General features: G+C 35.6%; 4 protein-coding genes across 5 annotated transcripts in view; 2 read left to right on the top strand and 2 right to left on the bottom strand.

Moving 5' to 3' along the window:
• LOC128232575 (3 beta-hydroxysteroid dehydrogenase/Delta 5-->4-isomerase-like) overlaps positions 1 to 1,371 on the top strand; it is a 4,279-nt gene extending 2,908 nt beyond the window's left edge. Inside the window, exons 4-5 of the mRNA XM_052946218.1 lie at positions 1 to 180; positions 382 to 1,371. The exon at positions 1 to 180 is cut by the window's left edge and continues 21 nt beyond it. Of these exons, the coding sequence (XP_052802178.1) occupies positions 1 to 180; positions 382 to 971 (770 nt within the window). The 3' untranslated portion in view covers positions 972 to 1,371. The remainder of the gene's footprint in view (positions 181 to 381) is intronic.
• A 242-nt stretch (positions 1,372 to 1,613) lies between these two features.
• On the bottom strand, positions 1,614 to 22,105 carry LOC128232193 (gastrula zinc finger protein xFG20-1-like). Its single transcript, XM_052945604.1, has 6 exons — positions 21,972 to 22,105; positions 19,332 to 19,666; positions 18,927 to 19,190; positions 13,344 to 13,525; positions 9,564 to 9,740; positions 1,614 to 6,229 (listed from the first exon to the last, which is right to left on the bottom strand). The coding sequence occupies exons 2-6, from the start codon at positions 19,652 to 19,654 to the stop codon at positions 4,299 to 4,301; spliced, it is 2,877 nt and encodes a 958-aa protein (XP_052801564.1). The 5' UTR covers positions 19,655 to 19,666; positions 21,972 to 22,105; the 3' UTR covers positions 1,614 to 4,298.
• A 2,719-nt stretch (positions 22,106 to 24,824) lies between these two features.
• Positions 24,825 to 70,610, top strand: LOC128231518 (putative transporter SVOPL). Its single transcript, XM_052944457.1, has 16 exons — positions 24,825 to 24,910; positions 26,557 to 26,667; positions 27,935 to 28,107; positions 32,178 to 32,276; positions 33,001 to 33,072; positions 47,475 to 47,599; positions 49,767 to 49,830; positions 57,475 to 57,600; positions 60,925 to 61,053; positions 63,426 to 63,579; positions 64,544 to 64,620; position 64,810; positions 65,485 to 65,678; positions 67,099 to 67,188; positions 67,825 to 67,938; positions 69,090 to 70,610. The coding sequence occupies exons 2-16, from the start codon at positions 26,601 to 26,603 to the stop codon at positions 69,126 to 69,128; spliced, it is 1,524 nt and encodes a 507-aa protein (XP_052800417.1). The 5' UTR covers positions 24,825 to 24,910; positions 26,557 to 26,600; the 3' UTR covers positions 69,129 to 70,610.
• LOC128231517 (uncharacterized) lies at positions 40,553 to 46,908 on the bottom strand. 2 transcript variants are annotated; one of them, XM_052944456.1, is made up of 2 exons: positions 46,501 to 46,908; positions 40,553 to 43,374 (listed from the first exon to the last, which is right to left on the bottom strand). In XM_052944456.1, exon 2 carries the CDS (start codon positions 43,365 to 43,367, stop codon positions 41,778 to 41,780), a length of 1,590 nt encoding a protein of 529 aa, XP_052800416.1. In that variant the 5' UTR covers positions 43,368 to 43,374; positions 46,501 to 46,908; the 3' UTR covers positions 40,553 to 41,777. The 2 variants fall into 2 exon arrangements, with proteins under 2 accessions (XP_052800416.1, XP_052800415.1); XM_052944455.1 differs by lacking the exon at positions 46,501 to 46,908 and adding an exon at positions 43,481 to 43,585.
• Positions 70,611 to 72,089: the final 1,479 nt, after the last annotated feature.

The raw sequence follows: 72,089 nt of genomic DNA, 5'->3' as shown, positions 1-72,089 counted from the left end.
CGTGCAAGGCTGCGGGCGTTCGGCGGTTGATCTACTGCAGTTCATGTGAGGTGGTGAGTGGCCGGGGCGACATTCCCGAAGGGACGGAAGACAACACTACCCCCTTCCACACAGGACATTTTTTCGAGCCGTACGGATCTACCAAGTACCTTGCAGAGAAAATGGTTCTTGAAGAAAACTGTACGTGCATGCCCTATTGTGGGCTCACCTAATTCGTTATAGTGTGCAACATCTTGTGTAAATAAGTCTGATTTTGAACATGGGAAACATGTTTGGAATGGAAACGTTTGTGTTTTAATACAATAACTTTAATAGACATAGTTAAATTGCTAATAAACTGTATACACGTCATACATACACAATCGTCCATGTGTATTGTAGGTTCCTCGTTCCGCACAGTGTCGCTGCGACCGGTGATTATGTACGGGGAGGAAGAGTGGCGCAGCATACACCGGGCTGTTGGCAACTACGTCATCAAGAAGACCGGCACATTCTTCCCCACTACGTGCGGGGGTGGCAGAGCAGAGCACGCGTACGTCGGCAACGTAGCCTGGGGTTTCGTGTGCGCTGAACACACGCTATGGCGAGAGGACGCCGCCGCCGCCGCCGCTTCTGGACAGAGCTATTTCCTGTGCGATGATTCTCCACGCAAGAGCGTGATGGGATTTATTTCCGTCTTATTTGAGGAATCGGGGTATAAAATAAGCCCTGTAGCCATACCACGTTGGTTTATCCTATTTGCTCTGTACGCCACCTGGTTGGTTCTTATCCTGGTGTCGCTAGTCTACAAAAATGTCAACACCGCATTTGGCACCGCTCCATTCATCATGATGCCGTATACGCTATGCTTTCGCTACGACAAAGCTACGAAGCTTTTGGGCTATTCTCCAATATTCTCGTTCGAAGAAGCAAAACGTCGTACTGTTAATTTCATAAAAACTTACAAGTCCAGCAAAGTGAAGCAGGATTGATTGGCAGTTATTGCTGCAATGCTAGCTGTGAGCAATGCAATTCATACAACGAGGAAATAATGTTCCTTTTGTGTTTTGTCATTAGAGTTCTGTAATTGTCAGAACTTCACACAATTGTTTAGTTATGTGACGCACATGCGTGTTCTTTTAAAGCTTATATTTATAAAACGCAAATTCAATGCCATTTTATCTAAGTTTGACTACTTTGTCTTGTATGTTTAAATGCGATGTATATAAATATGATATTACATTTAGTGATTTTGTTTGTGATCGTCAATGTGTTAACACATTTGTTTAGTTATGTGCAACAGATGGTATACTATTTAAGCTTATATTTATAATACACGCACATACAATGCAATTTCATCAAATTTTGACTTATTTGTCTCATATGTTTAAATGCGATGCATATCATAATATTTTTACATGTAGTGATTTGTTCTGCTATGTGTTCTGTGATTTAGAATTTTGTAATAAATCATGTTAGACAGTATACACACATCATAGTTTCACATAATTATTAAGACGTGGTCAATGTTTTACTGCAATGAATATATATATATAAGGCTCAGAGGTAAAAAAATCCAGCCCCAATAAAAAAGAGGATGGACACAGAAGTAATCGGAAAATGAAAACATTGGAATTTAAGCATTTTTATTTCCTTAAGCATATTCCAAAACAGTGAAGCAATTTCAAGGAATATCATAAAAGCAAGCATCATTTAAACATATATCAACATGTTAATGGAAATTTAATTAAATTAATTCCTAATAAGTTTCCAGTGTTTACATGTATATTCCTGGGTAGGGTTTTAGTTAAAAAGTAATGGAAGGGTGCTGCATCATGTTCTTTTTGGTAGCAGCTTTTCTTCCCTCATGGAAACCAGCAATTGTACCCTTCTGCCTTGTAGAATTGAATACTTTAGACTGTCCAATATTTCTTTTGTTTTCAATCAAATGTATAATATGATTATAAATACATTCAAACTTAATATATTAGGCAGTTGAAATATAACATCACTTCAATAAGACACAATTCCCAACATTTATTTCCAAATTCATAATGTTCAAGTTCTTCATAGCTGATATAATTCCGAATTCGTCCTTTTCTGCCTTTGCACACTGAACCTATTTCTCAGCACCCTGTTTTTTTAAAACCTGGCTTTAACCCTACCCTGGGGCCATCATGATGGTTAGTATCATGGTTTCACAAGTAACGATCAATAACAATTATATGAATAGAGTTTAAGACTACATGCATTTATAAAAGCTGCATCAACTATAAGATACACATCTATCCACACTATTAAATATGTTTGAAAAGAAAAAAAAATGTTAGTAAATAAAAGATTTGTGTCAAAAACGCACAAACAGATATACGGTAAACAAATAAAACAAACCATAATAAACAGCTGATTGCTGTATTAAAGGGACTTGCTCATGTTTTTTTTCATGGTAATGCATCTGAAAAAAAAAATGATATTATATTTCACTCTTTGATACTGATATTGACAAAACCAAACAAATTGTATTAAAAAACCCTGGTTTTAGTGGGGAGCACACCAATGCTGGTAGTCAAGAAAAACCTGTCAACGAAACCGCTTGCCCACAAGGCCTCTTACATAAGCTGAGAGATAATTTAACCTTTAAGCCTTTTGTTGAAAAGTTTCTAACGCCATTAAAAATTGTGGACTTCAAAGACAATATTTGAGCATATATCTACATTTGTTGAAGGGTTCCAGCCATCAGTATCTTAGTTTTAACACTCCAAATGATTTGCTACACTTTATTTCATCATAAAAAGAGCACATTATACAAAACACGAGCGAGTCCCTTTAAATGTTCCCATTTCAATCTTTAAAAGAGAGAAAAAAACTTAAAATTACAATTAAACTATTCTTAACAAGTAATCAGGATTGATATTGTATAAAACGTTAACAACAGCAACCAAACATAGCCACATACATGTACCTCAATAAATTAATTTTTTTTCAGTTTCTATTTTATGACTCTTTTGCATATATAGTACTTCACATTCTTAATGCTAGCATGTATGTAAAACATACTGATTCATTAGGATTCTTGTCATGCAAAGGCAAATCAACCTAACCCCAAAGCCAAATAAAAAATAGTTACATCAATCAAATAGAGAAAACTTGCCACCTTAAGCAAACTCCGAATTCTATATAATTTAACCCAGCTTGGAATTCTATAGATCTTAATCCAACTTGGAATCCCATATGACTTATATCTAATACATGCTAGTTGATAAACAGTAATGATCAAACAAATAAATGCAATTAAAGCATTAAATAGTGGCATTCACTTCGTCAGCATCAAAAGGTAAATCAAATGGACATGATTTAATTTTTAAACAAAGTTTAACATCAATGAAACACCTCATTCCTGAATACAAACTTTTCAGAAAATGCCAGAAAGCTTAACAGTAGAATAGCAGAAGCATCAAACTATGTATGCAATTCTTAGCAATAAACAAAGATGAAACAAAAATTAGATAAACTTCTTTTAAAATGCATAAAATTTTAAAAAGCATTTGGCTAGTATTCTTTGTGTCATGAAACCTTCCCAGATGCACCTCTGGGGCTGTATGCATAGAGCATCTAAGTGAAAATTTTCATCTTTCCTAATTTTTGAAGTCTGGTTACAACCATTTTAAAAACCCTCTATTTTTCATCAAAGCATTTTCTTAATTATTCCATATTTTTTGTTTGCAAAAGTTATAAGATTCTTTAAATTCATCTTAGAAACTAAGTCATACAGTTTTGGAGCTTTGAGTGACACAAGTTCGAAAATGCCAATGTTTGGTAATTGAAGGGCCATAACTCTCCCCTTACTATGTGCATCTGCAAACGATACCCCTGGTGCACAACTTTATCATCTCAACAACACTCCCCTACAGTTTTAAGTTTTTGTGTCAAATTATTTTGGAGTTTTGAATGACATAAAACAATATTTACGGACAGAATCATGGACCCAACCCCCAATAAGTGGGAGCATAAAAAGGCATTTTTTTCACTAAGGTGAACATTTTCGCTTAGATGCTTTATGAATACGACCCCTGAACAGTAAATTACACAAAAGTTAACATAAGCACATGGTTAGCACATGGGAGAATGATCAAAATCACATACAAGTATGTAGCAAGTAATAGGTGTACAAAGCACATTTCACATTTCAACACACTTAAGATTTTAACCAACAATATAAAAGCATACATTGGAAGTCAATTTTTCTTTTTACACTGAATTTCATTTGTTTTAAGCCAAGGAATTCGAAATTGAATGAATTCCAACTCGGGGTTACGACATCACGATGGGAAGACAGGTTGGTTATTCAATGTAGCATTAAACATCTCCGGGGAGAGTTCGGAGAAATCTGTCCTGTCATCTCCTTTGTCTGCTGAGGGATTAATCTCATTTTGAATGGCTTGTATTATCATTGTAGAGCTTATGTCAGTTTTTGTGCAAGTAGTCCTGTGCAGATCATACAAAGCTCGCAACTGAAATTCTTCGCTGCAAACACATACATATTTTGAAGTAATGGTATCACTATGTGACTCGCTTATATGGTCCTGGAGAGAGGATGGAAGGGCAAACTTCTCCTTGCAGAGTTTACATGGGTAGTAATCCAGGCCCCCATTCTTGTCCAAGCCCTCAACCTTACCCTTGCATACCTTCCTGTGGGAGGTGAGGACAGACGGGTAGGAGAAACCAACTCCGCAGCTGTTACAGACGAATGGACGCACTCCTGTGTGCGTGTTCTTGTGGCCCACATAGTGCTGGTAGGTGTTAAAGCCCTTGTCGCAGGTCTCACATTTGTACTTGTATGCATTGTTGTGTTTGGTCTGCTGGTGATAGGAGATGCCACCCTTGGATGAGAAGGTTCTCGTACATTTATCACACTTATAGCGGGCGTGATAGTAACCCTGACTTTTTGGCTTTGAAGGAGCAATATCCACAGGCTTTGGTGCTATTTTAGTCACCTTAGCCTTAGCTGGTGAACGCAAATGGGTAAGTTCATGGCGTTTCATGTGAGAGAGTTTCGGAGTTCTGTAATCACAGAACTTGCAATTGTGCAGACGCAGTTTGCTGCTGCCTAGAGTTTGGAAAGATTGCAGTAACATAGGTTGGGGTTCGGGTTTAATGTCCATGTTAAATTGTTCCCCGGACTCAACATTAGTGATTTGAATGGCATCTGTTGAGTCTTCGTCCATATCCACACATGTTCCCTTGTTGAGTTCGTCTTTCTCCATGAGGCTCTCCACATTGATAATGGCAAGATTGCTGAGCCCGTCCTCCGTGCTGGAGTCATCAACTGCAGGTTGAAGCATCACTGTTTTCCTCTCCACTGCGTAATTACACATTCTTTTGTGTTCATCAAACACTCTTCTCCATCGAAACTCCTCACCACAGATGCAGCGGAATCGAGAGACATCGCAGTGCTCAGAGGAAATATGCTCTGTGAGGTCTGCCTCGGTGGTGAAATCGTCACCACATAAGTCACAAACCAGACTATCATCTTCTGTTGATAGGCGGACACATATTTTCCGATGATTTGTGAATGTTGTGAAGGTGCTGAACTCCTTGTTACATTGGCTGCATTTGTACTGATGTGAACGGCTGTGCTTCTCTATGTGACTGTTGTAGTGCTGCTCAGAGTTAAATCCTTTACAGCACTCCTCACAGAAAAACTTGAAATCGTTTTTATGCAGCCGTTTGAGATGGTACTTTAGACCGCCTTTTGAAGTAAACTCTTTATTGCACACCTCACAAAGGAAGTGAATACTATGCTCATGCTTGATTTCAAAATGCTCCCTTAATTTATACTCTTCAAGGTAGCTTCTCTCACAAAGATTACACTTATAAGCTTTTACAGGATGATGAATGAAGTGTGATCTCAAGCTTATAAAGCTTGCCCCTTGAAAATCACAGTCAGGGCATTTGAACTTCCCATTCTCATTTTGAACAACCATCGCACCACCTGGAAGCCTATATGTCTGGGAATTCTCGTTGGCCCCTGAAGGTGACGGTTTCGGCGCGATCTTTGGAGCCATGTTGCTTGCCTGCTGTAGAAAGATGGCATTAGCAGCTGCTGGTGTGAGGACTTGAGGCGAGCCCACCAGCTGGACAAAGGTGGTAGGAGTGCTGGTCAGTCCAGCAGTGGACATTGGCTGACCATTCACCGGGATTGCCTCACTCATTATGTAGTTAAAGGCTGGCAGAGGGGGTTCTGCTGAAGCTGTAAATAGAGGATTTATTTCAGTTAAATTTATACAATTTTTATTCTTGCTTATTGCACATAAGATGATAGCTTCAATATGCACACTGGAAGATGTTCTTGAGTTGAAACCATTTTTGATGTCCACTTTAGGAGGTCATGATAAAATACTCCGAGTAATGGTTAAACGAGTAACCCCTCAGGTGTGAGTAAATCATCTTATGTAACCTGAGTATAAATACCAGTTAAACAATTCACCCTTTCGTGCCACTGGGACACATCCTAAGATAATTTCATTGCAACAAATACAAACCTGAATGCCAACACTCATTATTGTTGGGGTTCTTGCCCACTCAAAGGAGGGGCATTTAACTAAAACTTTATTTAATGCAGAGTTATGGGGCTTGCTTTACATCTGAATATTGTTTCTGTCATCATGTGTAATTTGAGTTTCAGTTAAATATACATGTATATTTGAATTTGTATTTTTGAGTTATGTCCTGGGATAAAGTCTTTGCACAACAATGGCAACAAGGATGCAAGTGGTTTATGGTTAATGTGTCTGCCTCTCACCCAAGAGGTTTTGGGTTCAACCCCCACAAGGGGTACTTTCTCATGGCCTCTCAAAAAGGAACACAGTACTGGTTTCTGCCCAGGAAATAGACATGTGAGTGATCTTATAAGCTATCGTCACAATCAAGCTAAAATAAATTAATATAACCAATGGCAACAAGGCTATCACGATACGGCAGGTTTTGTGCATGAAAACAGGCAAGCTTTAACGACATCAATAGTGCCGCAGATAGGATGCCTACACTCCACTGTTCTTGTTCTTTTTTCAGTCAAACATGGGACATTACTTAAGAGTAGGGATGGCAATGAGTACCCAAGTACTTGAGTACTTGATCAATCATCCGAGTACCAAATCACTACTCGAGTCCTTGAAATAAATAAATACTTTTTATAAAATTCATTTATAAATATAAATTTGTAAATATCAGATCAGGCGTGTTTCCAAGAAGACAATTTACGGTCCCTCAAATCCCCGCTGTGTACACAATTGACCCTAATAAATTAATTGACAATTGTTGTGAGAGTTGCAAACTGTCAAAAAAGGGCACTGCTTTGCAAATATCACTGATGTCAATTAGCGAAGTTTTGATAGCGGTACATCTTCTTCAAATTGTTTTCACCAAACAATGGACAAAACGAGCGAATTAGAAAAGACCATTACGAGCATGATTCCTGAATGGGCATATTTTTGCAATGATTGTTACAATTGATTGGAGGATATCTTAATTCAGGAATTATGCATATTAATGAGGTAAACAACAATTGTTCAGTATGGAAAACTGTCAGTTTAAATAATGCATATTAATGAGGTAAACAACAATTGTTCAGTATGGAAAACTGTCAGTTTAAATAATATTTCGGTAGAGTATACAACAAAACAAATTTATAAATAATTTTTGTTCATTGTAATTCTGAATGTTGTTCATTATTGAGTGTAGTCTCGATCATCTAGACGCTCAAATATCATACATGCCATATTTCTAAGAGGCTTCCCAGGGGATTTTGGTCTGAATTCCAGGGGATTTTGATATTACACCAGGGGATTGTTATGCGGCGAAATTGTGCGCAATATCTGCATTTATGATATAAGAATAAATACAAAAATATACTTCAATTACAATAGTTTTTGCACTAAGTCATCATGGCCCTTCATGGAATTTTACACTCATAATATTAGGGATGGTTTCCATTGTCAACCTTAAGCAAATTTAAAAAAAATAATAAATAAATAAATTCCAGGGGATATTGCATGTATGCAATATGATCCGAGTTGTACATTCCATTTATATTGTAGTGAAAAGAACAAATTAAAAGCATGAGACAACATTTGTTTTCTTTTACTTGGATTTTTTATTAAGGAAAAGATATTACGCTCAACACACATAGTACATGAACTATACATGTATACACAAACTTGTCTTTCCCAAACACCAATTCAAGTTATCCGAGTAATCGAGTATCCGAGTACTCGATCGGAAGATTGTCCTAGTACTCGAGTACCAATTTTACTACTCGTTGCCATCCCTACTTAAGAGTAATGCACCTTGCTATGTGAGCGTATTGTCAACGGCAACAAGAGTACCAAGTTTTACTTGAATCTTGAACGGTTTTTGAGTTATGGCCAGGGTTAAAGTTTTTTCAAACTCATGACGAAAATTAATATGACACCAAACCTATGACAAAAGGTCAACTAATTTCTTACAAAAATCCACTGACCTAAAAATGAATGTACATCAGGTGCTTTAATTTTCATTCAACATATTTTTTCTTATTACAATACATTGTCTATGAAACTAATTTCATAACAGTATCATGCCATTTCAACTTAATCTACAACCTCATCTTCAATACCATGATTAAATAAAGCCAGCAATATGATAATTTACTGAAATATTAAAAATAATATCCTTGCTGCATTTTCACTTAACTTGTATTTCGTGGTAAGTAATATTTCAATTACGGACTTCACAGTGCAGGGCCACATGTTTATTGCTTCCAAAAAACCACACCATGTTTTAAATGACTTTCCAAGAAACTCTTGACTACATTTAATAAGATCCACATAAGTACATTTTCTTTCTTAGTTAATAATTTATCTACCCGGTCTCCGTTTCTTTCTCTATTAAAAAGGTCATAAACAAGATTTTATTCCCTTAATCACTGTAAGTGATTAAAGCCCCCAAAGTGCCAGTCAGACCAATGGAAGAGCTAACATAAACTACAAACATATATTCAGAACCACACAATTGTTGACTCCCAAGTCCTGGGGTAGGGACATGTGACTTGCACGCAGCTTATCCAGAGATAAAGACCTAGATCTTGCACCTGACATCTTGCCTTTATATGCTTTAAAATTCTTAGCATCTGTGCTTTCATATGCTTAACATCTGTGTTATTTCAAAATCTCTGCTTGGATGACAAAAATTAGAGCCCAGAGATGACCACCTATACTCTATGTACATGTATGCAGAAATCCATAATGATGAACCTCTAAGTGTGACATTGACCTTTGAGGTAGGAGCGTGGGTCTTGCACACTTCATGTGCGAGTCAATTTTAAAATTACCCTGTGCATGGCAAAGTTACAGCCTGGACATAACCTTTTGGGTAAGGATGTGTGTTTTGCGCACTACACGTCACTTTTGTGTTTCTAACATATGTGCCAGATTATTTCAAAAATAGCACAATGCATAATAAAGTAAGGACGGACAGTACGATTTTAAGTTGCCTACAGTCTGGCGCATAAAAAGGATGCATTTCAAGGAGTGTTAAACCTTCCTCACCATCATTTAACACCTGGTGTCCGTTAGCCACACTGGTTTGGACTGGATCAGAAACCATCTCTATTTCCTGTTCGGAATCTTCTGACATTCCAGTGTTGTTCTCGTATGCGATCACTCTTTGTGGCAATGACTTTCGAGGCCGCTTCTTTGGAAAATCCGGGGACACAGATGGCTTTTCTGAAACATTATTTGTTGGTTTATAATAATAAATCTTACATAACAATCCTATAAATGTAAATCCTTTCTGTGTAATGATTTATGATTGAGTTTCAAGCAGTGCTCTCATTCTATAGGAAATTGACAAAATCATATATTTCACAATACTGACAAAGATACCAATTAAATATAAATAAGAGCATTTATGAAACTATAAAACTGCCTGTAATGTTGTTTTACTTGTTGGTTGTATCATATGTTATTTGGACAAAAGAAAATGTAAATGTGTGTGCATACATGTATGAATCACATTGATCTTTGAGGAATAATTTATTTGATGAAGCTACACATTCATCGTAAATGAAAAAACACTTTTAAAGAAACTATTTTCCATTTAGTTTTGCTATATAAGCCTTAAAGTAACTCTTCTAATGAAATATAAATGTATTCAAAAGTTTTCATGATTTTATCTATTATATCTTGTTAAACAAATTATTATTATTATTATTATTATTATTATTATTATTATTATTATGCCCCCCTTCGAAGAAGAGGGGTATATTGCTTTGCATATGTCGGTCAGTCAGTCGGTAGGTCGGTCGGTCCGTCCGTCGGTAGACCTAAGCTTGTCCAAGTAATAACTCGATAATTTTGTGACGGATGGTCATCAAACTTGACATGAAGATAGGGCCTGACCAGTAGACAACCCCTATTGATTTTAGGGGTCATCAGTTTGACAAACATCTCTTGTTATTTATAGCTACAGTCTTTCAACACCTGGCCCCAATTTCTCGAAACTTCTTAAGTCCCTTATAACAGGATTAAGCTAAACTCACTATTTTTGTTGTTCTATAATATGCGTTATATTTACTTCTTTAAGAGTTTTTATAAATTATATAAGAAAAATCTGTATGCTTATTAGAAGAAACCATTTTTCATTTATCAAAATCCATTATTAGTATGTATTTTGGCTAATTGAAATAAGCGACTTAAGCCTGTTAAGCTTAAGAAGTTTCGAGAAATTGGGGCCTGGATTTACATGTGATCTGGTGCACAAGAAAGGCTTAAAAAGAGAGCAAAAAAAAACACTTTCAAGTGATCACAGAGATCAAAGGGACAGCTGTGCAAACCATAATTGGTTCAGAAATGGAAAGCGTTGTTGTAGGAATGGGTAAATATTTGTGAATCAAACATGCCGCTGTGGTAGCATGTGTCATGTGCACTAGTAAGTAGGGATTGTGTTTTCTTGACATGCTTCAAGTGTTTTATGCATGAAAAGGAAATTTAGGGTCGTTGTTTCGACAGAATAAAACCAAAATTGTTTTAGCTTAATTGTGACATAAGCTTATAAAATCACTCTCAAGTCCATTTCCTGGGTAGAAACCAGTACTAGTGTTCATTTTGAGAGGCCATGAGAAAGTACCACTCTTGGTTGAGAGGCCGACACATATACCATTAGACCACTCTCAACCTACATACATTTATATTCTTGCATCCCTTTATATGTGTGGTACTACCAGGTTATTCTATTATTACTGAATCTATCGGTTACATGTATCTTTAATGCATGTCTTTTTTTTTGCATAATTAATATGAATTATCAAGATTTCTTCCACTATGAGGTCACTTCTACTGTATTTTCAGACCAGGGTAAATTCTCTGTAAACAAGAGCTCTCACAGAGACAGCGTACTCGACTATTCAGCCGCTTTTCAGTGTATGGATTGAAAAGTTTTGGTGAAACATGCATGGATCACTGTAAGATTAGATTTCAATGCAATACATGATGTGCTGAGATATTTATATAAATTAAATTGGAAAATATTTGAGGTGGTACGCAAACTTTAACGTAAATTCTAAGTTGGAAAAGGGGCATAATTCTGTCAAAATGCTGGATAAAGTGACCTCCTCCTGTGTACAGGTTGGGGGCATGATGGTGAACAAGCGTGCAAAGTTTCGAAGCCAGATGTCAATGGACTTTGAAAATATTTGAGGTGGTATGCAAACTTTAACGTAAATTCTAAGTCGAAAAAAGGGGCATATTTCTGTCAAAATGCTTGATACAGTGATCTCCTCATGTGTACAGGTTGGGGGCATGATGGTGAACAAGGATGCAAAGTTTCAAAGCTAGATATCAATGGACTTTGTAAAGTTTGAGGGGGTAAGCAAACTTTAACGTAAATTTTAAGTCGAAAAAGGGGCATAATTTTGTCAAAATGCTTGACAGAGTTACCTCCTCCTGTGTACAGGTTGGGGGCATGATGGTGAACAAGTGTGCAAAGTTTCAAAGCCATTTGTCAATGGACTTTGAAAATATTTGAGGTGGTACGCAACCTTTAACATAAGTGGTTACGCCGACGCCGACGCTCGGATGACTAGGATAGCTCTCCTTATTCTTTGAATTGTCGAGCTAAAAATCAGTTTTATCGTTTTATAAGAAGAACTTAGCAGATAAATAATAATTATAAATATTTTTGCCAAAAACTGTGACTGATAGTAGAAAAGATTAATTGTAACATCTTTGCCATCTTTACTCCTATAAAAGCCTTTTTACAACAAAATTAAAAATCTGAGTCAGGCAATTAGGGAATATGGCCCAGGGAACTGTCAGAACCAGTATCAACAGGGAGGTCTGAACTAGTATCAACATGAACTGTCAGAACCAGTATCAACAGGCAGGTCTAAACTAGTATCAACATGAACTGTCAGAACCAGTATCAACAGGGAGGTCTGAACTAGTATCAACATGAACTGTCAGAACCAGTATCAACAGGGAGGTCTGAACTAGTATCAACATGAACTGTCAGAACCAGTATCAACAGGGAGGTCTGAACTAGTATCAACATGAACTGTCAGAACCAGTATCAACAGGCAGGTCTAAACTAGTATCAACATGAACTGTCAGAACCAGTATCAACAGGGAGGTCTGAACTAGTATCAACATGAACTGTCAGAACCAGTATCAACAGGGAGGTCTGAACTAGTATCAACAGGAACTGTCAGAACCAGTATCAACAGGGAGGTCTGAACTAGTATCAACAGAAACTGTCTGAACCAGTATCAACAGGGAGGTCTGAACCAGTACCAATATTTTTCATTGAAAGGGTAAGTTAAGCTCATGGCAAACAGTGGTCTTTTTTCTCAGTTGATCAAGGGGCATAACCCATAACAATACTTTAGCCAGATTGATAGGACTTGCTGCACACATATGGACATTGCCATTGTAAACATGTGCACCAAGTTTCTGCAAATATCGTTTACAAGCTATAACTGTTATTGAATATTTCTTAAAATGCCATCAGCCACACTAACAACAAAGCTATGAGAATATTATGACACTTTTCTTCAAATCCCTACTGCTGTAAAAAACAAAAGTGCCATGGAGCAAACACTGATGCTTGTAAGCTTTTCCCTCAGTCAAACAAGGTGCATATAGGTCAACAATTATCAAAGCCTCGATATATAATATGCATATTCTCTCTGGCAACATTTGTCTTATTTGAATATCTTGAAAATGCCTTTATTTTGGCCAAGGTTATTGCATCCCGACGACAACACCAATGCCAAGGCTATGACTATATGCCAACCTTTTTCTTCGAAAAGGGGCAAGCTAAAAAATTCTAACCAGTTTGTCCACTTTGTTTGTCAGGAGTGCTGGTGTTGCTGCTTGGACTACAGGAACACAGGCATGTTGGGGTGGGTGGGGTAAACACTCCATCCTGAGCAAGCTTCATCATCTCCTCTCGCACTGCCATGCGAACTGACGGCTCTACGTTCTTTATTCCAACTGGCTTCCCCTTCATCTCTCTGAAAGCCATTCATAATCATTGCAATAACCTACAATATATATTATATAACTAATGAATTGTGTCATTTCTTATGTAAAAGATCCATAAAACTTTCGATAAACTTTAACTATACAAGTATAATTTATGCTAAGAAATAAATAAGGCACAACCAGCAGTATAGACATCGCAAGACTCCCAGATTTTACCAGACTGAAAATGCATTTCCTGTGCACTTAATTTTTTTGTCTATAGTAAAATTGTGTTTGTTAAGCACAAACATTACTAGTCCCACTCAAATTTTACCATCCTTTGCTGGTGTGGAGGAGGATTTTCTCAAACTCTTCAGATGGCAATTGATGCAAACATTTAGTTACAATGTCTTATGTAGTTGGTGAAGGAGCCCAACTGATGGTAATTAAACACAAGCTATAAGCTTGCAACACACAAGCATATCCTTTCGAATACCGCTACCGTACATCGACGCGCTACCGTAGCCGCCTAATGCAGACCAGGGTGCTGGTTACCGCTACTGTTTTACTGTAGGAATACTGTAGACGACTGAAACGTACCGAAAAAGTAGGTACGTCCAGTTCCACAGCCGCAAAATGCACATTTTCCACAAATTTGTGGTACGTTTTTCATTAAAATAAGAAGGATTGTGAATTTTAAAAACAGCATTAATACGCTATGGTACTTTGTCTTAGAAACAGTTACTACACTACGGAATTTCTTTCAAATATAATAACCATGCAAAAATAAGCAACGGTATTTCTTTAAAAATCGTCATTCAACATTATTCGCCTCTGGCATTTGTAAATTTGCTTTAATAAAACCGCATTCTTATGCTTTTCCTCTTGTATCAGAAGTACGCTGTGGTATCACTGTGACTGCAAATATATCAACAGAACATCCATAACAAAATAGCTGTCACAGTTGCCATGAAAACCACTGCAATAGACAATAAACCAACCGGACAAATATCACAAGGTCGCATCAAGGTTGGAACCACAGTGACCCCTGTTATGAATGTTGTATGGGAAAGGAGCATTACTTAATACAACATGCACCAATACATATCTGTCGATGAAACAATGATCGAAGGTCACGGTCACCATTCAAGAATCGTTGGTGCTCCGTGTGTCATGGGGTTTCTCAGGAATTACCAGGCGTACTTAAGTCGAAAGAATTAGGGTTGACTCAAACAGTTGTAGAGAACTGAAGAGAAAACATCACAAGATGATCATGTTGTATTTGCCGACAAGTTTAAAACATCAGTTCCTCTGGCGTTTGGAAAAAATCTATACTTTCGTGTCACGCATTAAACACCGGAAGGACATATTGGTCAATCGCAAAATCAGTCCACGAAGAGAGATGGCAAAGTTAGGATGCTCAGCAGAGGGGAACACATGGCATGAAATATTGCGGACCGGAAGCTTATGTCCACTGCATGGGAATAATCAAAACATGTGTGCAACCCGATGACATGTTTCAATCCTATAATAAATAGCCGACAGAACAAGGTTTTGGCGGAAGAAGTAAATACAAAAGGAAAGTGGGAAAAACATGCATCAAAGTTATTTTATAATTAAAAAAGAACATGGGTGTTGTAAACAGTGAACATTTACAGTGTACCAACACAAAGTGCTTATTTGTGGACCTAATGTGTGTGGTTTGCCGTGGACATCTCGCTTGTGATTCATCGTGTATAAAGCTTCAACCCTCCGGCTACCTATAAGCTGTTTGAGAGAATGGTAATACTTTTTTACAGTATATTACAAACATGCTGTAGAATGTTAAATAGTAACCATAATCAGGTTTAATAACATATTGATCGTTGCATGTACCACCAAAATGAAACATGAACAACATCTTTTAAAATCAATCAGCTGTTTAGTGTTTTATGTTTCTGTTTTAAGGTTGCAGAAACAAGCGACATATTTTAACTTGACCTCTTTGGCAATGTGCAGTGCAGAGTCAGCTTGCATGAGTATAATTCTAATGTTTATAAAATAAAACTCAAATGAAATGTTATTTTATTTAAGGGAATGTTTTATTTCGTATCGTGGCATTACCTCTAGGAAAGGCCGAATGGAGGTCAAGTCCAACAAGACTATGGCTCCAGAAACACAGAGGAACGGAAAACAACAACTCAGGTATCCTAAACATTTTCAATAATATATGTTTTTTATATAATTGCAGTTTGAAATGACCCTTAAATCGAAACAATGAATGGCCTCTGAAGTTCATGAAAATGCATACATTAAATTATTTCTACTGTTTAATGGCACATCTTGAATTTCAGAGTCTAGTACAAGAAAGCGCCGTTTAGATCAATCATGTATTAAAATAAATTTTCAATATAGTATTGATGAAATAATCAAACAAAATGTTGTTCAGGTGTCAACATTTTGTTCCTGAAGGGACGAATAATGTTTGTTTTAATGTTTTTTATAGAATTAAACATTTCATGCTTAAAATGAGGACATATTTTTCGAAATTACACATATACAGTGCAATTGTCGCTAACAACGTGTCTTTATAACAAATATTCATCAATATGTGATTTCTTTTTACAGACCGATGATATTGCATTGCACCAGAAATTCCACTAGACTCTATTGCCGTTTCGTTAATCGCATGCTGTGATTATACTGGTGTTGTTTCCCGTGACAAATCTTGCGATATTTTTAGCAATATAATAGTTACAGCCAAATTCTTTGATTTATGTTTTGGTCTATGTTTTTCTATTATATAATTATGTACATGTGTTCTTTGTTGATTGGAGAAAAAGTATTATCATTATAATCATGTTTAATTTTATCCCTATGTATTCCTCAAGTTCCTATGATGTATATAATTGATCTATACATTTTATAACCTTGATGTATGAATGAATTGTGAATCCGTATTTGGATTTTAGTCCTATAAGTATACATTATATATAGGAAATGAATGAACATGTGTGTAAAATATCATGATAGAGAATTGTTATTTTAATTCCTTTCTGATTTATTTGATGAAAAACATATTGTTTTGTAATCGCTCTATGCATGTATAAATACTAAAATAAAAATATGTATAATATAATGAATACTACAGGGACAAGCTCATTAGTTGAACAGTAAAAAATAGGCCCTGTTAAGGTGTACACGTCAAGGACCCAAACAACAATGAACTAGAGACACAAACATTGTTACACCACTTCTTACATCATAATTTTCACTTTTTGTTTTATTACTGAATTTTACATAGAATGACACGTGCCTGGATAACTGTGATAATGTGATGTGTGCATTAAAATTAAGCACGGCTAAAATAGCGTATTTATACATACATGGTTTAGCCACACATGGCATTCCAGAGAGTGTTTATGTGGATTTTTTCAATTTACTCCGATTCAAGCACACACATGCATACTATGATTGAAATAATAAAAACATTTCGCAACGTTGCCTTACAAACATCTTTTTAAGCATTGTACTTTTGAAATATTTTGGAAAACCTTTTTCTACTACTGTAGTACAAAATTGCTGTTTGAGAAATATCAAATAATAGCCGTAGTGTATTTATGAGGAAAACAACAGACATAAATATCGAGTTACTACAAAAGTTAAAACTGCCATTGTGTATCTATGCATGCACACGTGGTATAATTCCAAGATTGATCATAACATTAAACGTCTCCGGCAATTTTGAAATACATATACCTGAAATGTTTGTACTAGAACTACCAGAGTGTATTAATGCATAATATTATCTTTATGTACTTAACAAATTGTTCAAAGAAGTAATTCCTATCTACAAAACTCGCCTATAGTAGTTTTATAAACATTAAAAAGTAGCCAATACCGAAGATGAAAAATACCACAACCTACATATCACAGGATTACCATTGCGCTGTTTTGCATGTGCGTTTACCTACTGATGATTGTCTTCAATGAAATTACTACAACACACGTCTACGGTTATTCCTACATTTGTTCAAAATTCATCATATCTGTAGTGTATTAATGAGAGTTTTGTATTTTTCCGAAGTCAACCAGAGCGTAGTTATGCCGAAATGTCATATATATTAATAAGTGAATATTTAAATTGCCGTTACATAATAAAACCAATAAAATGCATTTTATTGTATTAATGTGTCTATCAAAGGGTTTAAGTAAAAGGAAAAATGTACATTTTCACTAGAACATTACCTAATTAGGGATAATGTATATGTCACTAATTCATGAAATGCAAACTTGATTGATAAGGGTGTTATGTTATATAATTTTATGTACTATATAATGTTTGTAATTAATTTCTTTAATTGTGTTATAAATTTATACTGTTTCGAAATTGATAAACATTTTACCTAATTGCTAACGCATTTTAATCGGGAGATTTAAGTCTCTGCTTTTAGCAAAACATGTACAAGATTATAAAAATAAGCGGTATTCCCACGCTGTACGATAGCGGTAATCAGAAGCCGAAAATTTTAGTACGGTTTACACTGCTGTGGTAGTTCGCCGGTGTATGATAGAGGTAATGGGGACACCCAAATTTTGGGTCTGCATTAGGCGGCTATGGCAGCGGAAAGGATATTGCCATAATTCTACAAAGCTTCATATAAATATATTTTAACAGCTTTTAAAAATATTACCAAAGTTAATAATTTGCTAACAACACTAGTACTATGACACTCATAGTATCTTGACGTTCTTATAAAAGCTAGATTAAGAATATCTTGTCTTTTTAAAGCTGCACTCTCACAGATATACCGTTCTTACAACTTTTTTTTAATTTTTTGTCTTGGAAAGAACAAGTTTTTGCGTAAATATCTGCCAACCAATGATAAAAGATTGCTGACAAAAGATCAGATCGCAGATTTTCAAATTTCTGTTCGAAAATTTATGTTTTATGGCTTAAACCGTTACTAACGGTTTAAGAAAAATGCATAATACATCAATTTTTGAACTTAAATATAAAACTCTGCGATCGGATCTTTTGTCATCAGTCATTTATCACTGGTTTGCAGATATTTACGCAAAAATTTGTTTGTTCCAAGACAAAAAGTAAAAAAGTTGTCATAACGTTCAATCTGTGAGAGTGCAGCTTTAATTGATATTATAAGATTGAAAGTTTTTCTTAATCACATTTTTTCCATATACACAATCATTGAAATTAGACTTTTGGATGAACAAGCCCGAATTCTTATACTATTGCATGGAATCATATTTTTGAACAAGCCCTGCTATATAAAATTCAGAATATTTTCTTGCGGGCTTGCGCTCATTTCAACCACTGTATACAATGTGCAACTTAAATATAAATATTTTAGTAAAGACAATATATGGTAGATATTTAGCCATTCAGAAACTTCAGAAACATGACATTCACATATTATTACTAATGTCATTATAAGAGAAGCAGGTACTTACAGGTACTTGTCTCGGACATGCAGTAAGTGTTTCATGCAGTTGTTCTGGTTTGTTTTCAGACCGTGCTTCACTGCTTCAAACAATTTCCCCATCTCTTCATTCAGCACAATCACTGTCTGCCCTGGCTCAGCATCCAGACGAAGGAAGAAGCGCACAAGGTCATCTGGGGTACGCCTGCAGCGTGTTTTATAGGTCTCAAAGTCTCGGAATGTGGCTGCAGTCACTTGTATTCCCACCAGCTCTTTTCCAGTCTCTTTTAACTCCCTGAATAAATGTTAAGAGAAATTGTTATTTCATTGAAAGGGGGACAACTCTTTAGAATACTACAGAAAAATGCATTGCAGAGTCAGTTTCAAAATGTTTTGGCATTGTTTAGCCTCATAAGTAATTATGTTCATTAACTACCAAGAATCTAGCAGCATCTTTGCTAATTCCTCATGGCTGTCCACATCCTGGCGCTCCATCAGCTCCTGCCAACGATCCATCTCGAGCCCGATATCCAGCTCGGCCTTGTGTGTTCCTCTGGGCACAGGCATGCTCCCCTCCTCCATTTCTGAGCCATCAACATTGTGAAATACATTGGATAGAGAAGCATCCCTCCTTGGTCGCCCCACTCCTCGGCGAGGCTGCAGGCCAGCAGGCTTTGGACCAACAGCTGGTCGTCCGGGACGGTTGAGCCTGGCTCGGCCACGACGCCTCCCTGGAGGCCTGCCCCGCATACCTGACATATTACTGCCAGCCTAAAAAAGAGAAAGTTGAAAGAAATCTTTTTTCTCAATTCTTAGTTAGGTGACTGGCCTGCACATTGATTACAGCTATATTTTTTTTATTATTAAATATATATATATTATTAATATTTTTATATTTTAATACGTTGTTTCACACTCGGTTTATTTATGATAAATTTCAAAACTACTTTAGTAAATGTTCTTTAAGTTTTGCTCCCATTAAATATTATGGGATATTGTGTGAAAAGGAGTAAAATATAAATGTTAGTTATGAACTGAATGATTCTGAACTTATTATGCAGCTTAAGTTTTTCAACAAAAAAAGCTATGACATTATCTTTGCACAAATAACACCAAAACCAGTAAATGTCCCAGGAAAAACTCTTTTCAGACATAAAAGTGCTAACTGTGATCTTCACCTTTGACCTACTGACCCAAAATTTTGTAGGGGTTATGTTTGAACTGATCAAGAACAACCTCCTACTGAAGTTTTATTCTTTAGTAATAGTGCAGATAAATTGTTATTACATTATTGATAACATGGCCAAATATGATGGGTCATTTAGATTTGTTTCCTTTTCTGTTCCTGTAAGACTCATATATAAGTATAAAAAATCATTTGAAAAAGGATGATAACTTTTTAATAAAGTCTAGATTTTTTTCATACATATAAATAAGCAGTGGTCGAAATGAGCACAAGCCCGCAAGCTCTGCACTGGTAAAATGTCTTTTGGGCTTGCTCAAATTCTTAATTTTATATAGCAGGGCTTGTTCAAAAATTGATGTCAAGCAATAGTAAAATAATACAACTACATGTTTACATACAGGTAGGTGAGTAGTTCTCAGAGGTTTTTTTTTAATTTTAGATAAAAAATTATACTCCTGAATCTTGAAGATAACTGTATTATTTTTTTTTTAAATAACTTCAGCTCTGTTCAAATAATGCAAAAAAGAGGTCAAATTATAGTAACTTCTAAAATGAGGCGAAAACTGTCCTAGAATTACTTAATTCCAAGAACTACTCGCCTACTGGTAATTATTTAGGACAAGAATGTTACCTACATTTTGTGAAGGATCTCAAAGCCTTACCGATAAGGGAAAAATGCACAGTTTTTATTAAATTTGGGAATTCCATTTTCATGGAATTAAAATCAATGCTATAAAAATTTCAAATATTTTATTGCATGAATATCATAACAATGAAATAATCAATACAACATAAACTGGTTTATATAGCATTTGAAACATGTAATATTTTATAAAACATGCAATTAGCGATTGGGCTATGATTTATGCCCAATTGGTTACAGCATTCTGCCAAAGAATCAGAGTGTAAAACACTTAAATCATGCTTGTTCCTCGTAGAGAAAAAATGAATTCTTCCAATTAAAAAAGCGCCAAAATCATTTTTCAACTTTTTTTTATCAAGAAGTAACTCAAAATAGAATTTTTGGGTACTTTTTGGATTTTAATGAATATAATTGCCATGCAAGTATATTTTGTCATTAGAAAAACAAACATGCTTTGATTAATTAATGATACAGGGATTACTCATGAGTTTTTTATTTTCATTTTAGACTTTTATTACCTGCTTATTTTTTAATCTGTCTTAGTTCTAAAATATTACAGTATGTATTGGTTACAGTTGTTTAATTGTATGAATTAATCAAATTAAATAAATTATTGTCATGTGCAGCAGAGCATCTTTTTATAAGAAAATTTATTACAAATTGGTTCAAGAAAAAAAATATGTTTACTAACAAGACCATAAAATACTGATATCCAAGGTAAAGACACCTTTACATATTTAAATAATACAGTATTCTTCCAATGCAAAAATAAATAAATAAGCAACTTAATGTATTCAGTGTCAGAACCTGTGAATTATGATTTTTTTTAATACCGTGAAAATATTTTTTCTGACGTTTTTACACATATTTCATCACCTATCAGTAAAAAAATGGGCCCTTCCATTTTAATTTAAATTTCTTACATTAAACGCCATATTGAATATCTGAATATTTACAGAGGGCAAGGAAAAATCAATATTTAACTAGCAACATGCCCTGTTTCTGAAAATAAACTATTAAAATGCTAAATTTTGTTTCTTATGTGATACTAATGTATTTCAATGTTACGCTTTATATCAAAGATTGAAATATGACCTTGCGAAATGCAAAAAAAACCCTCCACGCCAAATCCGGTCCGGAAGAAAAACCAAAATTCGTGAGTTTCCTCATTTTCAGACTTTTTTGCATGAAACTAAAAAAAATATTGATATTTTTCAGAGAGAAGTTCACAACTAAATCATATTTACCTAGCAACTTCAATGTCTCCTCCAAATTATAGCAAAAAAACACGGTCAATAAATTTCAATAGTCTAAAAAAACATTATCAGAGAGAAAGCCCCAATTTTCAGCAGAACGGTCCATTTTATTAAAATAGGGTTGGCATTTGGTGTCTAGGTTATGAAACGCTTATAAATATATGAGTAAATAAAACGTCCGTGCAACATGGACTAAAAAGGGGTGTTCTCAGAAGCGTTGAATCGCGTGAGTTGTATTGATCGTCTGCTTGCGAGATGTTAGAGGGAAAAATACGAAATATATTGTATAAATTACCTCGTGTAACATTAAAACCTTAAAATCTTGGGCTGTCTTATAAACACATTAAAGGCATGAAATCGGAATATTTTACAAAACAGTTGTTTATTATGAATACGTGTTCGATTCCAAATTTAAAAAATAGAACCCCAACAAGCGCGTAGCTAAGGCCAATTTGGGATAACGCAGATCGTTGCCTACCCCCTTCACACTCTAACCCCTTCGGGTTTTATATCAAATTCGGGCGTTTTGGTATGACAAACACTTCGACCTTTCAAAATTTCATTACGCAACTGCGTATTTGTGTACAGGCAGCTACGCCTGCCCAAGTAGACTCGACTGCACGAGTTGCAGATCGAAATTTTATACGAGGTATTTTTAAAAAAATGTAACAATTATTTTAAAGCTCCACTGTCAATTTGTACGACTGTTATTAAGATGACTGATTATTGTTTCGTCTCCGCATGTGGTTCACGTTTAAGACGTGCTTTTAGTTGTTTTGATGTTCATGTTCTCTCCCAGTACGGTATTTTAAAGATAAATTTAAAGGCAACAGTGAATGCCATTTTAATCGCTTTTTTATGATGCAGCATAGTCTTGTGTTTTTTCGAGGTAAAAAGGTCGAGGAGTGCGAACGTGTTGGTGCCGCTTTGAGCGTTGTGGTCATCGTGTAATGAATTGTCATTGAATTTTCAAGTTAACCCATTCATTTAAAATCAGATCAAATAAGCAAAACATCCTGAAAAAATATCTGAGCTTGATTAATCCGGTCCCAAATAAAGGTTCGTAAACCAAGCTAAAAAACAACAACCATGTAGCCTACGAGTTTGGGGACGAGTTATCAAATACCCATTTTAATGTGTCATAAGGATTGTGATGACGAAATGAAATATACATTTTTTGCATCTTGATGCTTCTTTTTTCTTTTAAATCAGTTTCTACAATAACTTTATTTATTTTTCGTTCATAAACTATATTAAAGGTTGTTTTCTATCAAACATATAAGTTTTATTTTACAATAATATTGTTGGCTGGTCCATTTTGATCACACGACTCTTCATGATCGTACAACATTGAATCATATTCAGTACTGATGTCGCGTTTCTACACGACGTCGATACGCGACGTCAATACTATAATAGGGTTATAAGTAGTGCGTTTTGATCGGCAAAAATCCACGAGAGTCGAATACGACATTCTGGATCAAAGCGCAGTACCGATGACACTTTTATTATATACATTACAGGTAAGATCACTTAAAAGTCACATGTTGTCATAATAAATGTTATTTTAACGACGCACTTTTTTTGTTTTATGGCGTCATTTTAACATCGCGCATCAATACTTTTTATAACGTGACGTCATAAGAGTGGAATACGGCCGTATTGCACTGAAGTGGGATACGGACTTCCGTATTTTGCGATATGTATTGCGTGTGGATTTATGATGGGTATGTAATAAATGATTATATGTCGATAGTCAGGGATTCTAATGGAATAGATGAAGGATTCAACTTCAGTGATTCCAAATTTCAATTTTTATAATGCATTTATTTGATATGGAAAATATTCTAAATTCAACTTTATCATAATTTAATTTTACCTAATTCGGTCCACGCTTTAAGATTTTTTCTCAAATTTGAAAAGTGGGGACATTCAGGTGGTAATCGTCACCTATAAAAGTTTTACAATGGATTTCGTCACCTTTCAAAGTTTTACAATGGGTTAGTTTTTGTTCTCTAATGGGACACCATACATACATAATATGAGGATGAGCATATTATACTATTAAATTATCATGAGGAAGAGAAGTTCTATATTTTTACGGATTATATTTATTTAATTTGTTATAGTAAGATATTTTTATCACATCTTTTTCAAACTGCTGTACTAATAATTAATAAACACATCTTTCCAAATTTCTGTGTAACTTACAGTTTTTCGGTAACACGCTGTTACATGATGTAAGCGATAATCAAATTTCATACAGTTTGCCTGATCTTATAAAATTTATTAGAAAATATAATAGTTTAAAAATTGGCTGTTCATCTAAACTTGTTTTAAAAATCATGGTTTTGCTTATCGTAGTATGAACAATCTGTTATATTGACAACTTAATTGAGATTTGCATAAACTTGCATATATTTCTCCTGCTTCTTTGAGAATTCTAGTTGGAAGAATTCCAGTCTACACATAATCAATTACGTTTGGAGTTTATGCGTGTATGTTCAAAGTTCTAAAAGTTTACCTTTTCCAATAAGATCAAGGTTTCTACCTTCATAGTTCACATTCGTACAAATGTATAGGCTTGACTAATATTAAAATCTAATTTGCATATCAATTCGAAGGTATATATTATACTTCATAAGCTTTGATAAAATTATACTTGGCTTTTGTAACTTGGTTTACGCTTTGTTTCATGGCAGAAACAACTTTTACAATCTACATATACTACTATTACTACTATGATGATGATGATGATGATGATGATTGGCATGGGGGTAAAAATATTCGCGTCCCCGATTCTCTAGCCACTGCTAATAGTAGTATGTTACCGTGACGGTGAATGTTTTGAGACGATCCCTTGCCACAGTTCCAAGCGTCTGTCTGATGGCTTGTGTGGCGAATAGTAAACATGTTGACAGATTTCTGAGGTAACAAACATAACATTTCATTTCAATATCTATACATATTATGCTCTATTACTTTGAGCTGCACTCCGTAATTACACTTGTAAATATCTTTTTTTTATCAAAATTTATCAAATTACCTCCCACAAAACATCTTAAGTGCGTCTATTTGCAGATGACACTGCAGTATGTCACTTACCTCAGTCAGTCTTATGCCCTACAAAATGATCTTACTTAAGACGCTAGAAAAGTGGGAGTTTGACTGGGATATGGAATTCAATCCCTCCAAGTGTCAAGTTTTCCACGTCTCAAGAAGAAAACATCCTATCCCCTCACAATACAATCTACACAATACACACCTAGAATCTGTCACCTCAGCAAAATACCTCGGAGTAGATATTTCAAATGATCTATCGTGGGACACCCAGATTTGGTCAACAAAAAAGGCAAAAACTCTAGGTTTCCTTCGCAGGAACATAAAGGTCAACTCCATACCCCTTAAGTTCATGGCATACCAGACCCTTATTGTCAGTCCCAGCTGGAATATAGCTCCGAAGTCTGGTCCCCTTACGCTCACTCCCTTTATATTTGTATTTTGGCCTGAATTCTTTTAACTTCTATTAACAATCTTTGTGGCTTGACGCGCACAAAAATGTCTACATCCCTGTAAAGGGTTCGACAGCACAGGAAGATAGATAGATAGATAAAATTGCTTACTTTTTATATTTATATAAACCTTTCACAGTCTTTCACAGTCTTGTTACATGGATTATCCGTCAAACAGATACTGTCCTTGTCACAATGCTTGGTTTTGCTGGAATTGTTCAGCTAATGAGTCTAAACAAACAAATCACAACCGGTTTTGGTGTGAAACTGGCAAAAAGGGTATCTGACCAAGGTCTATTTAGTCCTGTTCCTAAATATGGTCTTTGGTGATTTTAGTATATTATGGCAGCTCGACACAGGGATACATAAGTAATGTCAACATAATACAAATTCAAGTATCACTGAAGGCTCATTATTGTAGATACCCTTCCAGTGCACATCTTATTTAAATATCAGAAAGAGCATTCATGTCAGAAAAAACACCTTATAACTTCAAAAATCCAATTTTTATGGTTACTGTTCAATATTAATGACTTTGTCTACAAGGTTTCAAAATTATAAATAATGGTCGTCTTTCTCCGATGCATGTACAAAAGTTGTTGCAAGACTGGAGTAAAATGAATAATTGATCGACCATGGAACCTGTAATTGCTACAGTACACAACAGAATATCTTGGTCAGGGTTGTTAACCAGCCATTGAGCCTCAGACACTCAAGAGTTCTGACCCTTGAATTGGCAAAAACTGGTGTGCACACTCTAAATTCTCTGAGTTTGTCTTAGTGTACAACCACTAATAACCAAACTTGGTGTCCTACAAATAGAATGGGTATACTTTGCAAGAGTTGGCACTCTTGTTTTATAAAGCTATACAGATTCTAACAAAGGAAAATAATTAATCATAATCATAAATAGAAAATCATAATTATAATCATAATTGCTCTCTGACTTTTCAAGGAAGGCTATAGAAGTAAATTTATTGTCATATTTGTATTCAAAATAAAATGATATTAAAATATATAATTTGTCTATCTTTGACTTGATCAGTTATACTTAACATCTACAGCCCCTACACACAACTGATTGCCATAGATTAAAGAAACATCGCACATGAAAATGGCCAAACATCGAGTGCGCTACACCAAGCTCGACACTGATCCTGTTGACTTCAAAGATGGTGAGTGACTTTTTTATTTCAAAATTTATTTTAAAAAATCAAATTTATTTTGTCTTCTTTTTTTCACACAAATTTTACTGGTTAAAACATCCCGAGAGTGGCTCCAAAGCTGTGACTTGAATTGTTGCAAACAAAATGCAGCAATTTTAGTTGTTAATTTTTTAACAGTGTGTATTGTATCGCAGTTGTTTAAATTCTTGAAATATATAATTGTTAAAGGGCAGCATAAAGTAATCAGACTGTATATGTCATCACAGGGGTGTTTAAAGGGTGCGACTATTAGGTTAAGAGTTTGTTTGGTTATGTTTTTTATGGAAAAAACATATAAAAGTACACATTTTAGGGGATTATTTTAAGGATGGAAATAACTAGAGATGACAACGAGTTCCTTCATACTATACTTGAGTATTTGATTGATTGTCCGAGTACCTCAGCCTACTCAGAGTACTAATTCACTACTCGAGTATTGGAATAAAAAAATGTTTAAAATTCACCATATACATGATATTCAGACGACATATCGACTATGTAACAGAGCGATTCCTGATCAGAAGATTATCTGAGTACTCGTACCAATTTAAGTACTCGTTGCCATCCCTAGAAAAAACACTTATATGAAGAAATGTTGAAACGTCCGTCCGTCCTTATGTTCCAACAGTTTCCAGTCAATAACTGATGAATGTTATGGCAGAGGAAACTCTCACTTGGTATGTAGGTTGTTAATGACCAGCAGAGGACCCCTATTGGTTTTGAGGTCAGTGATTCAAAGGTGACCTCGAGCTGAAAATAAGTTTCCCAGTAATAACTGCAGAACACTTAGGCCCAGAGTCCTCAAACTTGGTAGGCAGGTTCGTATTGACCAGCAGAGAAACACGATTGATTTTGAGGTCAAGGTGACCTCGAGCTGAAAATCCAATTGATAACAGAAAATGCTTAATCCCTGAGACGAGTTGACATCCACACCATATTGCAGTGACTTTGCAGTGGCTCAAATACTAATGGCTATCTGTCCAATGAGGCCTTTTGATGGCATTTGTCACTTTCCTGTGATAGCTCTTGTTTAATTAGTAGATTTAAAGCTCTTTCTCTACCAAAGATGTTTGGGAATGAAAATATGCAAATTCAATATTTTTTCCTTACCTTATAATCTCTTCAGTAGAAAAAAAGTGCCATTTTGCTACAGTTGCGAAAAGTCTAGCCATTATGGGGAATAGATTAAAATAACATCAGAATTATTTTTAATATTTAATACCTACAATGGTTTCAGATCTGGAGTCGGTGTCGTTGATGCGGGAGGATTCAGAGGAAGAAGTCTTGTACACTCAAGTTAATGGGCATGGGGCTGGGAAAGGGGCCACATTCACTGCTGAGGAGGGTGTGGAGTCCATCGGTTTTGGATTCTTCCAGATACGCCTTTACGTCATATGTGGGCTTTTCACTGTGAGTGGTAAATCGTGTGTTGATTTCCAGAAGGGTCTTATATGAACTAAGATTTTGGTTATACCTCTTATTATGTCCCCCTTCGAAGAAGAAGGGTATAGTGCTTTGCAGATGTCGGTCGGTCAGTCCGTCCGTCCGTCGGTAGACCAAAGCTTTTCCGAGTGATAACTTAATAATTCCTGGACGTATGGTCACCAAACTTAAAATGAAGGTTGGGCATGACCAGTAGATGTCCCCTATTGATTATAGGGTTCATCGAGTCAAAGGTCAAGGTCATAGTGACCTTTAATGGTAAAAGGATTTAAAAGCTTGTCCAAGTGATAACTCAACAATGCCTGCACCCATGGCCCTAAAACTTGACTTGGAGGTTGGGCCTGACCAGGAGATGACCCCTATTGATTTTGGGGGTCATTGGGCTAAAGGTCAAGGTCACAGTGACCTTGAATGACTAATCATTTTCTGGGAGGGGCATTAAATGGGAGTCAAGTGAGACAGTGCTATACACTGGTGCATGATAAAGACCCAGGTTTGAAGTAACCAGGGCTACATGCTGTCTGTGCACTATGCTCCAAAAACCTCAAATGACTTACAAATTGGAGCATTCGCTGAATGGGCAAGGCCCAAGTGTGAGTATAAATAAGCTTACACACCAAAAAGCAATCAAACAGCTATTAAACTATAAAACAAAGTTATTTATGTATGTGTTAGTTGATAGATTTCTAAAATTAACAATTTTTACTGTTTATACACTACTTTTAAACTGTGTATAGCTATAAGATTAAGCAGTTTTCCTATTTTTCTTTTCTTTTTTATGCCCATGAAGGTGGGCATATTAAAATCGCACCGTTTGTCCGTCCGTCCGTCCGTCCGTTCGTCCATCCGTCCGGCTCTGTAACTTTCCCTTGTATGGACAGATTTTAAAATAACTTGCCACATGTGTTCCACATACCAAGACAACGTGTGGCGTGCAAGACTCGTGTCCCTACCTCAAAGGTCAAGGTCACACTTAGTTTTTATTCACAATGGAGTGCTGCATATAAGGACATAGAGTGTAGGTTGTCGTGTCCGGGCTGTAACTTTCTCTTGTATGGACAGATTTTAAAATAACTTGCCACATGTGTACCACATACCAAGACGACGTGTCGCGTGCAAGACCCGTGTCCCTACCTCAAAGGTCAAGGTCACACTTAGTGTTTATTCACAATAGAGTGCTGCATATAAGCATAGAGTATAGGTTGTCGTGTCCGGGCTGTAACTTTCCCTCGTATGGACAGATTTTAAAATAACTTGCCACATGTGTTCCACATACCAAGACGACGTGTCGCGTGCAAGACCCGTGTCCCTACCTCAAAGGTCAAGGTCACACTTAGTGTTTATTCACAATGGAGTGCTGCATACAAGGACATAGGTATAGGTTGTGGTGTCCGGGCTGTAACTTTCTCTTGTATGGTCAGATTTTAAAATAACTTGCCACATGTGTTCCACATACCAAGACGACGTGTCGCTGCAAGACCCGTGTCCCTACCTCAAAGGTCAAGGTCACACTTAGTGTTTATTCACAATGGAGTGCTGCATATAAGACATGAGTATAGGGTGTCGTGTCCGGCTGTAACTTTCTCTTGTATGGTCAGATTTTAAAATAACTTGCCACATGCATTCCACATACCAAGACGACGTGTCGTGTGCAAGACCGTGTCCCTACCTCAAAGGTCAAGGTCACACTTAGTGTTTATTCACAATGGAGTGCTGCATATAAGGACATAGAGTATAGGTTGTCGTGTCCGGGCTGTAACTTTCCCTTGTATGGACAGATTTTAAAATAACTTGCCACATGTGTTCCACATTACCAAGACGACGTGTCGCGTGCAAGACCGTGTCCCTACCTCAAAGGTCAAGGTCACACTTAGTGTTTATTCACAATGGAGTGCTGCATATAAGGACATAGAGTATAGGTTGTCGTGTCCGGGCTGTAACTTTCCTTGTATGGACAGATTTTAAAATAACTTGCCACATGTGTTCCACATACCAAGACGACGTGTCCGTGCAAGACCCGTGTCCCTACCTCAAAGGTCAAGGTCACACTTAGTGTTTATTCACAATGGAGTGCTACATATAAGGACATAGAGTATAGTTTGTCGTGTCCGGGCTGTAACTTTCATTCTTTTTTCTTTTTTTTTTTTTTTTTTTTCTTTCTTGTATGGACAGATTTTAAAATAACTTGCCAATGTGTTCCACATTTCAAGACGACGTGTCGCGTGCAAAACCGTGTCCCTACCTCAAAGGTCAAGGTCACACTTAGTGTTTATTCACAATGGAGTGCTGCATATAAGGACATAGAGTATAGGTTGTCGTGTCCGGGCTGTAACTTTCTCTGTATGGTCAGATTTTAAAATAACTTGCCACATGTATTCCACATACCAAGACGACGTGTCGCGTGCAAGACCCGTGTCCCTACCTCAAAGGTCAAGGTCACACTTAGTGTTTATTCACAATGGAGTGCTGCATACAAGGACATAGGGTATAGGTTGTGGTGTCCGGGCTGTAACTTTCTCTTGTATGGTCAGATTTTAAAATAACTTGCCACATGTGTTCCACATACCAAGACGACGTGTCACCTGCAAGACCCGTGTCCCTACCTCAAAGGTCAAGGTCACACTTAGTGTTTATTCACAATGGAGTGGCATATAAGGACATAGAGTATAGGGTGTCGTGTCCGTGCTGTAACTTTCTCTTGTATGGTCAGATTTTAAAATAACTTGCCACATGCATTCCACATACCAAGACGACGTGTCGTGTGCAAGACCCGTGTCCCTACCTCAAAGGTCAAGGTCACACATAGTGTTTATTCACAATGGAGTGCTGCATATAAGGACATAGAGTATAGGTTGTCGTGTCCGGGCTGTAACTTTCCCTTGTATGGACAGATTTTAAAATAACTTGCCACATGTGTTCCATATACCAAGACGACGTGTCGCGTGCAAGACCCGTGTCCCTACCTCAAAGGTCAAGGTCACACTTAGTGTTTATTCACAATGGAGTGCTGCATACAAGGACATAGGGTATAGGTTGTCGTGTCCAGGCTGTAACTTTCCCTTGTATGGACAGATTTTAAAATAACTTGCTACATGTGTTCCACATACGAAGACGACGTGTCCTGTGCAAGACCCATGTCCCTACCTCTAAGGTGAAAGATACACTAAGTGTTTATTCACAAGGGAATTCTGAATATAAGGACATAACAGTGTAGGTTGTCAAGTATGGGTGGTATTTTTCTATGTTCAGAGGAAATTTAAAATAACTTGCCATATGTATTTGACACATAAATGCAAGATCAACTTTTCATGTACTGACCTTGTTCGTAGGTCAATGTCACATTCGGGGGCATTCGTCACATACTGTGACAGCTCTTGTTTGATTTGAAAAGCCAAAGATCTACTGACCAGAAAAAATAAGTATCAAATTGGCATTGCCTAACCAAGAATGGGCATACATGCATTTAAAGGCCATATAAATGTACATGAAAAATGCTTGGTTGCATATTTAGTATTTGATATTGTATTTTGTCCTGAAAGATGTGCGGGGCTAATTTCAAATTTAAGGCTCACTAAGTATAAACCAAACATTCATAGTTTATAAAACATTTATTAGTTTTTGTAACCTGCCATGTTATGAAAGCCTAGGGTAGTCCGTTTTAAAAAAGATGTCAGTATGTGTTCAAGAAACAAAGTGGTGGCTGATAGGATGTGTATCAAAGAATAAGTTGCATTTACAGAGGTTTCCTCCCATCTTAGGCTTGTCCCAGATCAAGACTAGATATTTTACCCACAAAAGACCCTGTGGTATGTCTGTAAGGGCATATGCATCTTAAAGAATAAATACTGTATATTGTTTTGTTAGATAAGATGCAGGCATGTTTTTATTTTATTTTTTGAGACCTGTTCAAATCATAACAGGCACAAGGGTTGTGTCAGAAGATTCATAAACTTTCTGCTGTCTCTTATTGTTCTGTTTTTTTTTCTCACTGTTTTTTTTCTCAAATGACATCCAGTATGTATGCGTTGTGTTTCTAGGCAGCTGATTCAATGGAGATGATGTTGTTAGCTGTGCTGTCACCGGTACTGCGGTGTGAGTGGCAGCTTGAACAGTTTCACGTCGCCTTTATCACCACTGTGAGTGTGTGACCAGTCTGGTTTACTCTGTTTTTTATTTGGTCAAGTTATCAGTTTGAAACACTTGTGCATTTTATTTTAACTTGTTCATAAATTAATACCCATTTAAGATTATAAGTATCTTTCATGGCTGAGAGTGTAAGATAGGTTCATCCCAACCCGACCGTAGGGTATTTTGCGGTAATGAGGTTTGCCAAGTTTCCATAGAACACCCTGCGTGAGGGTTGGAATGAACCTCAACAGTCAAGGTTACACTCATGGATCATTGGTCATATACTATTTATTGTCTTGGCTTGTGTGACATGACTGTCAACTTTCCAACCCTTCTATACAAAGTCATCAATCTTGCACAGAACTATATCATGATCGTGACATTGGCAGACTCAACATTGTTGGAATCTGGTCGACAAACATCAATTAAAATATAATTAAGTACACAAGTATCTGTCAGTACTATTATACTGAACATAATAAAGCAATGGAACTATAGGGACAAGCCCAGAAGCCTTAAATAGAATCAAGATTCTGTTTAAAGGTACAAGGATCCAGGCCAAAAAACAACAAACAAGCCGCACACGAAAAGGAACCAACAATTCACTGCTATGAAAATATGGACAAGAGTAATTGTTCTGGTAACCGCCATAACAAGAGCTCACTAGGGGGTTAAGACTGGTTTACATTATCACTTTCTTCTGAGCCCTTACAATACTTGTGTATGTTGCAGGTTGTGTTCATCGGGATGTGTATAATGGCTCCCATCTGGGGTTACATGGGGGACAAGTTTGGCCGGCAGAAGGTGAGTTTTTTTTTTGTTTTTTTTTATCAAGAAACAGATACATGTACATCTGATGAGGTTTTTTTAAGGTGGTTTTTTACCTGGTTTCAGTGAAATATATGTTATGATAATGAAACGAAGATGTAATTTGGTACAGTGATGAAATTTGGTAATTTACTGACATTTGTCAATATGTTTAGTGATGAAATTTGGTATATAGCAAGCTCATGTGAACCTTCATTGGATTGCATTTAGAGTTGGTAGGGTCAAGGTCAAGGTTGATGATTGCTGACATAAAGTTAAAAACAACCTCGCACATTTGTAGCTGGCAATATAATTAGTCTCACTGGTAACCTCCCTCCACTGTTATAATGTTTTTGGAGTTACTCATTTTGATTAAAGAATTCAAATATAGACCAAAAAATGGAGAATCTCACATTGGACTTTGAAGAAGTACAGTATTTTCTCGACTATAAGACGGGGAAATTTGGTCCTGATTTTGAACCTTAAGGTCTTATAGGCGAGTCTATAAGAATTTCATAAAGAATAGAGTCATTATCAGGAATATTCAACATAAGGTGTTCAACTGACTGATTTATTGTCTGTGGATGACACCCCAATAAAAGTGACACGATCACACCCATCGCATTAAGATGACCATAGATCTGCTTTGTTTCGCTACGATGAACACTCAGTATAACACATGTTATTGGTCCAAACACGTTGTTTTTCACAGGAGACATATTTTAATTGTTACCTTTAAAATAAAAATATTTTGACAGTTTTTTTGTTAAAAACGCATTGTTATTTTTTCTATGTCGTAAGTAAAACTTACTTTTTTCTTACTATAAGGCTTTGCATATATCATGCACATGCATGTAACTAGCAGATTTCAATACATATTTCATTAATTGTTACATTAATTTATCCGCAATCATCAATGGTTATTTATTACTCAAAATTTAAAACCCATCAACTGCAATCCAAACAAAAACTTGTGAAAATATAACTCATTAACACATGTAATGGAATTTGTTCTGTTTGTCGGCTGCAGATCAAACAGTACAATTTGTGACGTCACAGCACGAGCTGTGTAAAGATCAAAGATGCACTGCAATGGTTTGTATTTAAATAGGTCAATCAAATACCGTATGAACCCGCTTAAATCCCAAAATTGCGCCTAGGCTGGTTCAAACATACCATTCCATCGGAAAATAAAAATCAATAATCCCAAGCAAATGAATAAATTTAGTATTTGACTGTTAAGCTTGAACATTATCACAGACTTGGAGAATTTCAAGTGCTTGATTTGCTTTAAAAATCTACCCCGTCTTATAAACGAGTCAAGACAAAAACAACAGATTTCATGGGCAAAGTAGGGAGGTCGTCTTATAAGCGGATCGCCTTATAGTCGAGAAAATACGGTATGTACAACCATATATAAAGTTATTTTCCTTTTATTATGCTGACTTAGTGAATGAAATTCTCTCTAATTTAGCAGAAATTAATTAAAATTTTGAATTCTAAATACATGTTATTAACTTGACAGCATTTTACAATTTCAAACACAATAAGTTCATTTCATTTTTGAATTCTTTCATTTTCTGTTTGGCAAATGCCAAATAAGGGAGGTAACATTCTCTTGTAATTTTTTAAAATAGATAAACTTATCTCCCTTGTTTTTTGTTTTTTGTATTAATGCATGTTGAAGAAAAAAGATATTTGAATGAAAGTTGAGCATTTCCTTGACCCTTAGAAATGAAATTTGATTCCTAATTTGTGCAAATTGTTTTGTTGTTGTGGTCTGAAATGATTTTAGATGAGAAATATACTGTTCAGACAATATGAACATTTGAATGCACTTAATTGAACAATTCTAGTAGAAAATCTGTTTGAACAACACAATTATGCTATCGGGTGAAGCAAAACCAGACATTTAAGTGCCACTTTCAGTGGAAAACTTGCCCACAAAATAAAATAAATGTGTTGACCTGGCATTTCAAATTACTCATTTATCTGATATTTGGCCGGAGGAAGGCTGGAAAGCTAAATATTTATGATTTCTTTTGAATCCTAGAAGCCTCCTCAACCGAGAATGATAGTGGCATAATTTGTCTGAGATGCAATTAAGAGGGAAATTGCATCAACTTAAATTTGTTATTCCAACTGATACATTATTATTGCACTATTTTCTCCAAAGACAAAACTGTATGCCAAAACAACCTGAGTGGATGGTCTAGAGACTAAAATATCACTTTTGGAATGGATGAATAATTTGTCACCTTAGTGCAAGAACTCAACATCTGGTTCTATTTCTATATGCAGTTTTTCAGTTATTGAACTAAGGTGACGAATTGCTTCATTATATTTTTTACCATTTTCTGTTCCTGACAGCACTCATGTGTGGTCAAAATCGGTACAGCCTGGCAAATTGTAGGGTTTTAGAAGCCCTGATTTCCATATCTATGGTGTTGAGGGCTAAAAAGAAATCTCCTTGTACTGTCCGTCTGTCAATCCTTTGACATCGGGACAAGTCTACTTTTCTCAATAACTCCATTAGTTTTTGAGGTATTGTCTTCAAACTGGAATCACATATTGGCTGTGTTGTGGAGAAGTATTAGCTGTGTTGAGGAAAAGTATTAGCTGTGTTGAGAAGTATTAGCTGTGTTGTGGAGAAGTATTAGCTGTGTTGTGGAGAAGTATTAGCTGTGTTGTGAAGAAGTATTAGCTGTGTTGTGGAGAAGTATTAGCTGTGTTGTGGAGAAGTATTAGCTGTGTTGAGGAGAAGTATTAGCTGTGTTGTGGAGAAGTATTACCTGTGTTGTGAAGAAGTATTAGCTGTGTTGTGGAGAAGTATTAGCTGTGTTGTGGAGAAGTATTAGCTGTGTTGAGGAGAAGTATTAGCTGTGTTGTGAAGAAGTATTAGCTGTGTTGGGAAGAAGTATTAGCTGTGTTGTGGAGAAGTATTAGCTGTGTTGAGGAGAAGTATTAGCTGTGTTGTGGAGAAGAATTAGCTGTGTTGTGGAAAAGTATAAGCTGTGTTGAGGAGAATTATTAGCTGTGTTGAGGTGAAGTATTAGCAGTGTTGTGGAGAAGTATTAGCTGTGTTGTGGAGAAGTATTAGCTGTGTTGTGGAGAAGTATTAGCTGTGTTGAGGAGAAATATTAGCTGTGTTGAGGAGAAGTATTAGCTGTGTTGAGTAGAAGAATAAGCTGTGTTGAGGAGAAGTATTAGCTGTGTTGAGGAGAAGTATTAGCTGTGTTGAGGAGAAGTACTAGCTGTGTTGAGTAGAAGAATAAGCTGTGTTGAGGAGAAGTATTAGCTGTGTTGAGGAGAAGTATTAGCTGTGTTGAGGAGAAGTATTAGCTGTGTTGAGTAGAAGAATAAGCTGTGTTGAGGAGAGGTGCTGTGCGAAAGAAACATTATTTTGTGTATGGTATTTGTAGAGTTATTGCTCTTTGATGATTTTTATACTTATTTGTTTACGTCTCTCTATAACTCCATATGTTTTTGAGGTATTGACCGCAAACTTCATACACATATTAACTGTGTTAAGAAGAAGTGCTGTGAAAATTCATTATTTTGTGTATGGTATTTTAGAGTTATTTAGAGTCCAGGTACAAGTCTCCTATTCTCTATTACTCCATATGTTTTTGGTGTATTGACTTCAAACTTCATATTGACTGTGTTGAGGAGAAGTGCTGTGCATAAGAAACTAGTTATTGTATGTGCATTTTAACAAGAATGTGGTGTGGTGGGCGTATAAATCACATCCAGTGGTAGCTCTACTTAAACTTTCTTTTTTGTTTCAACAATTATGAATATTGAAACCAGGGTTGTTCAGCTTCATTGCAAATTATATTGTAGTTTAAACTTTAATTTTCTTACAGTAAGTCAGACAAAAGCAACATCTATGTATTAAAAGTGGAATATTAAATAATATTTTGGGCTATTAATAGCAAGATCGTTGTCAAAAATATTTGTGAATTGCTATTTGAATGTTTGATTGTTGTCGGACATCTTCATAGTGAAGAATTACTTTGTGGCCTGTGTAAATTTCTCATTTACCAGTGTATGTCAGATTTATAAGAAATAATGAATATTCAATACTTTCTGGGTTTTAACCAACATATATCATTATAAGATGCAACCAGCAGAGAAAAAAACTGAGTTAATCAAATAGTTATTAAAATACAAACCATTGGAAAGGGCTAGTTTATTGACATTAAAGCCATAGGAAAGGGCTAGTTTATTGACATTAAAGCCATGGGAAAGGGCTAGTTTATTGACATTAAAGCCATGGGAAAGGGCTGGTTTATTGACATTAAAGCCATAGGAAAGGGCTAGTTTATTGACATTAAAGCCATGGGAAAGGGCTGGTTTATTGACATTAAAGCCATGGGAAAGGGCTAGTTTATTGACATTAAAGCCATGGGAAAGGGCTAGTTTATTGACATTAAAGCCATGGGAAAGGGCTGGTTTATTGACATTAAAGCCATAGGAAAGGGCTAGTTTATTGACATTAAAGCCATGGGAAAGGGCTGGTTTATTGACATTAAAGCCATGGGAAAGGGCTAGTTTATTGACATTAAAGCCATAGGAAAGGGCTAGTTTATTGACATTAAAGCCATGGGAAAGGGCTAGTTTATTCACATTAAAGCCATGGGAAAGGGCTGGTTTATTGACATTAAAGCCATAGGAAAGGGCTAGTTTATTGACATTAAAGCCATGGGAAAGGGCTAGTTTATTGACATTAAAGCCATGGGAAAGGGCTAGTTTATTGACATTAAAGCCATGGGAAAGGGCTAGTTTATTGACATTAAAGCCATGGGAAAGGGCTAGTTTATTGACATTAAAGCCATAGGAAAGGGCTAGTTTATTGACATTAAAGCCATGGGAAAGGGCTAGTTTATTCACATTAAAGACATTGGAATGGGCAAGTTTGTTGACATAATGACATAAAAGCCTTAGGAAAGGGCGAGTTTATTGACATTAAAGCCATAGAGAAGGGCTAGTTTATTGACATTAAAGCCTTGGATATTATTGACATACATTGGAAAGGACTAGTTTATTGACATAAAATCATTGGAAAGGACTAGTTTATTGACATAAAATCATTGGAAAGGACTAGTTTATTGACATAAAATCATTGGAAAAGACTAGTTTATTGACATAAAATCATTGGAAAGGACTAGTTTATTGACATAAAATCATTGGAAAGGACTAGTTTATTGACATGATTATTTAAGAAAAAATGTTACAATGGGCAACCTGCAACTACCACAAAAACGTTTAATTGAAGGAAAAGTGTAGCAAAAGGCAATAAACATAACAAACATAGCTAAGATTAAATTGCAACTACCAGAAAAACTCCAGTTAAAAAAAAAGACTGATGTAATATTTGTCCTTGAAGTGGTGCAGAATGAGGTGTTTCTCTGTATGGGGATTTTCTAAATGAAACCCAAACTTTGATAGATTGCCAACTGTGTCAGGAAACAGTGGCTGCAATCATATTGATTGTGATCATTCCATGTGAAGATATTAATTGAACAGTATTCAATCAGAAATTTATGAAACAAATAAAATTTGCAGAAACAAAATCATTAGCTGAAGTTCTTTTTGTTTTGACATGATATTTTTTGTTGATTTGCGACCCAGTCAAATTGCATATTTTGTCAATCATCAGGTCATGCATATCTAGTTCTGATTTTTTGTCAGGGTATCTGAAATATGATTTAAGATCTTTCGGAGAGTAACATTTAGGCCCCTGATTGCTCACCTATCCTGAAATCACTATTTATGTCTGCCCAACAGTTGACTTTTACATAAACATGAAAATTGTATTGAATAACACCATGCAAAGTAATATCTCTCTCTTAGAGACCATCTAATCAACAATTGTATTGTACGATCTCTTTTTTGAGTAGTAATATTATTTATTTCAAAACTAATTTTTCGATGGATTTCTTTAGACACAGCTACTGGTTGGAGAGCAGTAGCTGGCAGTTTTTGCATTTTTTGAAGATTTTCTCGGTAGATCTAAATGTAACGGAAATAATACTTACATGTTATTAAACTAGGGTCAAGTCCACTAACTTTACAATATTAAAATTTGTGTCGTCACAAAGCGCGTGCCTAATTGGGGCCACAAAGGGGGTAATCAATTAGTGCTAATTTACAGATTATGAGAAGCAGTACCCGGCAGTTTAATTTCAGTACCACTCCTTGACTATAAAACCGATATTTATCGGCTTATTAAGTATAATTTCCCCATGGGGCGCCTGTATTGAACAGGGAGGTAATACTGGTAACCAAGCGCTGGAGTAGTCTCGCTTTAACAACGCGTCTAAAACCACACCATGGATACATACAATTTTGAATATGTCTCAATATTGTTTGAAGCGATTGACGGGCAATATGAAAATATCATTTCAACAGGCTTTTTTAAAAATACATTTTGTTGTGATTCATCAACAAATAATCGTTCATAACCAACACTTGACTGTCGGTTAATGCTAGTGCCATAATAAGATATGTAAATTCATTCAATTGCGCATGCGCAGTATCTTTCACGTGAGCATCCCCCACGAGAAAGTTGGCGAACTTTTTGACATTTCCAATACTTTTTGTAAATAAAATGTTTAAACGTACGCTTTGTGTTGGATTCGATGCAAATGGTGTTGCTTGGATACGGTTCTTTTTTACCATTCTCACCTTTTTTAAGAAGATTTAAAAAAAAAACACGAATAAAAAGCGATTGCCGGCTACTGCTTTCCGCTGGCTACTGCTCTCCAACCAGTAGTTTGAATTTTCAAATTTGTTTAATGGCTTAAGCCCAATTTTTAGCCAGGTTTTCATAAAGTGAAACCTGGTTATGAGAATGACGTACATCATTGTTTGGGCAGCTGGCTAAGGGTTTTGGGCAGGCGGGCAGGAGGGTGGCGTCAAATTAATTTATGGTATGGAATTATTTTAACTAGGTTTGACATATAGTGACAAAACTTGGTACATAGCTAGAGTTTATGGAGATTTTTCATGGAATTGTATTTGGGACCCCTAGGGTCAAGGTCAATGTCACTATAATTAAAAATAGAAAAACACTTGGTACTGAATACCTTTAGCTAGTGTTGACATATTGCGACCAAACTTGCTTTATAGGACGAGTATATTGAGACTCCCCTAGGGTCAAGGTCACTGTTGCTAAAAATAGAAAAACAGTTGGAACTGAATCTCACAACGAAGACTTAAGCTCATCAGTCAATCATTGAAAACTTGTTTTTTTTCACATTGGTCTCTTTCGTGTTAAGTAATTGTTTGACCTTACAATATTTGCTTGCGAGCACATTGCTAAGATGACCCCGGGGTTACCATTTATTTTGAAGTCGTACTTTATATGGAGAGGCAACACAATAAATCAACATTAGCAGTAGAAAAGGAATAACTTCCTTTTCTCTTTTCATAATATTTAAGAAAAGAGCGGAAAAAAGCTTGCTTAAGATGATAATAGGATGTACTTTTATTAATAATAAACAGAAATGTTGTTGGTTGTCAAGGCATCAAATTCTACTGTAATTATATATGACTATGCACCTACCAGAAATAAAATCACACAATTTTTAATCAATTTTATAAAGTTACAATCACTTACAATAAATCAAGCACAAACATTTCAAATTATAATGAATTAACTGCAAGAAATTGAATAGCAACTTTAATATTAAAGCTTTCGAGAAGTAATCTGATACTGATGGTATTAAATGCGAAAATGCATATTCTATGTCATCATTGAAAACCAGTACAAAATGTTGAAATAAATATTATGAAATTGCAATGCAGAAACTACCGGTACATTGATGTTACAAAGAAACTAGTTCTGCATGGATGACTTGCATAATTTCCATTCACTGACTGTCTTATTTATGGCCATATGAGTTTTTTTGTGCAGATCATAAGTTGTTGTTTTTAAAATAAGTTTAGCCATTTGAAATTTCATCCGAGCCTTACAAAGTGTGCAACAATTTTGATCATGGTACTTAGGCATCTAACAGTGAAAAGTATGTTTACGTGGTATACTGTTATCATTATATATAGAAGAAAAAAACAATTTCATTGCAGTATATGTCTTTCATGTTTTGTGTCCTTTTGAATAACACCAATTTGTTCAAGTCACATTAATGAAGATGCATTTGATATCAGATAAACCATGTCTCCAATGATTTAGAGCAACACTGTCATATATCATTTCTTATCATCTCTTTTCATTACTTTCAGACCTTCAGATAAAGCTTATCATGTCAGTCAGAATTCCCATCCATATGGCACCATGTTGATAATGGAAATCAAGAGAGAGGGAGAGTCTCCAATTCATGTCCTATTATAGGTTTTACACATTTCCAGCTAATAAGGGCTTGCCAGGCCGATCGTCCTAACTGTGTCACTTTCCCATTCCGTCACAAACAGTATTGATTTCTCCGGATCAAAAGCCAGCTTCTGTGGACAAAAACATCTTTCTAATCTCAGGTCACCCTTTCTGATCCCATTAGTATCAACAAGATGTAAGCCTGTCTCCCAGTCTGCTATAAATAGCTTGCCATTTCCCGCCATTGTGATTCCATGGGAAGCTTGTACCTCATATTTCATTTTCAGTTCACCGTCTTCAGTGAGTCCCAAAATGCATTTCTTGCTTGGATCAGAGATGTAAATTATTGATGATGAAGCGTCCACTGTTATATAAGTTGCTCTGTCAAAAAGATCTTCCCCAGGGATTGTTTTTTTATATTTCCGTGTAATGTCATAATGATAATTTGATGGGGTATTTGTGTTGCAACATACACAAGGTCATTGTGATATGCTATTCCACAACATTTTGCATGTGTATGTATTTTAGTCCCCTCGATTTTAAGTTTCTTCATTTTCGTATTTTTGTCTAGTTCAATTTTTATAATTTGAATGTTTTTAGCCATTGGGAAGTTGACAAGTATTGTACTGTCATCAACTTTAGCAATATCTCGGGGAACTGCTTCAAACTTCATTTCATCTTCAAGTGTTCCACATGTTGCAAATAGTTTCAGTTTTGAATTGGTGTAGTCAGCCATTACCATATAAGCATTGTTTTCGATGGGTGCAATACCAGTAATGCAACACTTTTTATATGGATCGTCATCCGGACATCTCACCATCATGACACATTGTTGCCTGGTTGGAATGCTGGGATAGGCCTCCTTTTCACTGTATGAAATCAGAGACTCATAACAGTCTGAGAGTCTCCGTCTATGATCCCTTCCACGGTAGATGGCACTAGAACAGTCTAGGGACCTGCTTCTTGTTCTGGGCTGGGGTACTTGCAGTTTTCTCATGGTCTCATCATTTTGTATGTTACTGTCTGGCACATGGAGCTTGTGGACAAGTGGAATGCTCTCCTCCTGAATGGCTGAAAAGGGAGCCATGCGGACAGGCTCGTCAGATTCTTCTTCTCGGATATGGGGGAGATACTTCTGAATTTCAGAATAAACGCGGTTTATTTTCTCCACTGCTTGTGTGAAACACAGAAGAGATCCATTCACGTAATGCTGGGCTTCAAAATTGTGCTCGGCCTTAAGAAACTCAATATGACAATTTCCTGGCCTTGTTTTCTGAATCTGTTCACACTGCTTTATTGTCTTTTCTGCATTATACACAGCTTGAAATGTCTCCAATTTAGAATGCCCCTCAGGTATCACAGTCATAATGTTGTCCAGTTGTTCAATCGCTTCCTCCAACTGAGCTTGCTCATTGTCCAGACTTTCCCGCTTCTTGTTCATGATTTGTCTGACATAATCTATCTTGTTACTAATCTTTCTCTCCAGTTCAGCTTTTACCTCATTCATTTGTGTAACAGCTTCGTTCATCTTCGATATCCACTTATCCTCTTGGTCATGGGCAGATGAACTTTTCTTGTCCACAATATTCTTTCTGCTTTTCATCTTTCTGCTCATTCTGGAACATTTTTCTTTGATAATGTCCTTATTTTTTAAGTAGTCACCAACATTGTTGACAGACTCACACTCTGAATGTCCAAACACCTTGCAAGGTATGCAGCACAGGACCTGATGATCTTTACAGTATGAAGTCTGCTCATCTGTGTGGTCACAATGGGTCTTGCCCTGTGTGTTGAGAAGGTCATGTGTGCGGTGCGTGCGTGTCGATGGGAATGCAGCGTGGCTGTCAAGGTGGGCTCGGCAGTAATTCTGGTTGTCATCTTCGCAATAGGCGATGGCAAACTCGAGATCATCTTCGTCACACAGGCTGCAGTAGAACTGGGGTGTAGGCACAGCCATCTTCTGACTGAAAGTAGAGGGAACGGTATTCATAGTGACAAAATTAAATCCCAAATTTGAGTTATATATATTAAAGAAGTTATTACATTAGCTTAGTGATAAAAAACACTCACCAAAAGTGTTGGAACAAAATTATTATATCACTAAAATAGAAGATTTTAAATGTGCTAACAATAGGCCTAACCCAGCGCCTAGTGTACAGTGAAAGATATGCAACTGAAACAAAATTTGTTGTTTGGAGTTTGATCATAGCTAATTTGTCTGCACTTTATGTAAAAGTTAAGATAATCTATTCAAACATTGTTAACATAAATGCTGTATGACTCAGGAAAAACATACTTATTACAGGCACTCACAAAAATAATAATTGATAAAAATGAAACCACCGATGAAGTGGCGGTTAAACTTGTATGTCCATTTTGAGTTGGCTTTGGCTTGGTACTTACAAACAATTTTTAACTAAAAAAGATACTCAAATGAAACTTGGTTTCGATGTTGCCAGAGTAAATTTGCATAATTATGTTTAAGAAAGGCCAATTACTCCAGCTTGAATAAAAGTTGAGTTATGTCCCTTATTAGACTGAAAAAAGACAAATTTTGGCGTTTGCTCCCCTACACTTTTCTTTATACTGACTTCAGTAAAATAAATCGTGAATTTTTGTAATTTAATAAAGGCACAGTTTTGTTGATGTTAACATGACAATTTTTAAGTTTGGAAAATTTCTGTTACTGACTGAAAGGAAATTTATGTCCATTAGTGTATGTTTTTATGTTGTTGTTTTTTTTTTTTTTTTTTTGAGGGGGGGACGTGAAAACTGATATCAGACATCTAAAGTTTAAATTAGTTGATTATATGACAAATGCCTGTATAATTATGTCTGGATGCATTTAAGGCATCATATGTTAACTTCCACTTTCCTGATTTAATTAGATTAAAATGCCTTTGGCCAAATGAGACTGATCCTTGTTGTGATTTCGTTTTTTTCAGGGATAAATGTTATGTCTGGTGTTGTCACCATACTTTTATTTCATCTTTTGCTTGCTGATGCTATTATTGTTATGTGATGACTGGTATCGACCAAATGAGAGTCTATTGATTATAGCCCATGGGAAATAAATATCAGAAATATCCGGAAAAAAACCTTCCAGTTTTATGACTTATCTCTAAAAGACTTTTTAATCAATTATCTATTTATATATTTATCTATTAGCAATCATTTATCTATTAGCGGAGAAACTGTTGCTAACGACAGCGGTTACATGCTTACTTGCTTGTGAACCATATAATAGTACCTGCACTTCCCTGGGGAATGAGATCAACTTAATTATAATGGATGGGAGTTTTGAAATCAATAATTGGATTGATTAACTGATGTTTTAGAGGAGAGTAAATGAAATAAATGACTGTTTTCTCCCTGAAAACAAAATGAATTCTGCACATCATGTTATGTGAAAATTGTGGTTGCCCATCTACATAATTAATGCTCTCTGCATCTGCATCATGGCCATCTTACAAAGAAATTTTAATTTCTAGCCTGAAATTTCTTTTATTCAATTTGTTGAGGTGTTCTTCTAGCTGTTCTGTTGTCGTTGGCTTTGATTCCATGCAAAAATATCATACTTTAATCTTTCTCTAAAAACATTTAACACTCATTTTGATATGAATTGCAGGGTGAATGGTAAACTAAACAACATTTAAATTTAGAAGGCTTTGGTGATTTCTGGCATTGCCAGTTAACCAAGGCCCATATCTCTGTCTTTAAAAAATTGTTCTGTTATTTTTCTTACCAAACAGAAGGATAGATGATAGCGTTAGCTAACAGAGTTTTGGTTTTTAAGATGTTATCAAATCATCTAAAATGATAGTTTGATATATATCTCAGCAGCCTTAAAACTCATAACATCTACAACATATTCTTGATACAAAAAAACTTTCAGGCCCAGACACTATTTTCTATAAATTGCGAAGTCAGACACTTCTAAGTCAGAAACCATATATATAAATTAGTCATCAGTCTGGTACTTTTATAATATATAATTGTGTGAGGGTGTTTGTGAGAATTGCTGATAAAATCTGATGTCATTGCAAGAGAAAATCTGGTATAAATGAAGACCTTTTGCCATATTCCCGGGACATAAGATTGCTATTGATCAGTCTTTGTCTGACATTCAAATTTACAAACAAGAATAGAATAAATTATTTTATAACATGGAATGATATGTGCCTCAAGGCTAATGTTTAACATTCCTGTTTAATGTCCTTGACCAACTCCAAAAATTAATAATATGCAGAATGCTTAATGGATAAGATTTTTACAAAGACCAAATGTAAAAATGACTTATACAATGCAGTGTAATATCTCTGGGCCTGGCCCCAACATCTCTGTGCCTGACCCCACTGTCTTATTAATAACTTCATTGGTTTTAGTGTCATCTTGTCTATAAACGTGCACTACTTCAGTGGCTGATCTATTTTTTATTGTAATAATACCTTTGCAACTACTGGTAACAAAAATTGGAAAATCTTTACATATTATAGTTGATGTTCATCCATGCATTCTCTGTATATTGATTACATTTAAAGTCAAATTTAAATGTTAATGGAACACGTTATTGAAAAGAAGATATACCATACGTTTTATTATATAAATAGTAGTAAATTTTACTTTCAAATTTACACATGGGACACACCTGTCACACGCCCCCTGTAAAATTGTTCCAGTTTGCTCATTTATGCATAAATCCGAGAAACAATAATATAAAACAATGATATAAAAAGAAAACACTTGAAAACACTATTTAAGACTAAAATGACTTAATCTTTTCAGGCCCCATTAAACTCAACAAATCCTGAATCTGCCCTTGAACTTATCATTTTTGTAACAATTTATCAAAGTGTTAAAGCTATTCTACCCCAAATTGATACCAAGGTAATGTAATGTTGAAGTTACGTGCAGCCGTATACAACAATTAGCATTGAAGTAAACAAGGTTCTTTGCTTCACTTTATATTCAACTTGATAAATGGGTTTCAGCGAATTTGAATGAACTCCATTTATATGATTTACCATTTTTTCAAATAGTTTTAAAACTTTAAAATACTGTTATGAAAATGAAGCCTAAATATTACATACCAAATTCCAGCTGATGCTTAATCCAGTCAAGTCCTGAGGCAATATTTAAGTGTTTTAAGTACCAAGTGTCCAATATGCTGTTGACGTGGACAGATTAGATAAACCCTTTTTGCTGTCCCTTGCCTACGTTCCTCAATAGTCACACGCAGCCACTATTGTCCATCCATCCACTGTGAATGCCTTACTGTGGATGGCGTAAAAATCCAATATCACATCAGTATTCAGCTACAGCCCATTAAATCACAACTTATTTGTCGAACTCCTAAAAGTCCTTTGCACGCTGGTCCGATGCATGAAATTTCTGTTCATAAAATTTCAAGATTTGTTTAGCTGAAAAACTTGTCAGAAAACAGGTTCAACATTTCAATATCCATACAAAGCACATTTTGTTTGCATGAAAACAAATGTACGCCAATGTTGTATCTTTGTGAAATATCAATGGAGATCAAGGTCAAGAGATATAGGATATAGCCTATTCCAGGGCTGATACATATCAGATGAAATAATTAAGTCACCAAAATACAAATAATGCGTAATAATGAGATAAATACATGTAATTTAAATTTGAGCAGTTGAACTTAAGTGTAAATATTTACATTGTGATAAATTTCGTATGAAGATTATACAGCATTTGTATCAAAGTTTTTTGCTGTAATGAATGTTGTTCAAACATTAAATTTTCGAGGTGTGATATTATTACCTCTCATTTACCTGCCCTTTTAAGACACGGAACATGGTAATGATAAAATACTATTCATTGTACTTCATCAATTTTTAACGTGTTCAGCGATTTTCCCCTGTGTTATGGTCGTTGCTATAAGGATAGGGTTCAGGTTCTTCGACCTGCTGCAACCTTTGGTGTGTCTAAGGCCTACATTTAAATGATAAGTTCAGGTTCATTACATGTGAATGATAAACTAGCGCATGTATTAGACATGAAAACTCAATAATAACAATTTCCCCTCTATTTACAGACTCTGTATATGGTGGCGATATGGATCGGCTACTTTGGCCTGCTGACGTCATTTAGTCCGTCCTATACGTGGGTCCTCATTCTTCGCGGCCTGGTTGGAGGAGGCATGGCAGGATCGCCACAGTCGTAAGTCTTATAATAAGATATAAACTGTTTAAAAAATGTGTTCTATGAACTTGAAACATGACAGTGGGCAGGCTTCATTCGTACAACAGTTAGTGATGATGAAGAAAGGTGCATTTGGTATGCTTTGGCTAGATGTTATTCCTTATAGATTGATTGTTGAAATGTTTTTAAGAGGAAAATAAAGAGAAAAGGACAGACTATGCTTGATTTCATCTTATATTTGAACTGTTTAATGCTTGGAAATTGCTTCCTACTTAAAGAAGTCTCTCTTATTTGGATAGAAGTATTGTGTCTGCTTATCCCCTTCAAATAACAGTCAAGGGATACAATTTTACGTCTCAATTACTATTTTATGAATAAAATGCAGCCAGGGAATACTGTAAAAGTGAATTCTGATATTAAACCTTTAAGAGTGGTTGGAAACCTTGCATGATTGATTGGAAAATTTTGCTTGAATATTCTCAGATAATATTTTGTTCAACAATTTTGATGAAAATATGTAAATGACTCAAAGCTGGAATTGAAGAAATAAAATAAGACAGAATGGCATTAAAGGGGCTGGACACCAGATGGTCTAAAAATCAGCAAATACAGTATTTCCTCGTTAATACATCATTTTACATAATTTGAATAATAAATGCCACAATCGTGTTGCTGTCTCATCTGTGTTCCTTCATTTGAAAATAGGGCATTATGGTTTTCCAGTTGATCTGTTTTATGAATACTGATGAATATACACCATCACTAGTTTTAAACACAGGTGGTAGACAACCTCAGTGATTTTCAAATTGGAAAAATTAGCAAAAACTGTGAAAGATGCATTTGTCATAAGTGATGTGATACATCATGCAGTACCATATTTCCCTGCCTATCCACTTATAAGACGACTCCCTAACTTTGCCCATGAAATCTGGTGTTTTTTGTATAGACTCATTTATAAGACAGGGTCGAATTTTAAAGCAAATCCAGCGCTTCAATGTCTTTAAGTCTGTGATAATTTTCAAAATAAACAGTCAAAATTTATCAACTGAATAGATTCAATGCAATGTACACAACAATGTCAATTTTATGTAAATTTTTGACAATTTTCTTTTTTACTTACAATTGTTTTATCTGGTGTCTAGCCCATTTAAAGACCCTTTTTTACCTACTTTATCCATTGGGAAAATCTCATGCAAACTCAGTTAAAACAGGATATTTCAAAGGAGGCACTTTTTATTCCCCGCCAAATCGAAGGTTTCTGGAGGGGTATAATTGTTTTAGTTATTATTTAATTGTTTTGTGCGTGCGTCCGTCATTCGGTCCGTCTGGAACCATAGCTTTGTAGGCATAGATCAGAAAATGTTCAAACTTGGTCAGAATGTTCCCCTTGATCAAATCTTGATCACATGTAAAAGTGGGTCACATGGGGTCAAAAACTAGGTCAATAGGTCAAATCTTAGAAAAATCTTTGGAACAAACTAGAGCCATTATACATGGTCAAATATTCATGAAACTTAATCAAATTATTTTCCTTGATGAACTCTTAGACCTATATAAAACTGGGTGACATATGATCAACGTTAGGTCACTAGGTCAAATCTTAGAAAATCTTGTCAAGTGTTGCATCTACGTATATGAAACTTCATAGGAATATTGGTCAACATAGGAAATTGTAAACATGCAATTTGTGTGACATTACACTCTGTTAAAAGTTGGTCTAAAAAACACTTTATCATGCAACCTTCATAGGAATGTTTGTCAGCATGTGAAATTGTGCTTGTTTTTACTAGTTATGGCCCTTTACTTTTAAAACTTGATTTGAAAAATCTTCAGCCTGACATAGTTTATAACACAGATACTCATGTTTTTAATTAAAAAAAATGACATTTAACCATTTATGTGTCAAGGTGGCAATTGGGAATTGTGAATGATTAATTGCCTAGAAATGTACTGAAGCAATTAAAATTTCCATAAAAACAAATTAAAAAATATTATTTACATTTAGCTCGTAAAGCATTTATCTGTAATTTGTGTTTCTCGCAAACACCATAGTTACATTAAATTCATCCTAAGTTTAGTACTGGGAATTTCATATGTTTCTGGATTTGGTGTTGCAGTTGTCAATATCTAGAATTAAACATCTAGTGCGACTCTTTTTACACTTCGTTCTCATTTTTATTTTCAGGTTCACATTGTTAACAGAATATTTGCCATCCAAGTACAGGGCCAAACTCCTTAACATATCTTCAGTAAGTGGAATCAACTTATAATTTTAGTTTTGTATTTCAGATCATTTAAATTCATTTAAATAACAAGCCTAAATTTGATTTCGGATTGGAATAAATACCGTTTTATCTTAAGCCCCAAATTTTAGAAAGAAGTCTTTTGTCCCTGTTGTTTTTGGGGGGAGAATGAAAAAGTCAATTAGGGTGTCTGTCTGTCAGGATTGTCCTTGGCAATATCTTATTCCTTTCCATCAGGATTGTCCTTGGCAATATCTTATTTCTGTCTGTCAGGATTGTCCCTGGCAATATCTTATGCCTTTCTGTCAGGATTGTCCCTGGTAAAATCTTATGCCTGTCTGTCAGGATTGTCCCTGGCAATATCTTATGTCTGTCAGCAGGATTGTCAATGGCAAAATATTATGTCTGTCTGTCAGGATTGTCCCTGGCAATATTTTGTTCCTGTCTGTCAGGATTTCCCTGGCAATATCTCATGTCTGTCTGTCAGGACTGTCCCTGGTAATATCTTATTCCTGTCTGTCAGGATTTCCCTGGCAATATCTTATTTCTGTCTGTCAGGATTGCCACTGGCAATATCTTATGTCTGTCTGTCAGGATTGTCCCTGGTAATATCTTATTCCTGTCTGTCAGGATTTCCCTGGCAATATCTTATTTCTGTCTGTCAGAATTGCCACTGGCAATATATTATGTCTGTCTGTCAGGATTGTCCCTGGTAATATCTTATTCCTGTCTGTCAGGATTTCCCTGGCAATATCTTATGTCTGTCTGTCAGGATTGCCACTGGCAATATCTTATTTCTGTTTGTCAGTATGATTGTCACTGGCAAAATTTTATTTCTGTCTGTCAGGACTGTCCCTGGCAAAATCTTATTTCTGTCTGTCAGGATTGTCACTGGCAAAATCTTATTTCTGTCTGTCAGGATTGTCACTGGCAAAATCTTATTTCTGTCTGTCAGGATTTGTCACTGGTTATATCTTATTTCTGTCTGTCAGGATTGTCACTGGTAATATCTTATTTCTGTCTGTCAGGACTGTCACTGGTAATATCTTATGTCTGTTTGTCAGGACTGTCTCTGGCAAAATCTTATTTCTGTCTGTCAGGACTGTCTCTGGCAAAATCTTATTTCTGTCTGTCAGGATTGTCTCTGGCAAAATCTTATTTCTGTTTGTCAGGATTGTCTCTGGCAAAATCTTATTTCTGTCTGTCATGATTGTCACTGGTAATATCTTATTTCTGTTTGTCAGTATGATTGTCTCTGGCAAAATCTTATTTCTGTTTGTCAGTATGATTGTCACTGGTAAAATCTTATTTCTGTCTGTCATGATTGTCACTGGTAATATCTTATTTCTGTCTGTCAGGATTGTCACTGGCAAAATCTTATTTCTGTCTGTCAGGATTGTCCCTGGCAAAATCTTATTTCTGTCTGTCAGGATTGTCACTGGTAATATCTTATTTCTGTCTGTCAGGATTGTCCCTGGCAAAATTGTATTTCTGTCTGTCAGGACTGTCACTGGTAATATCTTATGTCTGTTTGTCAGGATTGTCTCTGGCAAAATCTTATTTCTGTCTGTCAGGACTGTCTCTGGCAAAATCTTATTTCTGTCTGTCAGGACTGTCTCTGGCAAAATCTTATTTCTGTTTGTCAGGATTGTCTCTGGCAAAATCTTATTTCTGTCTGTCATGATTGTCACTGGTAATATCTTATTTCTGTTTGTCAGTATGATTGTCTCTGGCAAAATCTTATTTCTGTTTGTCAGTATGATTGTCACTGGTAAAATCTTATTTCTGTCTGTCATGATTGTCACTGGTAATATCTTATTTCTGTCTGTCAGGATTGTCACTGGCAAAATCTTATTTCTGTCTGGCAGGATTGTCACTGGCAAAATCTTATTTCTGTCTGTCAGGATTGTCACTGGTAAAATCTTATTTCTGTCTGTCATTATTGTCACTGGTAATATCTTATTTCTGTTTGTCAGGATTGTCACTGGCAAAATCTTATTTCTGTCTGTCAGGATTGTCACTGGCAAAATCTTATTTCTGTTTGTCAGTATGATTGTCCCTGGCAAAATCTTATTTCTGTCTGTCAGGATTGTCACTGGTAATATCTTATGTCTGTCTGTCAGGATTGTCACTGGTAATATTTTATTTCTGTCTGTCAGGACTGTCACTGGTAATATCTTATGTCTGTTTGTCAGGATTGTCTCTGGCAATATCTTATTTCTGTCTGTCAGGACTGTCTCTGGCAAAATCTTATTTCTGTTTGTCAGGATTGTCTCTGGCAAAATCTTATTTCTGTTTGTCAGGATTGTCTCTGGCAAAATCTTATTTCTGTCTGTCAGGATTGTCTCTGGCAAAATCTTATTTCTGTCTGTCAGGATTGTCACTGGTAATATCTTATTTTTGTCTGTCGGTAGGATTGTCCCTGGCAATATCTTATGTCTGTCTCTCATGATTGTCTTTGTCAATATCTTATTTTTGTCTGTCAGGATTGTCTCTGGCAAAATCTTATTTCTGTCTGTCAGGATTGTCACTGGCAATATCTTATGCCTGTCTGTCATTAGGGTTGTCTCTGGCAAAATCTTATTTCTGTCTGTCAGGATTGTCACTGGCAATATCTTATGCCTGTCTGTCGGTAGGATTGTCCCTGGCAATATCTTATGCCTGTCTGTCTGTAGGATTGTCACTGGCAATATCTTATGCCTGTCTGTCTGTTAGGATTGTCACTGGCAATATCTTATGCCTGTCTGTCTGTAGGATTGTCACTGGCAATATCTTATGCCTGTCTGTCTGTAGGATTGTCACTGGCAATATCTTATGCCTGTCTGTCTGTTAGGATTGTCACTGGCAATATCTTATGCCTGTCTGTCGGTAGGATTGTCACTGGCAATATCTTATGCCTGTCTGTCTGTAGGATTGTCACTGGCAATATCTTATGCCTGTCTGTCTGTAGGATTGTCACTGGCAATATCTTATGCCTGTCTGTCTGTAGGATTGTCCCTGGCAATATCTTATGCCTGTCTGTCTGTAGGATTGTCCCTGGCAATATCTTATGCCTGTCTGTCTGTAGGATTGTCACTGGCAATATCTTATGCCTGTCTGTCTGTCAGGATTGTCACTGGCAATATCTTATGCCTGTCTGTCTGTAGGATTGTCCCTGGCAATATCTTATGCCTGTCTGTCAGGATTGTCTCTGGCAAAATCTTATTTCTGTCTGTCAGGATTGTCACTGGCAATATCTTATGCCTGTCTGTCAGGATTGTCACTGGCAAAATCTTATGTCTGTCTGACAGGATTGTCACTGGCAAAATCTTATTTCTGTCTGTCAGGATTGTCACTGGCAATATCTTATTTCTGTCTGTCAGTAGGGTTGTCTCTGGCAAAATCTTATTTCTGTCTGTCAGGATTTCCCTGGCAATATCTTATGTCTGTCTGTCAGGATTGATTCTGGCAATATCTTATGTCTGTCTGTCAGCAGGATTGTCACTGGTAATATCTAATACTGCCTGTCAGCAGGATTGTCTCTGGCAATATCTTATGCCTGGCTGTCAGGATTGTCCCTGGCAATATCTTATGTCTGTTAGTCAGCAGGATTGTCTGTGAGGATTATCACTTGCAATATCTTATGCCTGTCTATCAGGATTGTCCTTGGCGATTACTTACCATTTGTGTGTATTGCTCGTGAATAGGTCATCTTATTGCATGGCTGTATGGAGGCTATTCGTTGCCAAAAGTCCAGACGTGTAATTCACACAATGTGCTTCTTAATCGTACTAAATATCTCTTACATTTGTCAATGTAGACGTGCTATTTGTTGTTTCAATTCATCAGTTTTTCCGTATTGATTTGTCATTTGTCATTATAGTAGTGAAAATGTATATTTGTCAGATCTACCCTGTATAAACTCACTAAAACATAGATCGTATAACTTGCCTTTAACAATATGATGATGTAATTTAGAAAGCCGAATCATGCATGTGTAAAACTGCAATCCTACAGTCGACACTCGCATTCGTAAAATGAACATTTGCAGTCCAACAAGTCTAGGTTTACAAAAGTGAATTGACAAGTTCAGAATTACAAGGATAGATGATTTCGCCTATACCTTATATGGTAAATGTCACCGAAAGAAACGAAGGTGAATGGGCGGAGCTAACGAATTGGATTTTCTTTCGTTTATTTCGTCGAATCAAGCAAGGGAGATAACATCTTCGCCTTCTTCCTGTAAATTCCGGTTGTAAGTCCGAGTACTCTCTCTTTATTTCACAATAAAAACTAAAATTAACTTCATCTTTTATTTTATTTTGAGATCAATGTCCTAAATGGGTTATAAATCACCATATTATTTAGTCAATTGCAGTTGGGTGTATCTGAGCTGGGCTCACGGACCCAGATTTATACTGCCACTGTCAGTTGTTTTTTTTACTTATACCCAAGCAAGCAAAAATTGTTCATTTATTTTATTACAAGTGGACCATGGGGGGTCGTTCAGGGGGGGGGAGCTGTAGGGCCTGTGTCCCCCCAGTTGGCCCGCAAGTAAACTTAAAGGTTAATTTTTGTCAATATTTCTCAGAAAAAAGTACTTAATTACGCCATGATGCACCAATTCAGACTAAAAATATTTAAAATATTCTAGGGGGAGTACCCCTAAACCCCACTTCCCACATTTTAAACATATTAATGTCATGCCCACTCGAGGGATCATGTCCAAAAAGTTGTGCCCCTAAGTAACGCCCCTCTAACGCAAGTCCCTGTTCAAAACCTGCTCCAGCAAACCCACGAAACTTTTGATGGACATCATAATGATATCCATCTAGTTTTGTCTGATGTTATACATTTACTATCTTAATAAGCATGTATGGTGTAAACTGTAATTTCAATACATCATTGAAACAAAATATCCATGTGGATGGAAGAACAGCCCTCCAACCCACTGTGTCCCCCAGTTATGAATTACGGGATCTGCCACTGTGAATCATATCAATCAAGTGGGGGATTTCAAGAACATGAACAAAATAGATATCGTGAGTCTTGGATTAGAAAAACAAACACGCGATTTTTCCCCTCCAAAAGGGCTAGGCCGCTTCACCTAAATGTGAAAAAAAGCCCTGACTGTTGTGTGGGTGGGGTATAAAACGTAGCAGCAAGTAATAATTATTTATTAGCAATAAATTGACTTCATCATTAAAATACTTTATTAATTACTTATAAAATAATATTCGTTACAGTATAATGTACGAGTTATATGAAGTTGTAATCTTAGTGTATTTTATCCATACAGTTCCAGCTACCAGGTAATAAACCTCTGGGGCATCTTAGTGAATAATTTCAACTTAATGAAAATTTAGATTTTTTTCTTCGTAAATTTTAAATTATCTAATATTACTTGCAATCTTAAACATTGCAAAAAGGCAAGAAAGTGTCATTTAAAATAGTGTTTATAGTAATTTAAAGTTGCACTCTCACAGTTTGACAGTTTTGACAACCTTTTTTTGTCCCAGACTCGGCTAAATTTTGGCAGCAATGCTTTCTATACAAATAATAAGATTACTCACAATAAAACAGATCTAAATTGTTTGGAAAACTGCCGACATTTTTCATTTTTCTTAAAACGTTACTGTAGTATCACTTTTAGCCATAAAACATCATTTGCGAACGTAAAACTGAAAAACTGTATCTGATCTTTTGTCAGCAGTCTTATACCACTGGTATCCAGACATTTACGCAAAAATTGGCTCATTCCAAAACAAAAAATAAAAATAGTTGTCATAAGGTCAATCTGTGAGAGTGCAGCTTTAAAAAAAAATAAGACAATATGACTTTTCATTCTTGAAGTATAATTTAATGCTAATGACTTACATTTTGTTGTGTTTGAGTCAAGTATCATTTTGCATACATCTCATTTCATGTCATATGTGCGTATTTATTACTATTATATAGACAAAAACATGTTGTAATATCATATATTATTTTATTCGACATAAATAATTTATAATCCATCCTGTTTCCAAATCATAGTCCATAGTGTCATAATATAGATGATTCGTAATGTCCATAATAATGTTCGCAATGTCCATGGTCCAAAGTATCCATAATTGGTTTAAATAGAGCCGAGTGATAGCGGAAATTTCCGAAAGACGTAAGGAGGAGTTAAGACATGGTTAAGGCGGAGCTATCTATAAATAAAATTAAATTCATCTCGTAAACATGTTCAACTGCGAATGAAAAGTCACCACCATACAATTTACTTTGTAGAACTACGAACTGAAATCTGACTTCTACAAACCGCAACGTAAAAATCGTGACTTTCACAGAATTACAAGTGTTTACCATAAACGACTCTATAAACATGATTGAACCTTCTGTTGAATAGATGCAACGAGAAGAAAACTGCAATCGGCACAATGAAAAATGAAAATGTACAGTGTGAAATGTAAACATACAACCGATGAGTTGACGATTGTAAAATGTACATTGGTAAATCATCAATGCTACAAACATAAAATACACACATACACGTCTGGACTTTTGGCAACGAATAGCCTCCATATGGCTGACCCAAATATTGAACACATTGTTGTAATAATATGTACTTTTGAATTTTACAGTGAGGTTAAGAGGCAATTGTTTTTGCTTTGGCTTTTTTTGATTGACAAAGCTTTGAAATGAATTGAAACTCCCCCAAGTCAATGTCTAGCTTGATCCACTGTTGTATATGCATAAAAGTGCAGTTAACAAAGTGTTGACAGTTATTATAGCTGGAAGAGGTGTGGCAGTGTATATAATTCAGGTTGAGTTGTGAAAAAAGTGACTTATCAGTGTAGGGATATAAGTACAAACTGTCCACATAGATATCTTATTTTTATGGAAACATATCAAGATGTTGGTAAAATCTAAAGTAAATGGTCTAAGGGGATTTCTTATATAAGAGTTGCCATTATAGATTTATAATTAATTTGTGTCTCAGATGACAGCTAATGACTGCCCATAGCAACTGAAGCAAGTTTAACAAGATGATTAAGTCCCAAAGAAATATGTAGATCGTATTAAAATGAAGATATGCTGAACTTGCTGTTAATGATACACAAGTAATTTTGAGGATTGAGGCAGAAAACTTTCCCCCCTCGGCTAGGACATTATTCCAATTTTGCAAGAACCTCACTCTAGAATCAATAAAGACGCCCAGTAAGTGTCATAATATTTAGTAAATGGATTAAATATACATTGACTATGAATATATTTGACATTAATAGAGTTTGACGTATACATTGACTATTATTATATTTGACACAAAGGGAGTCCACCGTTCTATCATAGTTCTCACTTGCCCTCTGTAGGTGATCTTAGGTGATTATAGTTTACAACAACTATAAACGAATATGTATCCTGCTTTTGGGTTTAAAAGCATCTCCAATGTTATTTTTTATTATGTTTTGTTTACAAATCTCATGCTTGTTTGCATTAAGCCATGAGTTGAAATAAACCTTGAAACCTACACAGTGATCTGTCTTGATGGCAACAGGAAGTGACTGTTGTGTGGAGTTTGTCAACAAACTCTTGAAATAACTTATTTATCTCAAGATAAATTTTGATTTTTCTGCAATATAAAGTATATTCTTCCTTGTAATTCTGCTTTATTTTCCTCCCACACAGATAAGCTGGGCGTCTGGGACGATGTTTGAGATTGTTATAGCCTCCATTGTGATACCGACCCTCGGCTGGCGATGGCTTTTAATCTTCTCAGCCATCCCATCACTTCTCATTGTGGTACTTCTCAAGGTAAGGAATCAAGAGTATCATACTAGTGGTTGAATTAAGCACCAGCCTGCAAGCCCTTCAGTTGTAAGTGTTAGTGGGGTTAGCGCAGTGATTAGCACACTCATTCACTGGTTCGATTCCCGGCCTGGGTGCATGTGAGTTTGGTTTGTAATCACCAAGCCAGACAAGTGGATTTTCTCCGGGTACTCCGGTTGCTTACACAACACAAGACAACATACTTGCGCAACCTCATGCCAACAAGCGTGACTTAGTATAAGTTATTACAAGTTTCTTCACGTAATGTTTAAAATAAGCCCTGCACTCTATAAGATTTTCACCAGGCATGTTCAAAATATGAATGTTTACATAGCGAGGCTTCTTTCAATTTTTTAAGCCATATGGCAGTTTAATAATTTGTGCTTCATTTTTGTTTTTATACCCCCGACAAACAGAGTTTGAAGGGGGTATATTGGAGTCACCCTGTGGTCGGTCGGTCGGTCGGTCGGTTTGTCGGTCGGTCCGTTACAATTTACCTTGTCCGGAGCATAACTTAAAAACTGCTTGATGGAATTAGATTAAACTTCATACAATGATAGAGCATAATGAGAGGAAGTGCAGTGTACAATAATCACAACTCTATTCTTGCTTATTACTGAGTTATTGCCCTTTGTTACTTTTTTTTGTCCGGAGTATAACTTGAAAAAAGTACTGGATGGAATTCATTGGAACTTCATACAATGGTAAAGCACAATGAGAGGAAGTGCAGTGTTCAAGAACCATAACTCTACTTTTGCTAATTACTGAGTAATTGCCCTTTGTTTTGTTTTTTTGCTGTCAAACTTTTTTCCAGACATTAACTTACTTTTTTTGCCTGGAGTTACTTGAAAACTATTGGATGGAATTTAATAAAACTTCATACAGTGATAGATCATAATGAGAGGGAGTGCAGTGTACAGGAACTGCAATTCTATTTCAGCTAATTACAGAGTTACTGCCCTTTGTTACTTTTTCTTGTCCGGAGCATTACTTGAAAACTATTGGATGGAATTTAATAAAACTTCATACAGTGATAGATCATAATGAGAGGGAGTGTAGTGTACAGCAACCGCATTCTATTTCAGCCAATTACAGAGTTACTGCCCTTTGTTACTTTTTCTTGTCCGGAGCATAACTTGAAAATACTTGATGGAATTTAATAAAACTTCATACAGTGATAGATCATAATGAGAGAAAGTGCAATGTACAGGAACCGCAATTCTATTTCAGCCAATTACAGAGTTACTGCCCTTTGTTACATTTTCTTGTCCGGAGCATAACTTGAAAACTATTGATTGGAATTTAATAAAACTTCATACAGTGATAGACCATAATGAGAGAAAGTGCAGTGTACAGGAACCGCAATTCTATTTAAGCCAATTACAGTGTTATTGCCCTTTGTTACTTTTTTTCTTGTCTGGAGCATAACTTGAAAACTATTGATTGGAATTTAATAAAACTTCGTACAGTGATAGACCATAATGAGAGAAAGTGCAGTGTACAGGAACCGCAATTCTATTTCAGCCAATTACAGTGTTATTGCCCTTTGTTACTTTTTTTCTTGTCTGGAGCATAACTTGAAAACTACCGGATGGAATGTAATAAAACTTTATACAATGGTACAATACAATGAGAAGGAGTTCAGTGTGTTCATGAATCGTTACACTATTTTAGCAAATTACAGAGTTATTGCCTTTTTCTGTGTTTTTTTTTGTCAAACTTTTGTCCGGACAGTAACTTGAAAACTACAAGATGGAATTTCATAAAACTTCATACAATGATAAATCATAATGAGAGGCGGCGTTCGGGGGTATTAATCACCTTCAGTGATAGCTCTAGTTTATATAAAAAAGGTGTAATATGGTGGCAAAGCACTATGTTAGGGTACAACAGAAGAGTGCAAGTAAGTAACAACACACATTTAAAAAGCCCTCTACCACAGATTGTTTAAATCACGCAGATTTTCATTGCAATGACCTGCATTGAAAAAGCGCTTTTCACAAGGCAGAATAATTTACGCACAACGGCATATGCAGCACTTTAAACTTATTTCCATTGCATAGGATTTGGTTACTGAGATAAGCTTAAGCAACACTACTCAGCATTAATTCTTAAGCAAGGCTTTGGTTTAAGGGCATCATCGTGAGGTAGATTTAATACAAATTTATGTAAGTTGAGACATAAATGAATAAACATGAAATTTGTAAATGATCTCAGTCTTGAGCATACTAAATGTTTTGAGTAGAAACTATCAATACTGGTCAAACATATCCTGTGAAATATTTTGTCTGCTGGAATTATATAAATGCTTTTTGTAGAAGCCAGTGGTAGTATCTATATTAAACTGTGTAATTTCAAAATAGATTACTGGGTACTTTAAATACTGAAATTGTGTAGTTAAGAATTTCTAGAATGAAAAGTATTGCTAATCTAAACAAAAGCATACTGTATTCATTTGATCAAGCTATGACTCTTCAAGAGCACAGAATGTCTTGAATAATTGATGAAAATCTCTCCATTTTCCTCATTTAGGCTTAAATAATTAATGCAATTCCAAGAAAAAAATACATCTGGAAGGTTTATGAACCATTGAATTTTATTTATTTTATTTTAAAAAATATTTTGATTTCGTCTGCCGGTTTGTAATGATTTGCTTATAACTTTTTACATGTGACTGGTGAACAGGTTTTCCACAGATGTTTTCTGTTTGTCTACAGTCACATGGAATAGAAGAGTGATTAATAAATTATATAATATATCCTAGTTTGCTTGTCTGTTTTTCAGTGAAAAAAGTTGAGGTATAATCATATCCTTGACAATGCTTTCCACATCGTCATTATCTGTGCAAAAACTTTGACCTTGGCCATAACTCAAAAAGCTTTATGAAAATCAAATGAAACTTGGTAAACATGGTTCCAAGAACAACACACACGCATGCATGCAAACACATGAAACGCACACACACACACACACACAAACACACACACACGCACGCACGCACGCACGCACACACACACACACACACATCTACAGCAAGGCCCATAACTTTGGCTGTATTGAATGTTAAGTTATGCCCCATTTTAAGCTGAAAGCAACAGATGAATGTTGGCATTTGCTCGGTGGCACGTACTCTTGTGAACAGTTAAATATTTTGAAGGCTAAGGTATATATTTGGATATAAATGGAAGTGTTGTTAGAGCAAAACAATTTTTTCCTACCTTTCAAAGTTCAAGGAGTCAATGTTTATTTTAAAGAATAAAAAGATTAGAAAATAAACATGTTACAAGTTAATTGTCTTGTTTGTCTCAGTATTTGCCCGAGTCAGCGCGATATCTCGTAGCAGCAGGAAGGAAAGAGGAGGCTCACGAGGTCCTGGCAAAAGCTGCGCGACTCAACAGAAATAGTCTCCCAGAGGGCAATATTGTGAACGCACCTGTAGTAAGATTGCGTAATTACCATTTCAGTGTTTGTTGCTTGTTGTAATAGCTAAATAATTGTTTTACCATTTCAGTGTTTGTTGCTTGTTGTAGTAGCTAAATAATTGTTTTGTTGCTAATGGTTCTAATAATGGTTTTAGTTTGAATAACAAAAGTGATAGTAAATTTACTCAGAAATGAAAACTGTTTAATATCCTCGTTACAATGCGCTTTTAAGCTTGTGTTAATGTTGTAGACGTTCAATTGTTAACTGACTGTAACCTCAGATTAAAATGATCTCAATGAGTGAACAGCAATAATTGCAGGCTCATTTTAGAATCTGTTCCCCAGAAGAACAGAATCCAATACATGAATTGTATTTTCTAGCAGTTTGGTAAATTAAGAGCAAGTTTTTATGTTAATTTTGTGTAACATATGGACACAACATAACTTAACTTTTACACATATATCTATACATTATTAATAGCCAACAAGTCCATGTACAGAAGATAGTTTAAGTATTTACTGTATGTATTGAACGTTTTCTCCTCTCCTTTCAGAGCCTAATCTGCAACATTTTACTTTTTATGATATAAGTCCATATATTTTATGCTTCCAGACACATTAATTAAATCAAGCATGTTTTCAATAGATACATTTAGATACTAACTTGAAATTTACGATCTAGGATGTCTGGAAAAACTAAGCACTTTATCCTGTTTAGCTTAAGTCAGAGGCATAAACAAGTATAATATAAACAGTTTCTCCACAAGACTCAGTTTTACTATCCCTGTAACATTCCAGGGCTCAATTTCTCGAAAATGTATTGCAACAAAAATAGTGAGCTTAGCTTAATCCTGTTATAAGGGACTTAAACTTAATTGAGAAATTGGGCCCTGGCCTGCTTTCTTGAAGGAGCATCACCCTACTAACTTTAACTTTGACTAATGGTCATTTAAACATCATTGCACTTTTTTAACTGTACTTTGTATTTTAGTATTTTATGAAACTTCTCATTTTAGTATTTTATGAAACTTCCCATCTTGAAGACAGAGAAGGGTAACCCCCTGGATTTTTTACCTCCCCGTCACAAAGAGAAGTAAGGGCTATATAGGAATAATGCCCATAATTATTTGGTCCCACCTTCTTGTCTTGTCTATAACATTCAAAGTGGAGTGTCTAAATAATTTGGAAAAAATAACCACCATATGTTGACTACATCACTCTAGACCCGTTTCCTTAGCTTCAAGGTCAAGGTCAGTGTGCCTCAGGACTTAGTTTTGCTATATAAGCCATACTGCTGATAGTGGTTTGTGTCCAGTCCATAACTTTGTCATTCATGTTGGAGTTACGAATTAATGTTGTATCAGTGACCACCATAAAATCATACGCAAGACCAAGATCTCTAGCTTTAAGGTCATGGTCACCATGCATCTCAGGACTTAGTTTTGCTATGTAAGCCTTACAAATGTTCATTTCCTGTCAAAAACTTTCTCATTCAAGGTGGCATCTCAAAATTATTTTGCAACAGTGACCATCATAAGATGATGATTTGGTTTCCAACCACAAGCCCCAAAACTGTGTGCCTCTGAAAGTTTGCTCTATAAGCTGTACTGCTGATAGTGACTCGTGTTCAGTCAATACTGCCATGCATGGTTGTATTCCAAAATGATTTGGCATCAGTGACCACCATAAGAAGATGATACCGGAGATTTTAAGCTTCAAGGTCAAGGCCACTCACATTGCTGATTTAAGGTCTCTGCCCTTGTGCCTTGATCATTAGTTAATCAATTCAGCAATATTAAAGATTTTGGATTGATCTTGTCCTTCATATAATCATTCATCGTCAGCAACCACAGTGTACTATATTCTTTTAAACTTAATAAATACCTTGGGACTGACAAAATCTCTTTTTAATGAATATGTATGAGTCAGGGGAGACAACTCGCGCATTACAATTAAATATGCTTTACTAACCCTGTAGTGTCAGTAGTCTCCATGGGCAATTGATCTTGACTGCTGCCTAGAATTATTGTACTGAAAAGGCGGACCTAGTTCAATTCCAACATTTGCCAGAATATTTTTCCAGAGAAGGACCTGGTAACTTGCAAAACCAATGAAACTGCCTCGTTAATTATTCATGATTACGAGATTTTAGTAGCCAAATCACCCATGGTACACAACGAAGCATAATGTTGAAGTGTATTATGAGGGGGTATCCGATGATGGCAATCTTTAAATATATAATATATTATATATATATATTTTTTTTCATTATTTGCCAAGCAGTCAAGCAATATCATCCTGTGTCAAAGCCTCATGCGAGAGTTGTCATCACTTATATGACAGCTCTTATTTCTTTTCCAAAACATTATCATGTTGAAAATCTTGCAGTCAGAGCAGGGTAACCCCCGGGACCTATTCTCCCCGGCATACCTCCGTACCACGATCCAAGTGTGGATTCTCTGGTTTGGGACAGCCCTTTCATATTACGGCATGGTGCTAGCTAGTGCTGAGATTCTACAGATAAGAAATGCTCAACAATCAGGTTGGTATAACACTATAGTGAAGTCAGTGTTAACAGGGTGCATGCATTGAATGAAAGCATTTGAGTTCAAGCATTAAACTGTTACAAAATTACTCAATAGTCAGGGCCAGTATTCACAATACATCTTAAGTAATTTCCTTACTTAAGTCATTTTCCTAAATTAATTATCTCACTGGTCATACAATATATCTACTTGACAATTTCCCAAAATACTTTATTATTTTAAATACATTATTTAAAGTACACCCCTTTATGTTAAAAAAACAACTGTGTATACTTTTAAATTGACTATATAAAACAAATCACGAAAAAGACTTAAAATAGGAAACATTTAAAATATTACTTAAGAACAATAGTTAATTGTGAATATCATTAAAATGATTTTTTTTAAGTGCAAACCCTTTTAAAAATTTTACACTTATTATACCAAAAGAAAAATAGTGAGCTAAGCGTACTCCTGTTATAAGAGACCTGTTTCAACAAGATATTTTATAAATTAACCTCACGCTGCTTACAAGTGCTAAAGTATCTCGTAAAGTTATGGCCAGAATCTTGGCGATAAATGTCGGCGATAAATGTCCTTACAATATTTGTTCATTTAAATGCAGTATACGGCAAAATGGGATTATGCCTTCAAATTAACAATCTTAATTCTAAAATACAATCTTTATTGATACAAGGTCCCTGGGCATTATCCGCGGCATTGTTTGCAGAGTATAAAAAGACATCTTGCTTGGCTTGTCCTAGCCTGTATAAGGCTTAATTGAAAGGGCAAAATTGGCATGCAAGCTGCAATTTTCTTACATTGATATTTTTTAAACACTGCAATAACTTGCTATTCATCATTGACAAAATGATTTATGATCTTATTTTGAACAGCGAGAAAAGCTTGGAGTAAAAAGTCTCATGCTCTCTCAGCTATTATAAACATGCAAAAAAAAGATGTTTTTTTGTTTGCTTTCAGGAGAGAAATGCAAGTGCAATCTGTTAAAGAAAGACGACTATACCAGTATGATTGTTTCCACCCTAGGGAGTTTATTGGTAATTTGGTTTTATCACCCAGTCCCCATCTAATCTCATATTCCTTCCAAATGCAAGTGTATTTGGCTTTGACTGTTTCAAAAATGCGATTGTGTTCCATGAAGGATTGTTTTTAAACCAATCAATTGCAAAAAAAAGTTTAATGAAAATGGATTATGTAGGGAATTATGGGAAAGGAGTTTTCTCAAGGGTTTTCTGAACTTTGATTACAATGTATTGAGTCTTACATCAGTTGCAATTTAATAACAAAAAATAAAACAAGTTTAGGAAAACGTATGAAGCGAGCCTTAGGCAAGCTACATAACTTTTCCATAATGAGTTTCATAAAAATTTGTATAAAATGGCAACTCATGTAGGATTCTTTTTGTCACATTTTTTGCATAAGATGCTAAATTACTAGGGTGAAATTACATCAATTCCAATATTATATTCACTAAATAAATTTGTCACCTTAGTGCAAAACACAATATCTGCTTCTATTTCTATATGCAGTTATTGAGTTATTGCACTAAAAAACTTGAAACAAGCATCATCTTGTGATGAATTATTACCTTTCTTCAGAAAGTAGCTTTTATTCCAGCCATTTTCTAAGGTTTCTTCCAAAATTGAAGCATCTGAGAATAAGATCAAACAGTCTTTGTCATGTTTATGAGATGAAAAACTATAGTGAAATAAAATCTGTAGTCATATGAATAATTCAATGTGTTCTCTAAACTAATTCATAAAGGAATCGCATAAAGAAAAACATTGCTAATTGATATTTAACGAGGTTTTAAATTTGTTTTCTGGTTGTTTTATTTAACACTCATGAATTTTTCACAATTTTCAGTATGATATTTAACTGTAGTCATTTCCCCTCTCCAGCCCTGCCCCTCAACGTACTCCTGATAGACGTGATTGGGCGACGCTGGACGGGTGCAGTAAACCTGTTTGGGTGCGGACTCTTCTTTATCCTCCTCCAGTGTCCCGTGCCCCAGGCTGTACTCACCACTTTCATATTCCTCGTGCGCGGGTTCTCGTCAGGAATGTTCAACTTTGTCTACATTTACACATCAGAGGTAAGGGCATTATGAGGTACGCACATATATACACACTACTTTGTCAACAAACACATTTTATAAGATCATTTTTGGAAACAATATTTTCTAAGTGGTAATAATATCAATTTCAAATATATATATTGTGTGTTAAGTCAGTGTAGACAAAGTTATGAGTACCCTACCAGTTTCATCTGAGATTACTATACATTAACCCTCTGTTCATCTATCTGGAAAAACTGGACACTGCAATAACTGAATAAGTATGCAAGCTAGGTTTATGAATCTTGGTATTTCGATAGAGGGCCGTTTGGGTAGTATGTGTGACATTTAAAAAAATGTCAGACAACATCAAATATACCACTTCTGGAATGGACCTTGGCATAACTAAGAACATATAAAGCTTTGTTCATGAAAAATATTGAAAGAGGGGAATTAAGAGATTATGCATGTCATTTTATATTTTTGTGACGAAAACATGTGGCTATTATGGCAATGAAAATGTTGAAAATACCACTTCAAAAAACTGGACCTTTGCTTTACTTAAAAAGAATTAAAGCTGCATTTATGAAATTTGGTTTGTTGTTACAAGCTAGGTATATGAACTTTAGTATACAAGCGGTTAGGAGCTGATTAGGAAATTATGCACATTATATTAAGATAGGCGACAATTGTATTGCTAATAACACTCAATTGTTTATGAAGTTAACTTAATGTTATGATTGTTGTTGTTGTAAACTCATTGGTAAGAGGGTCCCACTATCACTCCTGAGGTACGCACATTTACACATCATGGGGGAGACAGTGTCATTTACACAGGCTTCCATTATCACTCCGCACATTCACACAGATGAGATGGAGGAGGCATTTACACATTAAGGATCTGTCATTCACACATCATATTCCCTAACTTGTGAGAGATCAGTGAAAGTAACATAAGCAGTGGTTTTAGTGCATTTTAGCTCTAAAAAGCATTTTAGAGAGGAATCACTGAAGGTGTCAAAATCTGCCATTGATGGATGACCATACGGTACATACAATTTGACAGTATGTTGAAAAGATTAAGATTTCCTAGAAGTAAGAAGCATTGCAAGGTGTGGCATTGCCATTACAAACTCTTATTTCTGAACAGGTGACTTAAATGTTGAGGTTTGGTGTCAAGGGGAGCATTGCTGTTGTTGTAGTTTTTGTGCAAAAATCATAAATTATGCAAGGTTTAGCTTAAACTGTTGGAAATATTAACATGGAACTTAAATATTTGCACATATGTTCTCTATGACAGAAACTCTGTCTTAAACATATGTTGAAAAATGCCCCTTTAATGACTGAAAACCAACAAGCATTGGCAACCTCCTGTGGTACTTTTGTTGAACATTTCACCTTTTTGACAAAAGTGTTGCCAAATATCCTATCATAATTAAAGTGTAGCACTCATTTTCAGGTATATCCGACGTCTATACGGACCCTGGGTATAGGTACAGCCTCGTCGTGGGCGAGAGTGGGCGCCATGATTACTCCTTTTCTGGCCCAGGTACATGTTATGCTTTTGTGGTAAAATAAAAGTTTGGACAACAAGACTGATTCTGGCTTTAAACATTTTAACAAGCCTGGCATCGTAAGCATGATATACCAGAGTCAACTTGTAGGCTTGTGCTGATACTGATTTTTGATGAATAGATAATTTTAGAATTAAATTTCTGTGTAAAGACTCTAACATGCACCTCAGATCAGAAATAGATGCTTACAAAACCCACATTCCATTTGATTATTACTTCTGACAAGTTTAGGATGACATAGGGCTTGTTAGGTGCTTGGAAAATCTTTAGACTGCCAACTGTTTTTAACACAGTTATTATGCCCATTTTTGATGCTGGAATCTGGTTTTTCTTTAAGTGTTAAGAAAGTTTTTGTATGAACAGGAATACTTACACATTAACATATTTATACATAGTGATGATTTTGTATATTGGATGATCATTGACTTTTCTGCAGCTGATTGTATAAAACTGGAAAGTTATTTTGTAAATGCTTGATAATTGGTCAGTTTTTTTACAACAATTGCCATGAACCAGGTAAAATGTTTTTTATTTGTAAACTATCTCAAAACAACCTGCATATAGTTTATCCAGTCTTACATAATTTACCTTTACTTTATTATACTATCTAGGTATTGCTAGACTATTCACTGACAGCTGCAGTCTGGGTGTATGGCAGTATCGGCTTGCTTTGTGCCGTTTGTGCAGTCACTCTCCCCATAGAAACCAAGGGCAGGGAACTCCCAGTATGTACAGAACTTAACTTGTAGTAATAAATTGAAACTTGGTAAAAATTTAATGACGTGAAGTAACATTTTAATGAAAAAATGGAGGGTGAGCGTAGCAAATGAGCCCTTCTTAATCAATAAAATATCACTTCAGGTCATCTTACTCTCTTAGAATACTACCTCATTGGCTTACACATTGTTAATGCAAAATCTGATGCAGGGAGTGTGTATCGGAAGAGTTGCACCTTTAAACACCAGCAAAAGTTGAAATTCTTAATGATTAAGCCTAGTACTCAATGATTGCCTATGTGCAATTTCATTGGCTTAAAATATAGTTTGTATTCCAAGTTATATTCTATAAGCTTGTATGTTGTTATTTAAAAAAAACAGTATTGTGATAGCCTTGGTGTCAACGGCATCAGACTGTCTTGCAAAAACTTGATCCTTTGCTGTAGTTTAAATACTGTTCAAGATATACAAATGAAGCTTGGAACACATGTTTCCAGATAATTTGCACATGTTTAGCAAAGCCAATGTTAAGTAATTGTTAAATTATGGCTCTTTTTTGAATGAAACACAATACACAGAAGAGCGCAGGTGTGCACTCAGCAGTGTTTTTGTAAATTCAACAACCATTGTCAATTAAGTACCATGCAAAGTCAGGTTTTTTGCCTCAAAATAAAGCCAAAACAAACACAATGCGCACAGACCACGATGGGAATCAAACCTTGGATGCTAGGAAGCTTTGAAAGGACCATCTTTTAAGACTACTGGTATCTGTAATTTGAAATTTGCTTTGTTATGCCATGAATTCTATGGTTCCAGTCTGGTTGCTGACCGACAAAAGTTGTTATGTTAATGTGTTACCTCAATAATCACAGAAAAGCAACTCATCGTAAAAAAATCCTACTTGTTATCATGTCTTATTTATCTCTTGGGAGGGATGATTACAGCGTAAAAAATAATGTCATTTCCATCTGTTAATCTATTATATGTTCAGCGATTCCCTTGTGATTTAATTAAATGTCACAACTGAAAAGCACTGAAGTCATCGAGGAGACTATTTAATCCAGGCTAATTAACAATCAGAATCTGAGAAAAGTATTTCTCACAAACAATCTTGATACTGCCTTACTGCAATAATAGCCAGTCCTTTCTGCCTTTTTCAGCAATCAATAACTAGAGAAATAGAGCCAAATGATGACTAGTACGAGGCAGAGAGCACTTTACATCCATCGGAGCACCTAATGAGCAATGAAAAACGTTCAAATGGTTTCAGGAAGTTCTTTTAGCTACCTTGTTTCCTGTTCTGAATCTTAAAATGATTTCATTCCTCAGTTCCTGGTTCCATTTAGGGCTTGTAGAATCAGTGGGAACAATTACCTGGTGGATTTGTGCTGACCAGAGGCCTTATGATATATATTTATATAGATTGATTCATGCTGTCTTGCTTTTTAATAAATGACATGTAAAACATATGTTATATTCATTAGTTAATTTTAATTTTTGCGAAAAAGGACAATGACCATTCTGCTCTTCATATTGTTAAAAAACAAACAAAGAGGGAGTTTACATGTTCTCCAATGACTTCATATGATTGGCAATGTCTCCATAGGTCCATTAGACAATTCAATTGCATAATAGTCATTTTATTAATTTTTTTCTTCAAATATTTCATTTTCAAACTGAAACAAAAGAAAAAACTTATAAATTGCTGTACATGTAACTCTGTCCTATATTTTGAGAGGATTTCACCTGTTCTTCTCACCATATCAGGTTTTATTATAATATGATATAGCACTCATAGGACTGGCATTGGCCATGTTTTGGATGGGTTGTAAACCAGATCGTGTTCAGATAAACATGCATGTTATTGCTCATGTTTCTTATTTACAATGTATATGTCCAAAGATTATTGTTAATTTTCTTCACTTAAGGTATATATTAAAGCAATTTACATAATGTCATGAAATGTTTTGTTTTAGTAGTTAAAAGTTATACATTTTGTGCTCTTGAACTTTCCTACCTCGTCTGTTTTTTGAAGAAAATGAGAGAAGTGATTATTTTGTAACTTTGGTGGCGTAGCAGCGTGCAAAGCCTTAACAGATGCATAACACATAAACCATTCAGGAATTCATATGATACCTAGTACACATATTAGCACAGACGAGACCTATGTAGCAAGACTCATAACTCTGTTGTTGATTATTGTCAAGTAAGCATATGGTCTAAAATTAAGTTGTGCATGAACTTTTAACCTTTGGTGCATCTCAGAATCTGTTCAAGATATTTGCATGAAACTCTGTACACATAATACCAGTGACAGTCACACATGTAATGCAAGGCTTTAAACTCTGGCTGAAAATATGTGGAGTATTTCCCATTGATCTATGAAAAATCAAATGAGCAATGGCATTCTCTTGCGATGCTCTTCAATTTACGTAATTATACATAAAGAAATGGTATTTATCTCCTAGTACATGTTACTGTAGGTGAAAATGTAATGAACTGAAATATATCATGTATATGAATTCAATATCCAAATATTTTCATGGAGTTATAATTATACAAATAAATATTATTGTATTATATATGATTGATATTTATGTGAAAATAATTTATTATTGTTAAAATCAAATTGATGAAATTAATCTTTAACACTTTATTGAAATTGTTATATTTTGTTACACTGAGATTGTATACTGTTATGATGATGAACTTATGGCCTTGAATAAAACATTGAAGGGTAATATGTCTGGTTAACAACTGTATAACAGTTATGGAGGAGATATTCAGCTGGAGAGGCCAACCTTGATTAATTGCAGGTTTATTTATACAATAATGAAAAATTAATATGATAAACGTTTTCCGATGCACCATATCCCAATCTTCTACTGCCTTTTAACCCGTATAAACTCAATCTAAACAAACTAGTTTTTTCACCATTTATTTCTTTGAAGAGCCAATTTCATCCTGAAATCGACCTAAGAAAAAAAAAGTCAAAAGCTTGTTACTGTTTGTAAGAGGCAGGCTTTTTTTTACATCAAAATTTAAGGGAAAAAAGTTTGTCTTATAACCAGTCATTTACGGTTATATCTCGGGTATTGCAGTTTTAAACAAGTTTGGTGAAGATCAGATGATAACTGTTAAAATTAGACAGTGGACAAAGCAAAAATGGCAAATTTTGACCAATTCAAGGGCCATAATCCTGAAGAACCTGGCTGGTTATAGAACTTTGCCAAGAATATATACCAACAAACATTTATAGTAGCAAGTTTGGTGAAATTCGGATAAAAACTGTTCAAGTTTGAGAGTAGACAAAGCTAAAATGGCCAATTTTGATAAATTCAGGGGGCCATAACTCTGGAGTGCCTAAAGCGATTAGGCTGGTTATCGAACTTGACCTAGATATTTCACCAACAAACACTTTCATGAAGTTTGGTGGAAATTGGATGAGAAATGTTCAAGTTAGAGAGCGGACAAAGCTAAAATGGACAATTTTGACAAATTCAGGGGGCCATAACTCTGGAGTGCCTAAAGCGATTTGGCTGGTTATTGAACTTGACCGAGATATTTCACCAACAAACACTTTCATGACGTTTGGTGGAAATTGGATGAGAAATGATCAAGTTAGAGAGCGGACAAAGCTAAAATGGCCAATTTTGACAAATTCAGGGGGCCATAACTGTTACTCTGGAGTGCCTAAAGCGATTTGGCTGGTTATCGAACTTGACCTAGATATTTTACCAACAAACACTTTCATGAGGTTTGGTGGAAATTGGATGAGAAATGTTCAAGTTAGAGAGCGGACAACATTGTGGAGCCGCCCGCCGCCCGCCCGCCATGGGTGTTCCCATAATACGGCCATTGTAAGATGGGCGTATAAAAACGATTCTTTAATAAACATTTCCCTTGTATAAATCTTTGTAAACAAGTGATGGCAGGGTCGGGGACAATATTGACTCCAGGGACCCATTGTAAACATATTTGTAGAGGACCACAGAACAATGTTACCCCCGGTACATGCCAAATAATTTATGTGTCATTGCTGATTTTTTCCTATATGATACAATGTAAATTGATTGAACCCAGGGGCATGATTAGAGCACACTTGGTAGAGGACTACTCGACTATGCCACAAACCAATTATCTGACAATTATCTAGTACT

The sequence above is a fragment of the Mya arenaria genome, chromosome 4, assembly GCF_026914265.1.
Source record: "Mya arenaria isolate MELC-2E11 chromosome 4, ASM2691426v1".
NCBI lineage: Eukaryota > Metazoa > Mollusca > Bivalvia > Myida > Myidae > Mya > Mya arenaria.
The sequence above is the reverse complement of the archived record's forward strand: the minus strand, read 5'-3'. Positions and strand labels throughout refer to the sequence as shown.

What these genes read in the sequence shown, in the direction of transcription:
- LOC128232193 (XM_052945604.1), bottom strand. Translation starts at nt 19,654, where the DNA reads ATGTCAGGTATGCGGGGCAGGCCTCCAGGGAGGCGTCGTGGCCGAGCC. An exon ending in CATGTCCGAGACAAGTACCT is followed by an intron (nt 13,526 to 18,926) that starts GTAAGTACCTGC and finishes AATGGCTTTCAG; the next exon opens with AGAGATGAAGGGGAAGCCAG. An exon ending in CAAACAAAGTGGACAAACTG is followed by an intron (nt 9,741 to 13,343) that starts GTTAGAATTTTT and finishes ATAATGTTTCAG; the next exon opens with AAAAGCCATCTGTGTCCCCG.
- LOC128231517 (XM_052944456.1), bottom strand. Translation starts at nt 43,367, where the DNA reads ATGGCTGTGCCTACACCCCAGTTCTACTGCAGCCTGTGTGACGAAGAT.
- LOC128231518 (XM_052944457.1), top strand. Translation starts at nt 26,601, where the DNA reads ATGAAAATGGCCAAACATCGAGTGCGCTACACCAAGCTCGACACTGAT. An exon ending in TCATATGTGGGCTTTTCACT is followed by an intron (nt 28,108 to 32,177) that starts GTGAGTGGTAAA and finishes TTGTGTTTCTAG; the next exon opens with GCAGCTGATTCAATGGAGAT. An exon ending in TCTACATTTACACATCAGAG is followed by an intron (nt 65,679 to 67,098) that starts GTAAGGGCATTA and finishes ACTCATTTTCAG; the next exon opens with GTATATCCGACGTCTATACG.